This window comes from Haliotis rubra, unplaced genomic scaffold (genome assembly GCF_003918875.1).
Source record: "Haliotis rubra isolate DU_JTF1 unplaced genomic scaffold, ASM391887v1 Scf104, whole genome shotgun sequence".
Classification (NCBI taxonomy): Eukaryota; Metazoa; Mollusca; class Gastropoda; order Lepetellida; family Haliotidae; genus Haliotis; species Haliotis rubra.
In genome coordinates this window covers 112,912-185,000 of record NW_025764937.1, presented here as the reverse complement: position 1 = coordinate 185,000, position 72,089 = coordinate 112,912, and the positions used below count along the sequence as shown (strand labels likewise).

The following is a 72,089-nucleotide window of genomic DNA, read 5'->3' as shown; positions in this document are numbered from 1 at the left end:
GATAACAAATGAAAACATTTTAAGTTTAACAATCTGCCAGTGGTAAAAAATGTTAGGACTGAAATAACGAAGTCAATGTACGTCTTTACATGTTGTCTTATAATCCTAATTAGTTTATTATCATATTTGTATGCTTGATAAAATATTTTGAAACTTAATAAATACACACGATCTGCTTATACTTAGTGAATTTATAACATGACTGTAATATCTAGACATCTTACAGATTGCCAACGTGAATCATATTTCACGTCACGCGCCATAAGTTCGACCTAGTATATGCTGTCTTGTCTTATTACACTTCACGGTAAAAAAATGATTTTGTTGAATGCCATAGCAAATAAAAACAAAACAAAATGCGAATATTAAAATTTAAACAGACTAAAGGTTATAGCAACAATATCAGGCTATTACCTTGTTCGGGAAATGTATCTATTAATATCCACATAAAGGAATGAGATGCCATTCATCTGCAGCTGACAAAGAATCCTGTTCCATGTCATGTATCTTTTAACAGTCTAATATGCCAAAAAGTGATCTATCGTTTCAGGTTTTCACATTGGTGTATAGTCCCATTGGTCACCAAAGATCGCACACCTGGCAACTAATTGCATGATGTACGCCATTCTTTAAAAAAGTAATTTAGTTGGCCAATAATGAGCAATCAATCACAGTATTGGCGGTTAATCCTTTGAAGGAAGGACGTTGTTTATACAAAGAGACTTTGTACAGGGTGTATTCAGTATAGATCAGTAAATCTACATCCATAAACACAACCTTTTGACAAATCCGCTGTGCAGGATAAAAGCAATTAATCAATCAGCAGCTATCGGTTAATCCTTTGATCGATGTTTGTTTTGTAACTCAGTTGATAATTCTTCTTGCTGCACTTCCATGCGCATATTACATAAGATGTTATACATTTGCCACATCAGACCTCAATTTATAATGATCAGTATTTACTCCAGACACAAGAAATGCCAAATGGGAACCTTTGTCGCGTAATCTGAGTGGTGTTATCACTAATTATACCTGTTATAAATTCATTGACTGACCATCAAGTGAATGATCACAAATAACATGTGTAGGTTTACCACCAAACAAGGCCGGGTTACAGCACGAAAGTAGTAATCGCTGTATTGCATGCAAGTTTCATTGCCTGAAAAATCACTTATGGGCCGACACTGTTTTGAGGATACAAACGGAACCTCATTGTTACATACGAAATATACATAAGCATTCACTGTGTACTTAGTTAAAAACTGTATATACCTATGTACCTAAGTAAAATTTCAGATATTTTTAGCAATGGCAAAGTGGCGTGTTTTTTTTATGGATTCAAATATAGCAAATGTGTGTTTTTGATAACATAGCATAGGTAATAGACATCATATTTTTACATGATTAAATATCGAGGCAAAAAACACAGAAATAGGATCAAACTGGATCAGTCACTATACCATCCAAGCATTTAAAAATCTGAAAAAGCCTACACTGCTGGGATACTTTATTACAATCAGACAAGAACTACCGGGGATATTTTCAAATAACGGCATCTGATGGGCATCCACCCTTCCTAATGTCCCACTGACTAGGTTGGAGAAAGAAATTCTGCCAAGGTGGACAGGGGCCCGGTCCACGTGTCGAGGGAGCAGGGGCTGACCAGTTTGCAGCTACGTTTCGTAATTAGTCTGTTGTCTGGAAACATTAGTCGCTCTGGAACAGTGCCACTTTAAGAAAGGCGATACGTTCGATCACAATACTACACTTTACAGCTTCTTATGTCTAAACATGTTGAAGTCAAAACTAATACAAACCTAATCGTAGTTTAAAGAATAAGACAATGGATCGTTTGCCAAATTATCGTCTATGACACTATGACAACCTTTAAGATGTTTCATATGGTATTCGGAAAAAAGAAAAAGGAAAAAAGAAAAGGATAAAAAGAAATGATTTTGCCAGGGAAAAAAGAAAAAGTAAAAAAAGGAAATACTCTTTTCATACTTTAATACGTGTCTATCTCATACTACATAATAATAAGCAAAATTTGGTAAATTGTGTTGCAGTGGCAACAATCTGTGCTGGCTTGTCATGGGAAGAAGAGGATTGCTTTCTCATCTTAACTCGACACTTGATCCTTTTAGAGCACTTCCACCAGCTCTTGGTCTTTGAGGCTGATGTTTTGGTATACATGTATCCACTCCAGCATACCTTCTTGCCACCCTTGTTACTCTCTATGACCTCCATTTTCACAATGACACTAAATGCATTTCTTTACTATTCTTTACTACTTTATACATTCCCAAAGAGGAGCCAATGAGAAGCCAAGAAAACTCATTAGCTAAGAAGCCAAGTTAACTCATTACTCACCAATTACTTAAAAGTCTTATAATGTCTTGATTAACTGGTACATGTTGATACAAGAAACAGGTTCCCTTCTACAATACCTAACATCAAAGTCCACAATCCAATCTGGATACTCATGGTAATACCACTTCTTATACTCGTTAGACAAAATTTTGGTGAGTTTATTTTGGAAATTTTACATACACCAATTTCCCCCCATTTTTTATCTTTTTTTCCTATTTCTTTTTTTCCCATACTTATTTCTGCTTTCTTTTTTTGTGCTTTCTTTTTTTCCTTCATGTTTCCTATTTGTTTCTGTAACAGATAAAAGGAGTAATAAATATACGATACTAGGGGTCTAGGACAAATGCCACCCGGACAAATGCCGTTATGTACGCATGCGTGAGATTGAATGGTCACCATAAGGGGAGCTCTGACAAATACTGACTTTTTTAACCAAGAATCTGACCTGCAGAGACTCAAAGTACATCTATAACGTTAAAGTAAGCGTGAACATTCATTATTAGGAAGATTTGGTCGTAAACGTCCAGCCGAAAAGATAATATGAACTCGGAAAGTCTGGACGTGAGCCTGTCCCAAGCCTTCGTTGACAACGTAATGGCGGGTGAAAAGATCACTGTGGTTGCGGACATAACGCCGACCCACAGCAGTCTGAAGAGATCACATAGCTACGAGGGAGAATCTGATGAACTATCGAACAAGAAATCCAGGAAGGATGATGATTCAAGAAAACTACATCAAGGTAATCCCCCCTGTGACTTTGATCCCATTACTAAACTGTCGTCTGACCTACACATGTTGTTCGGCCAGCTTTCATCACGTATTGATAAACTCGAAACAAATATGGAACAGAAGATCATTGAACATCTGGGTAAAGTTATTGACCGTAAAATTGAGACAGGTCTTTCTGAAGTGAAGGAGAGCGTGTGTGAAGAGATAGACTGTGTTAAGAAAGACGTGGACATACTCAAGAAACAGTATAGTGTCGCTGTGAAAACATCGCAAAACAGTCAGTGTCGTGATCTTAACATAGCTATCAAAAATCTCCCAGAGGGACAAAATGAGAATGTGATGTCTAAAGTTAATGGACTGATTAAAGATGGTTTAAAGCTACGTGGTGTGACAGTGTCAGACGCTGTGAGAAAGCAAGCACGTAACCAGGCTCTTTCTGGTGTTGTTATTGCCACATGTAGGTCAGCTGAGGATAAAACTCACATTTTGTCCAACAAGAGAAAACTAAAGGACTCGAGAACATTCTCAGACGTGTACATTTCACCCGACCTCTCCCCAGAACAACGCTTGCAAGCTTCAAACATGAGATCAATTGTGAAAGCTATTGGTCACGATAAGCTGATCATGAAAGGGAAAAGCGTGCTCCTCAAGTCACGTGATTCTGACGTTGACGACAGGCGACGCACGGACAACGGTGGTCAACGGTACAAGGGTAGCGGTTCTCAACGGGAGGCCAACAATAGACGTGAAGTAGAGGCGAGCCACCGTCCGCCTCGTACTGGATCCTATTCAAGCAGGGCGAATGGTGGACACTATACCAATCATTAGCTTCTATTTGGTCTTTGGAACATCAACGGCTGGAACTCAAACACTTCCTCAATGAATAGCCAAGTTCGTACCGCGTGTGTGTTAGATACTGACGTTGACATTATTGGTTTAACAGAAACACACCTCATGAATGACAATGTTATTGCAGTTCCGGGTTATACTTGGTTTGGCCAAAATAGAAAGTTTATACACAAAAATGCGAAATGTGGTTCTGGGGGTGTTGGCTTCCTTATTAGATCCTCTCTATTATCATGGTACAGTATTAATGTTCTTGATAACTCTTTTGAGGGTATTTTATGGCTATCTATGAAACATGTGTTATCTAAAAATGTGTATAATATGTGTGTATGCTATCTGCCACCCGAAAATTCTACCAGAAGCGGAGATGTGCTGCAGTTTTTTGACACACTTACCCTCAACATATATTCTTACCAAAAGTCAGGTGTAGTCCTGGTATTCGGTGATTTTAACAGCAGATGTGGTGACTTGGAAGATTACGTCATTGGTGTTGATTCATTACCCGAGAGAGAAGTTATTGATTTTAAACCCAATAGGTATGGTGAGTGGATGTGTGATTTTCTCGTCCGGACAAATATGTGTATTCTGAATGGTAGGAATAGCAAAGTGAATGATTTTACTTCAATATCCACAAAGGGATATGCAGTTGTTGACTATTGCCTTGTTGCATATGAGGACTTGCATATGTTCAGTGAGTTCATGGTTGAACGAGCAAGTACAATGGTAGATCGTGCACTTGGTTCTATGGATATCGACCCTCGTACAATTCCTGACCACTCCTTCCTCACCTGGACACTCAGTACCCAGGAGAACGTTCAGCGTCAGCACACTGTCTACACTGATGAAACAGATGAGTATATCAAGTTCCTCATGGACAAGGCACCCAATAATCTCGTGCCGGAAGACAATACTGTACATTCGGTACACCTTTTAATTTCTGAACTGGAAGCAGCTGAAAAAACCCAAGACAACATAGACTCTACATATGACGGTTTTTGTAAATTGATAAAGGAAGAAATGTACGACAAGATCCCTTATAAAAGAATGAAACTGAAACCGGGCGTGTGTAATAAACGGAGGAGACAGAGTAAAGTTTGGTGGTCTGATTCCTTGTCAAAGAAAGTGGAACAATCTGTGCACAGCTGAGTCGGCCTATCTACGAGCCGATAATGTCAACAGAAAACGTCTGAAGGATGAATACTCACGAGCTAGAAAACTGTTTGATAGAAATGTACAAAAAGCAAAGAGACAATATCGACAGAAGATACAAACTGACATTGCGGACTCTGTAGATAAAAACCAAAGTTATTTCTGGAAATCAATAGGAAGAATTGGTATTGGATCGGAAAGACACAAAGGAATCCCTATGGAAATAGTACAAGAAAATGGAACTATATCACACAACAAGGAAGATATACTGAACAAATGGAAGTCTGAATTTGCTAATCTACTAAATGTTCATGAAAGCGACCCCTCAGCTGATGTGAATGAACACCATCCTCCGGATGATCGCTCCCATGTTTTTGATCTACCAATTAGCGAAAGTGAAATTATACTTTCAGTTAGATCCATGAAGAATGGTAAAGAATAATAAACTATTGCATTTTCTACATAAGTTCTTAAACATGTGCTATGAACACGGACGAATGCCGGGAATATGGAGTCGGGGAATTATCCAACCTGTCCTGAAGTCAAGCACCAAGGATTTGAGGGAACCCATGTCCTATAGAGGTATCACACTCACCTCTAGCATGTACAAAATATATTGTCATATTCTGAATTGTAGACTGTCTAAGTGGGCTGAAGAAAACAAGTTATTAGTTGAAGAACAGAATGGATTCAGAAAGGGAAGAAGTACCTTAGATCACATAACAAGCCTGACTAACATAGTTGAAAACAGAAAGAAGAAAAAGTTGAGTACATTCGCTGCTTTCATCGACTTTAAGAAAGCGTACGACTCCATTGATAGACGAATCTTGTGGGACAAACTGAAGGACGTTGGAGTCGGTGGGAAAATGATGAAGTCACTAAGAACCATATACAACGACGTCTATAGCTGTGTTAGAGTTAATGGTTTTAAGACTGATTGGTTCCAAGTCAACAGTGGGGTGAAACAGGGTTGTCTACTCTCCCCTCTGTTATTCAACTTATTTATCAACGATCTGGCGGTGATTTTGAAGAGTCTGAACATCGGAATTGAGATTGGGGATGAGCTGGTGTGTATGCTGCTGTATGCAGACGATATTGTACTCCTGGCACCGACAGAGTCAGACCTGCAGGACATTCTCATCTTTCTTCACAACTGGTGTGGTAAAAAACAATATCGACATCAATGGGGATAAATCAAAAGTCATGCATTTCCGCAACCCCTCAGTGCAAAGATCTGTAAAACGTTTTACAGTTGGTAACCTGGAACTAGAAACAACAGAGAGATATACTTATCTAGGGTTACTTCTGGACGAACATCTTGACTTAAGGATTACAGCTAAAGCAGTATCTCAGGCAGCAAGCAGAGCACTGGGGCTGGTGCTTGCAAAGTGTAAAGGCATTGGAGGAGTTGACTTCAACGTTTTCACCAAGCTGTATGATAATCTTGTCTTACCAGTTATTACATATGGAGCTGCAATATGGGGTCAGAAAGACTATACGTACATCAACGCTATCCAGAACAGAGCAGGTCGGTTCTTCCTGGGAGTTGGGCGGTATACCCCTACTGATGCAGTACTCGGAGAGCTAGGATGGATTCCTGTAGGCATAAACCAGAGTCAAGCGGTGTTGCGACAGTGGTGTAGACTCACGAACATGAAGGATGAGAGACTCAACAAACGAATCTTTCTGTGGGATAAGAAACTGGCATCGTTCCGTTTCAAGAATTGGAATTTTAGAGTCCACAGACTCCTGAGTGAGAACAACTGTGAATCCCTGATATCACTTGGCCAGGTGCAACTATCATCAATAAGAACTTTAACTGAAAACCTCCAACATAAGTACACTACAAACTGGTGCCGGCGAATTGAATCAAATGCGGGAAAACTACGCACATACCGCACTTTTAAAACTGTCCATGGAACGGAATCCCCATGTATTAACACGACTACCCGGTTATTTTCGCGCGGCTATGGCCAAGTTCCGGTGTGGAGTTGCCCCAATTAGAATAGAAACAGGCCGATACGAAAACCTCCCCCCAGACAAACGCCTATGTCCCCTATGCAGTAACCCCTGTATCGAAGACGAGCGTCACGTCCTACTACAGTGCCCTGTATACGACGATCTACGATATGATCTGATACAAGAAGCCAGCTCCTTCTTTACCGACTTCCATCTGTGGCCAGAGAGTGTGAAGTTCACAGCGATTTTAAGTCATAACCATTTAATGGTTAAATGTGCCAAAGCCTGTTTTAATATACTTAAGCGTCGTCGTAATCTTCTATATTCTTAAAACTCCTTTCAGAGTGTATACTTTTTTATCGTATAAATTAATTATGTTTTAATTGAGTATACCTGTTTTATCTTTTAAGTATTCTGTATGTATATATTTTCATATGATATGTTTACGCATTTTTTTAATGGTTTTTGTTTTATATTTAATTTGTACCTTTTTTTGGTGTATACTTATGTATGTGTATGTGTAAACCTTTAGCATATATACAAGTCTCTCGTAACTCTTATAGAGTGGCTCATATATTCCTTATACTGCTATATTTTCCCAATTTTACGTGTACTTTTACTGTATATATGAGGTGAGACTCAAATAAACTATCTGTCTGTCTGCCACCTAGGACAAATGCCACCCAGACAAATGCCACCTAGGACAAATGCCACCCAAATAAAAAAAAAAACACCAACACAATATCATGTTTCCCAGATGTATTTGCATGATAATTCATTTTCGTTTACACACTTTCATTATTACTTTCATTCTCATCATTTTTCATTTTTTCATTCACACTTTTATAAATTAATTTCCTACTCCTTTCTGCGATGAAACATATTCAACTTGGTTGTGCATATTGGAAGTGAAATGGTCATCTTGTTAGTTATTTGCTTTATTTTAACGTCGCACGCACAACTAAGGTATTTCGGCGACGGGGAAGTACACTTATTAAGAAATGTGGGGGAACAAAAAATTGAAATTTTGAAAGAGTGGTGTTACTACCCAAAAAACAACAACTGAGTATTAAGGGAAATTTGAATGGGAGGCAGAATTAAAAAGGTAAAAAATATGAAATAGGTAAAGGGTAATAGAGCTTCGGAATTTAATATAGATGTAGTGTAGTAAATGGTTATTGTTATTATTATTGTATTTGTCCGGGTGGCATCTGTCCGGCTGGTTTTTGTCCGTGTGGCTTTTGTCCTGCTCCCCGATACTAGTATGGCAGTACTTCTACGTATACAGATGATACTGTCCGCCGTAAATCTTAATAATCACTAATCACTGGATATCTGTACAATTATATGCGTGATGGAGGAGAACGTTTCTCAGTAATGTGAATATATACAGTCATGTATATAGAGTGAAACTGGCAGATACCTTTAGAAGAATGTTTCTTGCCCTACCTATCTGTAGCAATGATATGACATGGGGATGAATGGCATGTACTTTCGCCCGTTTATAATGATATAATATGTGATCTTTCACAATAATCTCTCTGATGATCTCAACCGGTTATCAGATTGAGGGTAATGTTTGAAGATAACCGGTATTTTTATTACTTTATGTGTACAGTAAGATTCTTCGAATAATACAGTGTTCAAGTTGTGGCTATTGACATAGAAGTAGCTTACATGACGAAAAGCTGCATAATTTTGGCATATAAATAAGTAGTGATGCGCATCACCATACGCATGCCCACACGTACATCGTGAATCAATGACAATAAATCTATCAAATTTATGATCATTTAATTTGCTGCATCCCAATCTAATACAACAATGTAACATTTGGTTATTTCCCAATCCATAATTCTGAACAACTTCGAGTCCATCACTATTGCCACTATGCAATCTGTTTTAAATATTCGTCGGGGTTATTCCATTCGACAATAACGGACGGCAAGAAAGATCGTTTATATAATTCCGAACGGCAATTCGGAACTTCAATATTGTCTTGTTCTTGTTTCATAAAATGATAAGCGATGGCACGTACGAGGTATGAGCTCTGATAAACATTCGGGCGTCAAATTTGAATTCATTATAAAACAAGTTCATTTAATGATTGTACCGTCTTATGGCTAAAGAAGTTTCATTATATAGTTTTTGATGATTTGTACCCTTCACAGCACCACAGATAGTTCTCAGCGCATCTACATGAAGTTTTTCAAGAAGGTACTCCTGTGATTTGGTACAATTATTCCAAATTTGGTCGCAATAATCAAAGATTGGTAATATAAAAAAAACTATGCAAAGTCTTTAGACTTTTACCTGTTAATCGATATTTAAGGCTATGTAGACGGTTGATAATGTGTTCAATATGAGAATGCCATTGGCCATCCTTTTGAAAAGTTCAACCAAGATGTTTATGATTTTCGACTTCTGCAATGAGTTGACCATTCATGGTTAAATTTGGTACTGAGGTTTCAGCTCGTTTCCTTGTAATGGTTTCTTTTTTTTGTAGGATTGGATTAAACTTTCCAGTTTTTGAACCCAAGAAGAAATTCTCTCAAGATCATTATTCAACATGTCGTAGGCTTCGTTAGGGTTGCCTATACACTGGAAGTACCAGCTACCTACGAAAGACGCTTAGAAAGAGTGCATGTGTTAATGGGAAGAGTATCTTGACATGTCGGTCATTTGATATTGGAAATATATATCCGTATATCCTTTAAGATAAATATCCTAAATTTATCTAACAACATGAATTGTACCAAAATAATGGAATAACACTGCAAAACGACTGTTCATGGGACGCACACATTCACAACATTATTAAAACTGTTAGTCCCATGATAAATTGTCTTAAAAGTTTCAAATATCGTTTGTCTGGAAAAACACTAGAGACCAAGTATAAATCCTATATTATTCTTCCTTCTTTCGATTACTGCTCTCATATTTGGGACAACTGTACAGATCAGCCAGCCCTTACTTTAGAAAACTACATCTAGATGCCCTTAGAACAATATGTGGTACTGTCCGTGGAATAAGCCATGATAAGATTTATCGCGAAACTTCCTTCACCTCGTTGAGTGAAAGGCGAAAATACTTAAAGTACTGTCGGAAATGCTAGAAAAATGCTTTTTGACTTATATTTAAAATTCATAGGTATTACAGTTACTTAAATAACAAATATCACTTCAAGAAACATCTACCTAATGTAGACCGAGGAAATAAATTTTGAGACATGCTCTAAAATGTGTTTTTACTGATGAAAATACCAAAAACTTAGAAAAATAAGGGGTAGTGGGACGTTATTTGATACAAACATTAATTGCCTGTGTTACGTCATCAGCATCCACGGTATCGACAGGTGAAATTGACACCTGAGCACACGCTCGGGCAAGGGGTCATCTCAATAGATGTTTTCTGCAAAATGTTGAATATGTGTACGTATAGTATACGTATCGGTTATGTAAGGGATCATTTGTATATGTGTGTTTGTTTTGAAATAAACATACGAATTACTGTACATTGGAAAGAATCCTATCACTTGTGTTATCTTATCGATTGATTGTAGAAATGTGCAACGTTTTAATAAATGTTTTGCATGTCAACAGTAGATTTCATTGAAAAAATATGGATGTAATTCGGTCAGTTTAATCTAGTTGTGAACATTGGCCAAAGATTTAACGAAGTCACTGGTGTAGCTTCTTTAGAATATATATATTTTTCTTCTCATAAAGTTTGTAGACCGCCCGTCTAAGCACTCCCTTGTCAAAGTTGTCAAGGATGGTTTTACGTCCCGGTTTTGCATTTGAGACGGTCCCTTTCTTGTCTGATTTGTTTACAATATTGTAAACTTGTTGGTAAGACATGCCAACAGCTCTACAAGTTCTGTAATAAACCCTTTCTATACTAATGAAAGGTGTACCTCTGTTTTTAAGCAGAAAAAAACCTATAAACCTTTGCAACAATCGACTGCAAATCGTTGGCCATAGTGGACGCTGTGATAAAGATGTGCATGCATGACGGGAAACCTATTTATCAAGACTTAACATTTATATTAATATTTCTTCAATAAAAAAACGATAATTAAGTAAAATAACACAAACATTCAACATTTATTTGTTTAGGAAAAACGTTAATTCATATTTTACACCACCTGTATTATAAGCAGAAATGTAAAGACTATTTCAGATTTCTGTTGTTGAACTCTGAAAAAGTCTTAAGTTGCTGTTTTGGTACCAAATTCTCTCCTGTAAACTGCCCTTTAAATACATGGGAATGTTGAATCGATTGAAATAAAAATTAGGTAGACAATAGGCGAGTTGATATATTGACAACATACATGTAGTACATTTATCACCTTTATAAAGATATTATGGCTAAAAAACATTTTTCTAGCATTTCCGACAGTACTTTAGTAATAAATTGCTAACATTTTATAAACTGTTTCATCGTTTATTACCGGACTATCTGAGCAATCTGTTAACCCAGTTAGTCAGGGACAAAAGTCGTTATCCCTTACGAGATGGCACTAATTTGAGAAGCATTTACTGCCGAACGACAAGATATGCAAAAACATTCATTCCAGACACAATCAAACTCTGGAATTCTCTGCCTCTCGAGGTTACAAATCGTACGCCTCTATCTAAGTTTAAAACCCTTATCAAAGAGCAAAATAAATGTAATGTTTACTTTGATGTATATTATGGTAGTAGAAACCAGTAGAAAATAACTCACAGTCGACTGATACTTGGATACTGTGATCTTAACTGGGACAAATTTCAAAGCTATACTAGTATATCAGAAAAAACCGGTCTGCGTTTGTGGGCACCAAATTGAGAATTCATATCATTATTTCTTTCCTTGTACTAAATGTAGTGAAATCAGAAAAAATGCCATATTTTATATCCACGGATATGATCTAGAAACTATCTTATGTGGTAACAAGCTTGTAAGAAAAAAATGTTGAAATGGATATATTAAATTCTGTTCATCACTTCATAACTAAAAGCAATCGATTTGTAAATGTTTAGGCAAGTTTCGTAAGATTGACTGCAAAATCTAAAAAGCTAGAACTCTTGTATGCTTTATGTTTACTTGTTTTCATTGCAGCACTTATCATCACATTTTAATTGCATCTTTGCTTCATTTACTTATGAACACATGCTTTATTTATCTATGATCACATGAGTTGTCAATTCGTTTACTTGTAACCGTCACGATTTGGGAATTGTTATGTTTCTGGGGCGGTATTTATATAAGCAATAAAATGCCTGCTTACCAAACCAGGTTTCAGAAAATAAATATGTTTAAACTATTATATCAAAATATTTTATCTTGTCTCTAGTTCATGGGTATCAAGTTTGACCCAACATCTGTTGTTTTGGGGATTATCACGATTGACAGGTTCGCCGACTTCTTAGGTTTATCCACTATTCGCCCACATCTCAATTCGCCTTCAAGACATATCGCATACAAAAACAATGTAGGCTCATTGGGATTAGAAAATTCATCCCCATACTCTTAATAAGCCTGAGTGTTGTTATAAAGAAAATTAGTTCAGTAGAGATAACTCCACTTTCACTTAGAAGTTACAACTGAGTTATAATAAAATGAAAGGAATTAATGCATAAGCTTAATCGTAAAGCAATGATGAGATATAGTTAATTTTTCACTTTAAAACACTCGCTGCTACTAATAGGCTTAAAACCAACTTAACCCTATAAAATGGAGTGTTCGCCAAGCACTGATGGTCACAATGGCTAACCTGCAGAGGGGGGAGTTCATGTTGTCTCAGAGAGGAGGAAGACAGGTAGTACATGATGGCCGCAAGTATCGACTAAATGTTGTGAGACAGGTAGCCACACACTGGAAGTGCTTCATACTACAATGTAAAGGTAAATGCAGTACCATTGGCGACCACATATCTCCGGTCACAGAATACAACCACCCTCTGGTGAATGAAGAAGAGACCAGACACTGAGACTGAGACAACGTGATGAGATACAGCCCATACAAGAGACAGACAGACAGACAGACAGACAGATATCATAAAGTATACGTATACATACACAATATAAAACCATTACCTTTACCACATAAAATTGGTTTCCGTTTCTGAAGTAAAAGCTTGGAAGTTTTGGCAGAATAAAATACAATATTCGGATTGGCTAAGATGAAACTAACTTTCTGTATATCTGTAAAATCATTTAAATTATCACAGCTATTTGAACATTTACTTAGGAGGGTAAAACGTATATCATTATAAAGGAGGCAGTGTAGTAAAACATGGATTTTTCCCCAACTTCATCCTTACAATAAAAACAAGTTCTCTCCCCCACCGGTGTATTAGTGTACCGTCCAGTCTCTATGTGTATAGGGGCTACTCCGCATCTGACCTTAGCTAGGGCACTTCTATTGCTTCTGGAAATGGAATTAAAATTTTAGGGTTCAACACAGATATCACTCTTAAAATGACTGTACAGCCGTAGCTTATTCCCTCCCACACTTCTCCTACTGTGAGTCCTTTGCACATCAGATTGCCAACTGGCTCTGAAACAGAACTACGATGAAGATCTCAATACAAACAAATACAGACGCAGGATGCTAATCTTCATAACCACAGAGAAGATGGATATCCTTGCTGAGGCCGAAACACTGTACATGGATGGAACATTGTATGTGCCTCTGGACCCAAGTGTATAGACTCATAGACTCATGTGACGTCATCATGGCTGGACGTGCTGCTCTCAGCTCACACAATCCTATGTGAGTTTTTCAACATATTCGAAGAAAATAGAGGAGGTTGCAAGCCGAAAATGTCACTAACGTGAGCATATATACAACCTACATCATATATATAATTGTCATGAACGGATGGTCATTGACTTTATAGATATTTGATAGATTGAAAATGTCAGTGAAAATGATTGAACTCCATTACTGATATTGTCCACTTTCCGAGCACACGTATTTACTCTGTTGACTTTATGGATAACACACCAAATACATCTAAACGAAAAAGAGAAGAAGTATTTACGTCTCCTGAAAGTGAACTTGAAACCAAGAGACAGTGTAACACCATGTCAGTTTCGACTAACGCTAGTGTCTCGGAGTCTGTCTCTGATATGGAGTATCGAGAAGAAGCTGTATTTAAAGAGTCATCCCCTACTAGTGAACTCGTAAAACAGCTACTTGTAGCCCTGCAGAATAATGAGATACTCTCTGTTATCGGCAGAGCAGTAGGCGAAGCTATTAAACCCACCTTCAGAGAGGAAATATCTCAACTATTTGAACAAAATAAACAGCTCGAAATGCAGGTTACAGAGCTTAAAGTCAAAGTAGATGAAAAAGATGAACTCATAGAAACTTTAAATGACAAAGTTGACAGGATGGAACAATATTCAAGGCGCAATAACGTCAGAATTACTGGTGTCCCAGAGGTAGCTGATGAGAACACAGATGAGACGGTTCTTAATATCGCAAAATCTATCGGTGTTGACCTGTCCCTGGCAGACATCGATATCAGTCATCGAGTGCCAAGGTTTCCTCCATCGCCCCAGTCCCATCCAAGACCGATCATGGTTATGTTTGTCAGCAATGTGAGTAAACGTAACCTTCCTGCAAGTAGGTCTAAGCTGAAGACCAAACAACGATCTGTCAGTAAAATCTTCATTAATGAAGACCTCACCAAAACCAGAGCTCTGCTAGCTAAAGAAGCCAGACGCCTGGTGAAGGAGGGGAAGATAGAATCCACCTGGGTAACGGGGGGAGTCATCCTGGTGAAGTTCAAGGACGGAAAGCTTAAAAGGTCGCTACAAAGACCCATTTACAAGAAGTCCATGATCAAACTAGACTGACAATGGTAATTTCGCTGAGCCAGGACTCTCACTAACTCCAAATGAATATGCTTCTTCTCACACTAACTGTAAACACAATGACAAACTATCCTTTCATCATGTTTATAATTGTTCACTCTTAGATAGAACATATTGTCTATTGCTAATATATATTATAAAAGTGACACTTGAACTACATAATGTGGCATGCACATTGGTATGTTTGTAGCACACTATACAATACCAAGTTGGAATGTTACCAACGGTGGAGGTGTCAAATTACAATTGGTGTTAAAGTGTCAATACACAATGTTATGTGTCAGTGTTCACATGGTACAATATCACTTGCCCATGGAAAGCGGAATGTGATCAGTGTTGTCTGTGATTGTCCAGTATTCACGAGGAGCACCGAGATGAAAGGTTTCAAATAACAGCACAAAAGTAAGTGTCTATCAAATCCTGCGTTTAAGGAGGCACCAGGAAAGAAAAAGAAAAAGACTATAATATTGATCTACGACTTTCTATGGACTAACATTGTGTCCTCAAAAGTTGAGTTGTGAATTATTATGACATTATGATTGTCTGTTTTTTGTTTGTTTTGTTTGTTTTTTTGTTTTTTTCTAATGCTATATCAACCCATCACTGATAGTACTGGTATTGTAATTATATTTTCAGTGTCAGCGGCATGGTATTTCTTTGAAGCTTCACAATCATGTGTTGTACTGTCTTTGGGTTCTTAACCTGGTAAATGTTGGGCTACAACCAGGTGATGCTTTAATTTATTTATTTTTATTTATTTTTGTGGGTTTTTTTACGCTCTAAACTCATGGACGGTATGTTTTGATTATAATTACTGGTTATTGTAGATTCTTTTGAGGTCATAACCAGTTAAATATTCGCCTAAATGAAATTTGCAGTATTATGATTCCATTTTAAAGACGCTACAGTTTTTATTTTATTTGATAACTATGTCACGAGAGGTCACCATGATCTGATGGTCACGGGTGTTTTTAAGAATACATGTGTATCAGCGTTGTCGAATAACATACTCAGGAGTGATCGTGATACGTTCAATACATTTATAGTATTTTGCATTCATACAATGTGCTCAATAAGCTATCTGTGCCAATTAACACTTGACTGAACTACTGTATTATCCAAATCATTATTATACATTTGTACATTACCCTTTTTATTTTCGTCTATGGTAAAGCATTAAATATGTCTATATAGAATAGGATATGTAACAAACAAAAGTACAACAGTACTCACGTTGTTTCACAACACAATGCATCTAATAGCACAGGTATCCAGTCCGTTTTGGTCGTGCCCCGAACATGCATCCTTAACACACACATTCTCGTGCTAAGCGCCCACATCGTGGTCTCTCGCAATGGACATGAGTCGACATGGATACAAACTCATTACTGTTAACTATGATATGATATAGATATTTTGGGCAATTGATATGAATATGATCAAAGGTTAACTCTCTCTCTCTATATATATATATATATATATATATATATATATATATATATATATATATGTGTGTGTATTTGTATGTTTGTTTATGTTTATACATGTATATATGTATGTGTGTGTATGGTCACGGGTGTATATGTTTGAGTGTATATATATATATACGTGTATATGTGTATATGTATATATATATATGTATATATATGTGTATATGTGTGTGTGTGTGTGTGTGTGTGTGTGTGTGTGTGTGTGTGTGTGTGTTTAAATCGCAACCCGTTAAACAATCGCTTAAATGAAATTGACACGTTTACGGCTTCATTTTTAAAGCGCATGGACGCTATGTTTTGATCTGATAATTATGAATGAAGAGGTCACCATGATCTGAATAACATACTCATGAGTGGTCGTAATACGTTCAATACATTTATAATAGTTTGCATTCATACAATGTGCACAATAAGCTATTTGTGTCAATTAACACTTGTCTCAACTACTGTACAATACAAATCATTATTATACATTTTTTACAGTACCCTTTTTATTTCCGTCTATGGTAAAGCATTGAATATGTCTATATAGAATAGGATATGTAACAAACAGCAGTACTCACGTTGTTTCATAACACCATGCATCTAATCGCACAGGTATCCAGTCCGTGTTGGTCGTGCCCTGAACATGCATCCTTAACACACACACACACGCACACATTCTCGTGCTAAGCGCCCACATCGTGTTCTCTCGCACATGCACATGCGTCGACACGGATACAAATCTTCTCACTACTGTTAACTATGTTTTGATGTAGATATTTTGGGCAATTGATATGACTTTCATTTATAGGCAATTTGAAAACATTATATATATGAAATTTTCTCGAATTTTCCTTTCACTAAATAGACAAATGTTTTTGTCTTTGTATTTCCTTTTTTACCATTTCCTCTTCTGTTTGTTTGATTATTTCTGTTATGAATGTGACAAGAAAAGAATGCCCTTGTTTTGTTTACGCATTATATCATTAAGTTATGATGTTGGTGTGTGCCTATGCAGTTTTGCATCCTCAAGACGCACTGTCTACTATATTTGTCACCAGTTTCTAATTTTCGATGTCGGTTGAAATATCACAATATAGACAGGCAGTGGGTACATTTGCTGCAGCACTTCATTCTAAACACTCGGGGAAATTTGCTCTTTATCAACATCAATTCAAATTTCGTTGTCTGTATGGCAGTTGTGTTTCCATAATGATTTCACTTTTGTTACTGTGCTGTGGAGATATTCATCCTAATCCAGAACCCAAATGCACAAATGCTTTAAGGATAGTCCATCTAAATGTAAGTAGTCTTAAGGAGAAATTAGATATTTTAAGAGTTGAACTTGGATGTTATGATGTGATATGTCTAACCGAAACTTGGTTAACTTCCGATACAAATAACATTGATATAAAAATTCCTGGCTTCCATCTACCTTTCCGTAAAGACAGACAAACTCGCGGTGGCGGTGTAGCAGTCTATGTAAAAGATACTATTTGTGCGTTGTTGATGTCTGATTTAGACATAGTCGGACTTGAGGCGATATGGATACAGACTAAATGTAAAACAAGAAACTACCTGATTGGAACTGTTTATCGCGCCGACAAGAGCTCCGAATATTGGAATTTGATCGACGAATCAATAGGTAACGCAGTTGATCTTAATATGCAGACAATTATAACCGGCGATTTCAATATTGACGTTCTTCATGGCAATAATCAAAAGATAGACTTTATACAAAGTTACTACGGCCTTCGACAAATAATTACGGATGCTACTAGAATAACCGCAAGTAGTAAAACTTTGATCGATTTGATATTTGTTTCTCGCGTCGACGTTGTTAAAGATTCTGGTGTATTAGATCCCATATGCAGCGATCACTGCCCCGTATTTGTTAACATAGCAGAAATGATGCAGCACAAGAATTCATTCAAAAGGAAAATCTATGATTATTCTTCAATGGATGTTAATGGTATGAATGAAACTATCAAAGAGATAAACTCAGATATATTTTTCTCTTCGGGGAACGTAGATAATAACACTGAAAACCTTACATCCTTGTTATTGAATATCATGAATGAACATATTCCAAATAAAACTGTAACAATTAGAACCAAAGATCCCGCGTGGATGAATAACGAAATCCGATCCTTAATAAGAAAACGAAATCGTGTTCATAAGATTGCAAAAAACAGAAACCTTCCTGATGATTGGACTAAGTTCAGAACACTTCGGAACAAAGTAATAGCAACAGTTAGAAATGCAAAACGTGCTTTTGATGCAAGAGTTGATGAATCTATAAATAACACTCATGGTACTAAAATGTGGTGGCGATTAGTTAAGAATTATGTTAAAACAAATTCGATAAAATCGTCCTTTCGATCAATTGTCAGCAATAACATAGTTTATGACAATGAACAAGATATTGCTGATGTACTCAACTCATTTTTCTCAGAACAATCCCAAGTTGCTAATCCTAACGCCGATCTGCCTGATTTCGAACCGCTTAAAATCGATCATCCTATGTCATCTAAGACAATAAGTAATGGAGATGTTCGCGATATTCTTCTGAGTCTAGATACATCGAAAGCCATGGGGCCTGATGGCATTGGAAACATCATACTGAAACTAACTGCAACCTCTTTAACCCCGTTGTTAGCTAAGTTGTTCAACATCTCTCTTCGTAATAAAACGTATCATACTTCTTGGAAACTAGCTTCGGTGATTCCGCTTCATAAGAAAGGTGATGAACACGATTGCTCAAACTATAGACCTGTAGCGTTAACAAGCTGTGTCGCTAAAGTTTTTGGAAAATGCATTTTTAAATACGTCTTCAACTTCCTCAGGGATAACAATATTTTATCAAACTTACAATCTGGATTTATGCCTGGTGATTCTACAGTAAATCAACTAACTTATCTTTATAATTTTATCGCAAGTGCCGTAGACCAAGGAAAGGAAATCAGAGCGGTATTCTGTGATGTAAGTAAAGCCTTTGACAAAGTTTGGCACAAAGGTATTATTAATAAACTTTATGCTTATGGTATACAGGGAGAACTTTTGGAGTGGTTTGAAAGTTATTTAGATAGTAGAATGCAGAAAGTGGTAATAAATGGATATAGTTCAGGTATCAAATCTGTGGAAGCTGGTGTACCCCAGGGTTCCGTATTAGGACCACTTCTGTTCGTCATTTATATTAATGACATTGTAGATGGTATAGACAGTAACATTCGCCTTTTTGCTGATGATACATCAATATATGCTATAATAGATGATCATATTACAGCAGCCGCAATTATAAACAATGATTTGGCAAATATTTCAGACTGGGCCAGAAAGTGGCAGGTAAGTTTTAATCCTAGTAAGACTGAGAGTATAACATTCACTCGTAAAACGAAAAATAATGCCAGGCCGAACTTACTAATGAATGGCGAAACTATTAAAGAAGTTGATAACCATAAACACTTAGGTATAACACTTCAAAGCGATTGTTCTTGGAAAGTTCATATAGGTGACATGGTAAAGAAAATTAGTCCAAAGATCAATTGTCTGAGAAGTTTGAAATATCGTTTATCTCGGAAAACGCTAAATACTTTATATAACTCCTTTATCTTACCACTTTTTGATTATTGCTGTCATATATGGGATAATTGTACGATTGAACAGGCGATTTTACTGGAAAATTTACACTTAGACGCATTAAGAACTATATGCGGTGCGGTTCGTGGCACCAGTCATGATAAAATATACAAGGAAACCAATTACAGCACACTGAATCAAAGACGACTTCGCTCTAAACTTATAACTTTCTATAAAATGTATCATCGTCTGACTCCTGATTATCTGAATGATCTTGTACCAGGTAGAGTATTTCAACAAAGCAACTATAATCTTAGAGATAGTACTTCCATTCAAACTATTAACTGTAGAACACAAAGATATTCTCAATCATTCTTACCGAGCGCGATTATGTGGTGGAATTCATTGCCCGATGGAGCTGTTAACGCTATTTCCGTGAGGCAGTTTAAAACCATGATAAATCCAACAGAAACTGACAACTACTTTGATTTAAATTTTGGGACTAGATTTTGTCAAATCATCCATTGTCGCCTCAAGCTCGGCTGTAGTGATCTGAACGCAGACAGATATAATCGACATATATCAGAAACAGCCAAGTGTTCATGTGGTCATTATAACGAAGACGTCATTCACTACCTTTTCACATGTCGGAACTATCAAAATTTAAGAACAACGGTGTATTTTTATATATTCTCAACTCATTACACCAGTTCATTTCTAAAAGTAAGCGCTTCCAGTGATTATCATCTCTACATATACATCTATATTCAATGCAAGACAAGATTCATATAACTTGATTTTCTGCGGCAGCTCTTTTCGTTACTAGGCACAAACAAAACCATAACCAAATATTTATTATTCAATCATTTTTCTTAGTGTAATTTTGTCTCAATATTATTCTTTTCTTGTCCGTCTATTTCAAATATGTATCCAGCTATATTGGAACCGTGTACTGGAGCGGCGTTTATATAAGCCACTAGGCTTGTTCGCCTATCCAGGTTTCTGCATTGACGGAATAAAAATATGTTTAAACCACCCAAGTGTATGTTTCTTACTGCCTTGTACAGGACCAAATGTATCCAGTTGCCTTTCCCCTACTTCCCAGCAGAGAATGGGCATCCCCAAAAGTGAACTTTCTCAATGCTGATGTGATATGATGTGATATATGATAAATACATTATCATTTCATTGTGATCAGAAAATTATATGATGTGATGGTATGATGTGGTATATGATAAATAAATTATCATTTCAATGTGATCAGAAGAATGATATGATCTGATATATGACAAATAAATTATCATTTTATTGTGATCAGAAAATGATATGATGTGATGTGATGGTATGATGTAATATATGATAAATAAATTATCATTTCATTGTGATCAGAAAATGTCAAGTAACAGAAATAATGCATTCTTTGAAGAAACTTTTTTAGCCTGCTTTGGACGAATTAGTCTGTAATCGCCCTATTGAGTAACTGAACCAGTCAAGCGTGATAATCCCTAAAACAACAGGTGTTGGGTTAAACTTGATGCCCACTGGCTTATAAGCGGATTAGGATTAACGGTCTAGTGCATAATTATAGTCTGTTCGAATAAGTGGAGTTCACTCACCACAAAGTTCACTCACTGACCCCATTGAACACAGTTCATAGTGATTACATCTGACATTTAACGCATATCTATGTATTTGCATTAAAATTTAAAATTTCACATATTTGTGAAATAATTCTTATTCATCTATTTGTTGATGTTATATGCAATATTGTGCATTTGTTCCATTACCTCCCTTGGTGAATAGACACACTTTTCACTGCAGAGCAAATATTTTCTAGAAATTTAAAATTATATTTAGAAATCAGAAAAAGGCTGGACGGCTAAAAACCTGTTCACTTGAACACTTGGACATAAGTACCCAGTGAGTGATCTGAGAGAAGTCATGATCGATCTACAGACCTACAGAGCTAGAATAGGAAATTTCGTCCACCCACCCGGGTCGAGACAGGTGAGACATGTAGACATTGACTCGGAATATGCACAGAGTACATCTGCGTCTGATGTGCCGCTCCGGACTTCTGTATGCATCAACCCGTGAAGATACGGGTTAGAATTGATCTTCTTTTAGGCGCAACATGTCATGTCAGTTATAGCAATATTTTAACCGATAACTGGATGGTTTAATTTAATAACACTGGTTTGGATTGACCGATTTTCTTAATCAAAATTTTCTTAATCAAAATGTCTTGAACTCACATCCTGGGCTTCGGCTGGGAATTTCACCTGTTGAGAGCGGGCTTGGGAGTTACCTGCACTGTGTTTGCTTAGCTTGCGGTGTAAGACGGTGGGATTCCAATAATTCGTACATGGTCGTAGCGTGATCTAAATGGCCGTAGTGAGGCGTGGCTTCTGTTGGAATTCTGCAGCACTGTATACTAGATATATAAGGGGTTGTATGATTGCTGTGATGATGATTTTAAGGGGGGACATAGACATATAAACATATGTTTAGAATTATGCTTAGAAATTATGGATGGGAAGTGGAGGGGTTCATTGATTTTGTACATGGCATACAGGGGGGAGTCACTTAATTTGTACGTAAATGTTAGGGGGGGGTCATTCACATTGTACATGCTTCTCCATAAAAATCATCTACTTTTACTGGTTTAAGGGGGACTCACAAGCCTTTATCTCAGTAATTTCTCAATCATAACACAACTATAAATACATGTAAAATGTGGATCATTTCATACTTGGCAATATGTCGAACGAGGCTGTTTAAGTACTGTTTCTTCCAAATACTAGAGGTACCGTATACGCTTATTACAGAGGATTCAAGCACACAACCAACAAGGCAACGAATGACACCATCCTATGCCTACGACGTTGATCGAGCCAGAGAAGAAACCACATTCACCTCCAAGATCCATGAGAACGAACTATGCAACATCAGAAGAAGTGCCGATTCCTTCCTTGTCTGACGATATCCTGCCACACATCCCCAGCTTCCCTAGCATCAGGACACCACTCTACCGAGAGAGAGAGAAGAAAGAGACTATCCAGGATGCCCACGACCCAGCCTGAGGTCCTGATAGGAGGTGAGCGGACAACAACAGATTCGGGTGAAGACATTCTGATTGCCGACATTGAAAACCAGAGGAAGAGAAAACTCATCTTCACCACCGCCACCAACCTTAAGCTCCTTCCTAATGTAGATGTCATCTACGACAACGACACGTTCTACTCCGCTCCCCATCTCATCTACCAGCTGTACACTTGACATAAAGGTTCAAGGACACATCACCACACAAAATGACTGTATTACCCAAATTTACTAACGTCAGGAAATACTCGTTTCATCCGGCCGCCATATGAACAACGTTTGAAATCTACGTATCATCTGGCCGTCAGATTTACACACGTTTAAAGGGGGGTTAAAATGAACGAACATTCAACTCTGCATTTACATGTATTTCACAGGTGCGTAAATCTGGCCATTGTTTTCATGTGTTTCCTAACATGTGTAACATATGTAAATGCTGTGATTGTAGGACATGCATTTCAATACCGTTGAAATCTCGTATGACCAGGATTAGTTTTGTCATAAATTTAGTACATGCGTAAATGGTTGGAAATGGGTAAATATAATGTAACACGATTAGCACTACTTTAACATGTATTTCAATGGTCTGTAATGTAACCGTCACATAGGGTTTGTTAGCGCGTCCGACCACGCCATAATGTACTGAGATAATTAGAAACACATGGTGAAGTGATACCCATGACTGAGCACCACTAATAACATGCGTGTCTTTCTTGACATACACATGGTGTCTGTTTAAAAGGTTAAAATATCGGGTCTATGGGCCAGAGCGATATGTATGTTAGGGAGTGTGTATGTGTGCGAGTGAGAGGGTGTGGCATGGGATAGGCCTAGGGTGGGGTGGTGGCGGTGGGTCGGTGCTGGGGTACTGATAAGTCTTTCTGACCAGTAGGTAATATCGATTATACTTTTTGTAATGGAAATTACATAACAGTTTAAGTAACTGACCTTAGGTCCACTTCTTATATACAAGGAGACACTGCTAATTACAATAAAACACAGACAGATAGGTCCCTAATTTTAGTGCTCACTTGTATGAGTTATCCGACTGATCATAAGTGAACAAATTTCATTATCTATACTCTCATAAAAGATGATTACAATGTATTAATGATTCCCGGTGTAAATTACTGTTGTAAATGTGTGAACATGCACATACTTGGTATGACCTCTTTTTGATTCGGAATACAGGTATTATCCCATACGGACGTTTTCTCAAATTTCAGTTACCCGACGGAATATACTGTAGACATATTTTGTTTCCATCTCTTGGGTAAACTGTAGAAAATTGTAGTGATTGCAATTAGCTCATAATATACATAATAGACCTATTTTGTTCCATCTCTTGGGTAGACTATAGAAAATTGTAGTGATTGCAATTAGCTCATAACTAAGCAGTTTCGATAATTATTGAAAGATTACTACCTGACAGCATTATGTTGCTCATGCGTTTTCTTTTTTGCTTTCTAATTTGTTATACATTATATAATTATGTTAATCATTTTGGTATCTTAATATCATGGAATATAATGTGTACTTATTATCAAATCTATCAAAGTACCGAAACGTATTATCTGTATGCTTTACTGTTATTGGGTGAAACTGTTAAAAGTACCTGCGAATAAAATTTCAGGAAAATAGAAACTGAAAATTACTAGATAAATGGAAAACTAAATTGGATAAAGATCGGAAACAATCATTATTTATATTCCTCTTTTTAAGTTTTCAGTGTGCAGATCACGTCACTAACATAAGGATATATAGTGACAAAACTGGGTTCAATCTTGAATGTATAATAAATGTACCAATGTATATTCTTTAATAGTATCAAGGAATGATGGGGGTAAGCTCGTGGTTAAAGCGTTCGCCTGTCATGTCAAAAACCGGTGTTTGATTCCCGACATAGGCACATTAAGACTGAAAATATGTTATTTTGATAAAAGGCAAAGATCTTAATTTCAACTGAAAAAAGAGACGAAGTAATTTGGAAGATTCACAGACAAACAACATCTATATTGGGGCTACAGGTGCAGGAGGCATCTTCAATTATAAAATCACATTCCACAAACATCAGATAAAGGTTTAAATGACAAGCATATTTATTGGTATCTTGCCAAGCTCTGTCCTCTCTCAGTGCAGTATAACCAGAGTGCTGTGGTCACTACCTCAGGTGGCCAAATTCAGCCATCCCCTTACTTTAGAGTATTTTGTTACAGACATATATATGGAAAATTAACTTTTACGGGTATGGAAAGAGTGGAGGGAAACACGTGCAAAGTATTAGTCAGCTGAGATTATCCTTCAAAAACATCATATGTACAACAATCACTTATCATTATGTGTAACCAAAGCATTACAAAAAGGCCATATTTCTAGACAGAATAACATCACCTTTGGCCGGAGTTCCAAATAATTTGACACCGAAAGCCTGTCAGTTAAACTCAAAGGAAATAACCCTTGTGTTTTAAATGATGCCTTAATCATAGTCACAATGAAGTGTAGGTTGCCATGCATTTTCTAGGCTGTCTCACAGTCCCTGAACCACATTATTTCCCCTACCGCCAAGCCCACTCTGCAATGCTAAAGCCTTTAATTGAAGCAAGTCTAGATCTCCTCAGGTCCAGGGTCTGTTAACATCTGCAAGAAACCTAACTCACTTTGGGGGTCGGGTTACAAAGTAAACATATCTAACTGCCATGGCTAGCCGGACTTAATCTCGTGTCTCCCTCAGGCTCCATTTCAATTTAAATGGGTTTGTTTGGTACGATCAAAATTATATATATTCAGACACTAAGCGTTAGTCTATGTATTTTCCAATATGATGGAAATACTAATATTTATCAAATAAAATTCTAAAGGAGCCTTTTTTCCAAGCAGTGACTTAACGCCATACATAGCTAGACTTGCTTAGATGATAGACTTCATATAAGGCATCATCGATATTTCACAAACATGGTACAGGACCCTTAGCCTCATTAGCTTATTGCCTCACCACTTGCGAATTAAGCGTTGGCAGATGTAAATGTTACTGGAGATGTTGGTCCCGCCAGCTGTGGGTGTTTGGTATGGCACTCCATAACCCGAACCCTGCAGTGAGTTTTTCTAGAGACGGAAGGGGAAAAAATATCTTTCTGTGACTGTGATACAGACTGGGAAAAGATATGGAAAACCAAAGATTTGGACAACAAACCATTGTTTGGGTCTTTTAATTGTAAATATGATTCAAATAGCTTAACCTAGACATCGATATCCTCCGAATGTACATTTGGTGGAAAATATTCATTTAACCCGAGACAAGGGCGAATATCTATATATAATTTAAGAAATTTAACAGCACTAGTATCCATTTTGTCTTTTGTCTTCAACACGTCAGAACTAGATCAACAACTAGTCTCTGATATGAACATATTTCACAGAATAAAAGTTCATAATAAAAAAATATATAATATAATGAAAAGGTGCCCTGGGACTTTCTCCTGAAGCTGTGGAAATCTAGACTTGTTTCAATTTGTAGACTTGCGTGAGCTTGGATATATTTGCTTCAGGGTCTGTATGACAGACGACGCCCCAACATACGCTCAGTCACATGTGTCTCCAGGTCACGGAGAATCAGTGGTTAGAGGCCCGTATTGTAATTCTCGTGCGTTTGCCAGGCGCGTACCAAGCCATTTTTTTCGTGTAAGCCCTATGGGCTGCAAAGCCTTATATTTAGGTGGTATTGAGGGCTTGCCCAACTTTCATCTTTTATGAGACCTATAGAGTTATCGTTTGACGTTTGATGATTTTAATAGCTTCAAAATATTATGGCTCTCAGTCCAATCTCTCTCAACCTGTTCCGTACAGTTTGACCGGAAATCCTCCGAAGTCCTGGCACTCTGGCTGCTGTGCTCTCACACGTGGCAGTACGATCACGCAAATGTAGTACCCGGATGTACCGATCTTGGGCTACAGTGGTGACTCGAGGTCTGCTTGGTACGGGGACCGTCATTTGTTATACCTGTTTTCTTGTAACGAGCTGCAAGCCGTGATATCGTGCTCAGACTAATATTCAGACGCCTGGCAACAGAAGATTGGTAATCTCCAGCGTGCATTCTTTCAATGGCGATGTTCCGTGTCCCAGCGTGAAGACGTGGCGTAGAGATTTGACCTTGAAACTTCTTCAAAACAAATGCAGATTTCCGAAAGTAATATGTATTTTTATATCCAGACAGTGCCTGCTCTGTGCTGCACAATTTCAACTGGAAGGTGATTTATGTTGTGTAAAATCATGTTATCAACACTTTTATTACATATTTTGACGATTGTTAGCACACAATAGGTAATTAGTACATGTAAAAAAAAAAATGCAATACGCCTATGCGTTTCTTTTTGGGAATAGTATCTTTGCGTCAAATTTGGAAATGTCCCCACATGTCTACAATGAAACTTTTTTTAAAGGTTTACTTGGGGCGCCTAGTGGTTAAAGTTTAGGCTCGTCACGCCGAACACCCAGGTTCGATTCCCCACGTGGGTACAATGTATGAAGCCCATTTCTGGTGTCCCCGGCCTTGATATAGCAGGAATATTGCTAAAAGCGGCGTAAAACCATACTCACTCACTCACTCAAAGCTTTACTGAAGCCTTGAATGTTGTAGCTTCGACCAAACATTTTCTGAGATGAAGTCTTATGACGCTTTTTGACATTTTGATATAAAAAGGCTCGATTGTACCTAAAAAGTTTAAATGTAAAAACCAAAATAGCTTTAATATAGTTCGTCAGACCGGAAAGGTTTACTGTTTGAAAGTTAAACCACCACCCTTTTCATACAGTCTGGTGTTGAGGTTCTAGTCCCTCTGAATCGCACAGATGTAAATATAAAACAGAGTGAGTGAGTGAGCTCCACAATTAGTTTGACACGTGCACCAACTCAGTGGATAGAGGGGTATTTTTAAAGTGCGCCATTTGCGCAAGGTGTTAAAGCTTTGACACCTGGTTACCACTCCAGCTGCAGGTCAGTCTCACCTTTTCTATGGAATTGCCCTGGGGTTGTTATTTATTGTTGGGACGGTGGGATTAAAGCATTCGCTTGTCACGCCGAAGACCCGGGTTCGATTCCACATGGGTACAATGTGTGAAGCCCATTTCTGGCGTCCCCCGCCGTGATATTGGTAGAATATTGCTAAAAGCGGCGTAAGACTACACTCACTCACTATTTAAAATGACACTGATAACTCAGTTTATTATTTTGAGGATTTATATGTGAATTTTAATTATGAGGATATGAGGCGCACTGAGAAACTACAGTGACGCAATCTAAAACAGGATGAACAAACTACGGCAGCCCGGTGTGAGCATAAAACGATAGTAAGCGACCAACTTTTCTGTATTTAATTTGTTCTGAATAAAATACTGTGTAAACCAATGAATTATTTGAAATTTGAAGGCCCATACAAAACGGGTTGTTCAAATAATCGGCCCCAAAGGAATTAAGATAAAACCACCGTTTGTCCAGATACAGTGGCTTATTACTCCAGAATAGAGGGACGGTGGGGTAGCCTAGTGGTTAAAGCGTTTGCTCATCACGCAGAAGACCCGGGTTCGGTTCAGCACATGGGTACAATGTATGAAGCCCATTCCTGGTGTCCCCCGCCGTGACATTGCTGAAATATTGCTAAAAAGCGGCGTAAAACCAAACTTACTCACTCACTCTAGATTATAAACTTGTTCCCAACGTTTTGATGACGCTAGATCGAGCCCTGTGCAAGAACAGTCTAAACACTAAGTAACCACACCGTCGTTTGTCCAACAAAGTGGTATGAAATCGCCTAAAATCGGTCGGGTATAGAGCCAGGCGACCGGTCAGACGCTCGCTATCCCCAGAGCACAAAGCAACGTGACTAGCTTGGTGTCAAGCGCAACGTCACTGGAATCTGACGTCATGGGGAAAGGTCCACTGGTCGGACGAAAGTCGATTTCTTTGGTTCATAGCCCTTGTTTGGTGCCGCAGAAACGCTGCATATACACAACGTAATATCTTGGAGCAAGAATGGGAAAGGGATTGTTTGTAGGGCTACCTTTCATATGATGGTAAACTTTTTTGTAGTTTAAATTTATTTCTGAATCCCTGTTTCAGTCAAGACTAAGCAGCCAGGGAAGCGCTCAGTCAGAAGATAGGCAGCAATCTCACGGGATACAGGTGCACCTTTTTACGACAAAAGACAAACCATTCACTCACCATTCACACAAACACAAAGTTGTTTTCAATTATCAGGCAAATAAATTAAGAATATAATTATTAATTCAGTTGTCTGTGATTAAACCATGATATAAGAGTCATATGGAATAAAATTCGGCGTTACAGCTTTTGTTAAACAAAATACATTTGTCAATACTGTATCTCAATCTCAACTCACTTCTGAACTGAGCAATATTTGGTAAAGCAGAATTGAGCTTGCGTTTGTACAAGTTATATTTTCCCAATAATATGAACCAGTCAAAAACAGAGTTAGTAAAAACATTTTTTCTTACAGCCAAAAATTATCAGTTCCAAAGTGAGTTTGGGATGACGGATTTGATCACAACCTTCTGTTAACCATGATAAAAAATTTGACCAAAAGGTTTGAACAAATTCACACTCCTATGGTAAACCACTGAGTACTGAATGAATCTTGAATGACAAGTCGAATCAGGACATAGAGTTATCTGTTTCCTTGACTAAAACAAACCAAGGCAAGATCATGGCCATGATTTCTTCTTTGTCACTTTCTGAAGTCTCCAGCTATATTTCTAAGTCGATTATAGTGTCTTTTGTTCGAATCAGTGTGCGAAATAGTTTCCAAATTTTGCAAGCCAATTGGGCTAGCTATGCCTAAAGTTACTAGTCCACACAATAATTCACTAGCCCGAAATTTGAATGTAGACACGGGTTTCATCATTAAGCTGCTGATATGAACATTTATATCAGGCCATAAATCTTGCATGATTTAAAAAGTGTATTATAACTTAACAAGTCGGAGAGAGTGATGAATTTACAAAATGATCCCATGAAAAGTCACCAGCCAGTCGTGCCAGTATTTGTGGAGATTTACTGGCCCGACTGGATTTTTACTAGCCACGGGCAAGCGGGCTAGTGGCTATTTCGCACACTGGTTCGAATCCCAAATGTATCATGATCATGATCCTTGGTTTGCCAGACAATTACAGAGCTTCATTTTCACCGTAGTTGGACACATTTAAGAGCTGCAGTCCCCTGGCACATGCATTGGGTGAGTGAGTGAGATTTAAACAGCTTTATGCAACATTCCAGCAACGATTGGGATACTAGGAATGGACTCTACACGTTGTACCCATGTAGAGAATAGAACCCAGGTTTTCGTTGCGACGAGCGAACTCTTTAACCACGTGGCTACCTCACCGCACATCCTCCGACTTGAAGGTGACACGTCGTAATACAATTGAGTGAGTTTTGTTTTACGCCGCTTTTAGCAATATTCCAGCAATTGAATGTAGGGGACACCAGAAATGGCTTCACACATTGTACCCATGTGGGGAATAGAACCCAGGTTTTCGTCGTGACGAGCGAACGCTTTAACCACTTGGCTACCCCACCACCACCATAATACATATGAAATACTGTCCATTTATGCGTCATAGCATAATTACTAACTCATTCAATTAGAGCAAATATGTCCGATACAGTTCACCATATTTTCCGGTCGCCTCCTCGACTCTGAAGCTGACGACACTCGACCAGTGCACACTTACACTGTATCCAACATGGCGACAGCTGGAGCCGCCATTCTTCCACTTCTTCTGTGTTTATTTCTGGTAGATGTGTGTTCCGGTTACAACTTTGACGTTGTCCACGCCCGTGTCCTCCATGGACCAGAAAAAAGTATGTTTGGATACGCCAGTGCCTTCAAGAGGACTCAGTCTGGATATAAGTAAGTGCAAGAACTTATAGTCATATCTTTCAACAGGAAGTCACTGTAAACGAGACGATCACAGTCACTACCACGCTTCCCCACTTTCTTAATGATGCGGGGCGGTGGGGTAGCCTAGTGGTTAAAGAGTTGGCTCGTCACGCTGAAGACTCGGGTTCGATTCCCCACATGGGTACAATGTGTTAAGCCCATTTCTGGTGTCCGCCGCCGTGATATTGCTGGAATATTGCTAAAAGCGGCGAAAACTAAACTCAGTCAGTCAGTCAGTCTTAGTGATGCAACTATCATATGATAAAATGTGATAATTTATAATGAATTTAAAGGGTAGGACTTAGAGGGCTTTGTGGAACTGATCACAAGGTTGGGCGTGATGGCACTATCAATTTGTTTATGACTAATCACAGCCACCGCCTTTATTGTTGCCATTTTGTGTCAAGGAAGTAGATCAATATATTTAGGACCTAGTTAGTTGTTTCGCCACTCAAGTGTCCATGTTAAACAGACACCCTACTCTGGGAAACAATGGGCTGTCTGAAGCTTACTTTAGCTCTATGCCAGCGACCAACCATCCCCATCAACGCTTATCTATATTTAACGTTAACGCAATGCTGTTGTCACTGCCTGTAAGTGGAGAGCAATTTGCGGGATGTCATCCTTCACGCCGACCGTATCTGCATCCGTATATTCTCTCTCTCACACACACACTCTCTCACTCTCTATCTGTGTCTGTCTCTCCATCTCGCTGTCTCTGCATCTGTCTCTCCCACTCCCTCTCCCACTGTCTCTCCCTCTCTCACCCTCTCTCTCTCCCACCCTCACTCACTCTGTCACTCACTCTCTATCACACACAGTCTATCTCTCACTCCTTCTGTCACTCTCTCTCAATCTCTCTCTGTGTCTGTCTCTCACATTCCCTCCCACTCTCTCTCACGCTTCCTCTCTCACCCTCTCTCTCTCACCCTCTCTCTTTCCCACTCACTCTCTCACTGTCTCTCTCACTCTCTCACTCACTCACTCTCTCTCACACACACTCTCTCTCTCACTCCTTCTGTCACACTCTCTCAGTCTCTTTCATCCTCTCTCTCACACACACTCACTCACTCACTCTCTCTCTCTCATCTATCTATCTATCTATCTATCTATCTATCTCTATCTCTCTCTCTCTCTCTCTCTCTCTCACACACACACACACACACACACAGAGACACACACACACGTTAGTACTGTGTTTGTGATGAGATCCAACACTACATTATTGCTGGGTCATAATAGGATCGGCGTTATCCGGTTACGAAAGCTTCCGGCTCTCCATGACAATGAGGATGTGAAAGCGCCTTCTTAATTGTTGTAATATCAAGTAGTAACGTGACAAACAAGTCACCTTTCAACAGAGTCTACACCAGGCTAGCTGTTCTCGAAACGATCGTACCCCAACGAACTTCTTAAGCCCATTCTTAAGACATTGGCTACGATCAAAGTTAAGAATTCTTAAGGCTACGAACGTTTCGAGAATAAAGGCCCACATCTTATCTCTGAAAAATGTCAACATCAAATGTTTTCGTATTAGTTTCTATTTATTAAACGTGGCACTGTTTTAGGATTATTTGACACAATAACGATGACGCCAAAACATGCATGTGTAAATAACAAATCCTGTTTGTATAATTGACAACATGACGTGGGAGATCCTACATGGATATATGATCATTTGACGGTGAGATTAACAAATCCTACATGAATATGTGATCATTTGACGGTGAGATTAACAAATCCTGCATGTATATGTGATCATTTGACGGTGAGATTAACAAATCCTGCATGTATATGTGATCATTTGACGGTGAGATTAACAAATCCTGCATGTATATGTGATCATTTGACGGTGAGATTAACGATTCCTACATGTATATGTGATCATTTGACGGTGAGATTAACAATTCCTACATGTATATGTGATCATTTGACGGTGAGATTAACAATTCCTACATGTATATGTGATCAATTGACGGTGAGATTAACAATTCCTACATGTATATGTGATCATTTGACGGTGAGATTAACAAATCCTGCATGTATATGTGATCATTTGACGGTGAGATTAACAAATTCCTACATGTATATGTGATCATTTGACGGTGAGATTAACAAATCCTGCATGTATATGTGATCATTTGACGGTGAGATTAACAAATCCTGCATGTATATGTGATCATTTGACGGTGAGATTAACAATTCCTACATGTATATGTGATCATTTGACGGTGATTTTAACGATTCCTACATGTATATGTGATCATTTGACGGTGAGATTAACAATTCCTACATGTATACGTGATCATTTGACGGTGGGATTAACAATTCCTACATGTATATGTGATCATTTGACGGTGAGATTAACAAATCCTACATGTATATGTGATCATTTGACGGTGAGATTAACAAATCCTGCATGTACATGTGATCATTTGACGGTGAGATTAACAAATCCTGCATGTATATGTGATCATTTGACGGTGAGATTACCAAATCCTGCATGTATATGTGGGCGGTGGGGTAGCCTAGTGGTTAAAGCGTTGGCTCGTCACGTCGAAGACCCGGGTTCGAATCCCCACATGGGTACAATGTGTGAAGCCCCTTTCTGGTGTCCCCCGCCGTGATGTTGCTGGAATATTGCTACAAGCGGCGTGAAACTAAACTCAGACTTAGACATATATATGTGATCATTTGACGGTCAGATTAACAAATGCAGAATGTGTTTACTGATCGTGTTAAGGGGAGATGGGAAAATCCTACATGCATTTATGATCATATATTGACATATCCTGCATGTATATATGAGCATATAACAGGGACATTGACATATCCTGCATGTATATATGAGCATATAACAGGGAAATTGACATATCATGCATGTATATATGATCATATAACAGGGACATTGAGATATCATGCATGTATATATGATCATATAACAGGGACATTGACATATCCTGCATGTTTATATGATCATATAACAGGGACAATGACATATCCTGCATGTATATATGATCATATAACAGGGACATTGACATATCATGCATGTATAAATGAGCATATAACAGGGACATTGAGATATCCTGCATGTATATATGATCATATAACAGGGACATTGACATATCCTGCATGTATATATGATCATATAACGGGGACATTGACATATCCTGCATGTATATATGATCATATAACGGGGACATTGACATATCCTGCATGTATATATGATCATATAACAGGGACATTGACATATCATGCATGTATATATGATCATATAACGGGGACATTGACATATCATGCATGCATATATGATCATATAACAGGGACATTGACATATCATGCATGTATATATGATCATATAACAGGGACATTGACATACCCTGCATGTATATATGATCATATAACGGGGACATTGACATATCATGCATGTATATATGATATATCATATATGATCATATAACGGGAGGGACATTGACATATCCTGCATGCATATATATGATCATATAACGGGGACATTGACATATCCTGCATGTATATATGATTATCATATAATGGAGACATTGACATACCCTGCATGTATATATGATCATATAACGGGGACATTGACATATCCTGCATGTATATATGATCATATAATGGGGACATTGACATACCCTGCATGTATATATGATCATATAACGGGGACATTGACATATCCTGCATGTATATTTTATCATATAATGGGGACATTGACATATCCTGCATGTTTATATGATCATGATAACCATGATAACGTATTGGCAAAATGGACCCCTAGATATATATTCTCTCCAAAAAAGGAACGCATATCGGAATTTCAACTGTATTTTTATGTTTATTTAGGAGATAAACCTAGTGTGTTTGAAAATCAGAGACATGCTTTACTGAATTGATAGCGACTAAATATTACAATTGAAACCTCACGCTACGCGTTCGGTTCCAATTGAAATTTAGTCGCCATCAATTCAGTAAAGCATGTCTCTGAGATAAACCTAGTGTGTTTGAAAATCAGAGACATGCTTTACTGAATTGATGGCGACTAAATATTACAACTGAAACCTCACGCTACGCGTTCGGTTCCAATTGAAATTTAGTCGCCATCAATTCAGTAAAGCATGTCTCTGATTTTCAAACACACTAGGGTTATCTCCGTTCTACCATGACCCATTTAAAATCGAACTTCCTCGCTCTGCGGAAGACACTGCGTAATCCGGCATGGGACGAGAGGCGAATTGAACTCGTCTGTGAAGGGAGCGGTAGATGCCGTTCGTATTTTTTTAACATTACCACATAACAATATTCTGTCCAAAGAAATCAAACTACTGTTTATTCAATGCAATTATGTAATACCCGAGATCTTGTGGTTTTTTTCATCCCAACTCCACACGACTAAAACCAGCCTATTGTTTTGTGTGCCGTGAAACTGTACCCCCCTGGCCACACTATAATGGAATCGTCTGACCTACTTATTTTCGTCGAAGTAGACAGTTACGCAACAGTTTGAAATGGCGTACGAGCCAGTGTTTACATTTTGCGAAAGGTTGAAATTTGAAGTGACAGTGGACAATACTTGACTGACTGTTGAATCTGAACCCTGCAGAATCGAACAATAGATCCTTTCCTGATCAACCTACGACCTGTAACTCATCAAAGACTGATGATTTTTATGACCGGCCGATAATGATTTCACGTACTGCTTCCACCCCGCCATGCGACAAAAGCGTGACAGTGCTGCTGCTTAGTATACATGCGACTAACTTGTGATTCCTTGGAACTTTGTTTTCATCGTTTGGGACTGGACTGTGTCCAAGCGTTTTTCAAAGTAGATGAACATAACAGTGACCACCTTTTCGAGTTTAAATAAATGTTTTATCAGCATTTCCATCACGGCTGTTGTGTTGATATTAGTCATGTTGGTGGTCAAGCTGAAGTAGTGCGGCAGTGTTCTATACGTGCGCAGTGAAGCGCAATGAAATCAAACGCATTTTTATTCCAAAAATTTCCAATTGCCTATGTGGAAAATTCGAAAGTCAGCGTCAAAATCCATGAAGTTGTTGTTATGATCCCCCATCATTGTGGTCAAACGGAAGTAGTTCTCACAATAAGATTTGTTAATGCGCGGTGAAGCGGCCTTACAATCAGATGAGCGTCAATCCACAATTGATGCCGTCTGATTTTTCTGAACAGCCAATCAGAATCTAGTATTTTCTTGATTCATGGTAGAATTTGAAACATCTTGTAGGCTTTATGAGCCAATGAAATATAGCGAAATTGCACACTGGAAATGCAGACTTATCAGTCTTTGGCACCAACTCGAGGAAAGTCAGTTTGAGTGTCACATGGAGACGTGTGGTGTCGCTGAAGTCAATACCTCGTGTGACCACCGTGGGCATCCAGAACTGCACGGCATCGCCTCGGCATCGAACGAATAAAGCCTCTTCAATCCGGGTATTTGTCGAGTGGTACTGGTCGCCGTAGCTGTTCGATGACGCAGGTGATGTACCCGGATGTAGCGATCCTGCGCCGCAGTGGTCGCCCACTACGAGGGGCATCTGCTACCGCATTCTGCCGGCTATATCTCTCCCAGTGCCGTGAAATGGTGCTTTGGTGAACATTCATGCGTCGGGCAACTGCACGTTGAGACTGGCCAGCTTCAAGCAAACCAATGGCGATATGACGATTGGCTTCACTTAGACGTGGCATTTTGCGTTCGTCAACAATATTCCAAATACAGTGAATACTCGACAGACAAGCGATCAACCTTTTATACCCATCATTGAGACTATCTGATCCCCAACTTTCACGTACATTGCATGTGAATTGTGTATTCTGTGCTGTTCAATACGGGTATTTTACGGATGGTGCGTTTTGTTGTGATGTTCCAAAACATAAACACCATAGGACTCATAAACAGAGCTAAACCTTTTGTAAAATGAATCACGTTTTAATTCATTGATACATGAAATTTCTATTTTCATGATGCGTTTGTTTTTTGGGAGAGTATATATCCTTTAACAACTTCTAAGTAGTCTCCGTTACAAAGCCCTTTTTCTGATTTGGACAGTTTCCCGTCATTCTTAAAAACAACAACCTATGTTTTGTTTGCATTTACATTAAGCTTAAATTCACGGCAATGGCTTTCCAGCAAGGTAATTTTTTTGTGGGGATGATAAGCTAGCACTCTGCCTTACTGAGCAGTTGTCTGTGGATGAGACCCCATATTTGCTTATCAACAACGAAATCAATAGATTTCCAAGGTATTGAGCAGTAAGAACAGTTGACTGAATCTTGATATTTGCTTAATGACGGATACACGTATTGCACGTGACGCTCACCTTTGATCGTAGAATGTGCACATCAATGTATAGTGCGTCATAAGGGTGAAACTACTAAATTATGATAAGAATAACAATGACTATATGGGTTTAGAAAATAAAATAATAAAAACACAAAACTTCCATAGGTGTTGCGTTACTTTTTTCCATGTGTACATAATTATATGACGGGGAGATTGAGTCCTATATTTACATAAGATCTTGTTACGGAAGGAGTGACTTGGCAAATAAAGCATATTCAGGGGATTGCAAGTTTTGGTTTATCATGTAACGAGTTCAGTAATAAAGCATATTCAGGGGATTGCCAGTTTTGGTTTATCATGTAACGAGTTCAGTAATAAAGCATATTCAGGGGATTGCAAGTTTTGGTTTATCATGTAACGAGTTCAGTAATAAAGCATATTCAGGGCATTGCCAGTTTTGGTTTATCATGTAACGAGTTCAGTAATAAAGCATATTCAGGGCATTGCCAGTTTTGGTTTATCATGTAACGAGTTCAGTAATAAAGCATATTCAGGGCATTGCCAGTTTTGGTATATCATGTAACGAGTTCAGTAACAATATCAGCAATGATTGTAAATTGTAGATCCTGAACCAATGTCGCTGTTTCGTGTTTTAGGATCATTGTAGGCGCCCCAAAAGACAACTCTACCGGTGCCACGCACGAGTGTGATGTCACAGAGCCTTTCAGCTGTGTCAAGATGCATTTCCGGAAAGGTAATGGTCAAGATTGAAGACAGTTTATTGTACATAAGGCCTCCGGCCCGTATACATTATATTATAATGACAGGCAAAGTATGGGCAGTGCAAATAGTGAGAAGCATCTTAATATATGTAATTAGTTCCCAGAAGAAATTAAACTCGTTCTAAATGTCAGTGAATATGTTTAAACCCAGAACTATGTGAACCCGTGAAGATCCGGGTTAGAATTGATCTTCAGTAACCCATGCTTGTCGTAAAAGGCGACTAGCGAGATTTTTGTAAGAATTGTTTGTAAGAGGTTCGCTGACTTGGTTGGCACATGTCAGCGTTTCCCAATTGCGTAGATCAATGTTCATGCTGTTGATCACTGGATGGTCTGGTCCAGACTCGATTATTTACAAACCGCCGCCATACAGTTTGAATATTGCTACAACCAAGCCAGACCAAATAGAGCTATGTGGTTGTACTGTATACTCAAAGGCAAAAGAGAAATGATTCAAGCATGGTGACGATCAAAAGTTCATACGAACAGCGCACCTTGCATATACAAATGGGCCACATCACAAGAGAGTTCACAATCATCTTTACACTGTCAGTAGCGAGTGTCTTCCCTTTGGCACGTCCGCCTCACAAGCGTCGCTGAAAGTCCTGGTGAGGATCATTACATATCCACGCAAGGATACGGCTTGCACCCTCCCGCACCCTTCTTTATCAAGATGCTCACTCTGAATATCTGACCTTTCCAGAAATTAAAGAGGCGCCTTCAGGAGCGTGGTACGTTGACAATGAGATGTACGGCTCCGTCATCGTACAGACCAACGACTCGACCACTGTAAGTCTTCGAATAGTTCATAATCAGTAAAATCATTCCGGGTTATAATTGGGGCGAGTAAATGGCTCGTTGGTCAGACGCGATGACGCACTTAGAATCACTGGTTTACCCGTGAAGATCCACCGCATTAGAATTGGTCTTAAACAGCCTATGCTTGTTGTAAGAGGCGGCTAACGGGATCGGGTGGACAGTCTCGCTGACGGTTGACACATGTCATCGTATCCTAATTACGCAGATCGATGCTCATGCTGTTGATCACTGGATTGTCTGGTCCAGGCTCGAACATTCATATAGCTCTCATATTGCTGAGTGCGGCGATAAACAAACAAACAAACAACGAGTAAACAAACAAGGGTTTGCTTGGTCCAGACTCAATTACGAACATCCCTCTACAGTGATCGTTAATGAGAATCTATTGATGAGGCCTGTCCAGCGCTGTTGGTGTCTGATTACACTAAATAGTTTTTGTAACTTGTGAATAAAACTGTTGTAACAATGTGAAACGAAGCGCATGTGAGGTATTGTGCAAGCTTGAGGTTTATGTACCAAATTACCAATTACTGCACCCGATAACATCCGGCTTCGTGTTGTACCAACCTATCAAGAGTTATATACAAACAGCTCGTTACACAGAAATTTATCATTAAAACTGTGAAATTTATCTTTGAAAATGTAAAATATGACGCATGTTATATTTGTGTTTACACTTTCTAAGTAAAGATTCTTGTACGGCTGCTCACCACCCGGTATTCGAACCCACAGGCACTTAATCGCCAGTACACAAAGCTAGCCGTCTAACCCACTGAGCCATCAAAGTTTCCACAACCCAACCCATGCTAGAATCTGTACTTTACTGAGAAATTGTAATGCAAAATATAACATGTGTTACATCTGACCACTTTTTAAATGGCGTTGTGTACTCAATGCTGTAAGACCACTGTAAGCATGCGGACCAATACATTGAAGTCATTACAATGTAAAATACTGTCAACGAAACCAGTTTTTCTGTTGGTCAATGATTGATTTAACGTTACACAGAAATTTATCATTAAAACCCACTGTGGAAGCCGCGGTGGCTGAGCGGTCTAGGCGTCTGACTTTGTGTGCTGGCGATTATGAGCGGTCTAGGCGTCTGGCGATTAGGTGTCTGACTCTGAGGGTGCGGGTTCGAATTCCGGATGGGACTCAACCCAAAAAGTAGTAGAATCTGTACTTTACTAAGAAAGTGTAATCCCAAATATAACATATGTTACATTTGACCACTTTCTAAAATGGCATTGTGTATTTCATAGCTTTCGGCCGTGGGAGCCGTGCCAATTAACACTTATCAGAGGGGTACACAAAGTCCGCAGTCTAGACTACCAGTTGTCCGACTTCCATTTTGTGGAAGCCGCGGTGGCTGAGCGGTCTAGGCGTCTGACTTTGTGTGCTGGCGATTAGGTGCCTGACTCTGAGGGTGCGGGTTCGAATCCCGGATGGGACTCAACCCCCAAAGTACTAGAATCTGTACTTTACTAAGAAAGTGTAATCCCAAATATAACATATGTTAGATTGATTTAACATTGATAAATGATTGTTCACTCCAGGTTTGCGCACCTCGATTCAATGACCTTCGTTATGAGGGACGTGGGGCTGCCTTTCTGATAGGCCGCTGTGTTAATGACAACGTCAACATGCGATCAGCAGAATTCTACCCTTTGGACACTAAAACCTATTTCAAAGAAATTTCCCTCGACAGCGGAATTAGCAAGAACGTTCTCTGGAACGGTATGGGTCAAGCCGGGATGTCTGGTGACGCAATGGCAGTAAGTTCACTCCCAGACAGAGCACATAAACCTGCATCCCTTCGAAACAACCGAATTTTATGATCAAATTAGGAATACGAAGGGTCCAAGCTATTACTTCGAGATAACCGGATTCGACACATCGAATTATTCGAAGTTTGACACAACAGTGGTTTACTGTATAAACACCGCGAGTAGAGGTTAATCTCGTACCATATTATTATCTATTGAGCCGTATCTATGTACATAACAATGCAATTGGGAATTCATCTCATACGATCTCAGCATAAAGTTGATTATACTGAAACCCAAGAATCGGTTTGTATGCCCCAAACATGGCACTAATACTATAACATGTACTTACGACAATGGTAGTGGTAAGATGGCATTTTGGAATGGTGTGTTCTACCACTGCCAGGTAGCCTTGTGGTTAAAGCGTTTGTTCATCACGCCGCAGACCCGGGTTCGATTCCCCACATGGGTACAATGTGTGATTCCCATTTCTAGTGTCCCTTGCTGGAATATTGCTGACAGCAATCCTCACTCACTCACTCACTCACTCACTCACTATACAACTGTTTACGTTCGTATTCTTACATTTACAATCAAACAGTAAAGTAAATGACGAAATTCCTCCAATTTAATTCTTCGTTATAGGATGGCGGCGTGTTGATTGGCGTCCCAGGATTCAAGGAATGGAGGGGTATGCAATACATAATATATTAGATTTTATACTTCATACATCTGTAAACAACTGGTGGAATCTATCTTTCCGAAGTGTGCACAGTTGGATCTTAGTGATGACCAGTGTATGAAATAAGCCAAAAATCCAGCCAGACATCAGGGCTGGTAACTTCAAAATGTTACAAGCCCAAAATGGATTTAACCAGACCAAATATGGTGAATTTACTCGGATGTATAGAATATCTAAAAAATTTACCAGCCATCGAGCTGGCTAGCTGTAAATTTAGACCGTCCGTCAGAAATCTAGACCGTCTCGGCGGTCGGAGGGGCCTTATTTCATCCACTGCGATAACCCATGCTCATCACTCTTTTAAAAAGGGTTTTTTGGTTTGTTTGGTTTGTTGGGTTTTTTTTGGGGGGGGGGGTATGTTTTATCAACCTTACCGTAATATACGCAGGGTACAACTGCGATGATTAATTATTTTTCTATTTCAGTCTTTTTTGTTCGACACCGGGGCAGAGAAAATTGATAACCAGATTTGAAACAAACCAAAATACTAACGATTACGTTATCCGCGTTGTCACGTCAATGCTGACGTTGTTTATCGAAAGCTGATGGCAGTGTAAAATATTGCTATGTTCTCCTATGTTCTATCCACGATCACGACACCAACAGTTGCTCTGTGTAATGTGACAAAATGGGGAGTGATTATTCTTCGTCCAGACACGCTAGTTCTCCATGCTTTGAGTCAGGACAACTTTCCGCTTCCGTAATTTGTGACATAAGAATTACACAGTAACAAGTAGGTTTCATGTGCTATATCCCAGCATCAGCTGGTAACGGCTACTGTTGGACGGCATCTACGCTAACAACTAGTCTAAAAAAAAAATAATGTAATGAAAATGAGCCCTGAGACTTTCTTCATTTTCAGAAGCTGAGGAAATCTAGACTTGCCACATTTTCTAGACTTGCGTGGGCTTTCTTGGATATATTTGCTTCAGGGTCTGTATGACAGACTAGACAGCATCTGCCTCAGCGCGCGAAGCGGGCAAGGGGGCGCAACTCCTTGAAAGGGGACGCAACTCCAGGACTGTTTCCAATTATACAGGTCGCCCTAAAACCTTATCTACCTACCAATTATACGCAGCCATATCGATTGAATATTGCTGAACGCGTCGTAAAACAATATTTTCTCTGAAATGATATCTTGTCTCTTTTCAGGAGGAGTCGTTTTGCTGAAAAAGGAGGGCGACATTGTGAGGAGACTGGAATTAGAAATGCGCTTTCGTATTCCCGAATATTCATACCTTGGTAAGTTCAGTGGACAGAGAGTTTGACCAGACAGCGGAAGGCCCGTCATTCTCATACCTATAATTCTATTCCGGCAGTGTATTATAAGATGGTGACCCGTGAAGATCTAAGTAGAATTGGTCTTCAGTAACCTATGCTTGCCGCAAGAAGCTAACGGGATCGGGTGGTTAACGCGTCATCGTATCCCAACTGCGTAGATCGATGGTCTACTTCAGTACACTGGGTCCTGGTGAGGCATGCCTGTCAAGGGATGGTTTGTTGTTGTTTTACGCCGCACTCAGCAATATTTTAGGACACTCCAGTGACAATCAACAGTATGAGCATCAGTCTGAGTCTACGCAACTGGGAACCGATGACATGTGTCAACCAGTTCAGAGAGCCTGACCAACCGATCCCTTTAGTCGCCTCTTACAGCAAACAAGGGTTGCTGAAGACTTATTCTAACCCGAATCTTCACGAGTTCATACATGCTGAAAGGCGGTATGGTATCTCAGTGGACTGGCAGTCTGAAACTGACATTGATCAGGACTAATACAACGAAACACACGCGCACACACACGCACACGTACGCCCACACACATACACACACACACAGGCACACGCACACACAGAAACACCCACATTCACATTTCCATACACGTGCAAAACTATATAATACGACATTTAACCAAATTTCACCCTACTATAATTTACAGGGATGCACATCAGACCATAATGCACCTCTTATACAACTGGGAGGAGTTGGGTAGCCTAGTGGTTAAAGCGTTCGCTCGTCACGCTGAAGACTCGGGTTCGATTCCCCACATGGGTACAATGTGTGAAGCCCATTTCTGGTGTCCCCAGCCGTGATATTCCTGGAATATTGCTGAAAGTGGCGTAAAACCAAACTCACTCACTCACTCACTCACTCCTTATGTTTGTTTATGGATCCCTTGAAAATCTGAGTTAGAAATGGTCTTCAGCTACCCATGTTTGTCATACGAGGTGACTAAGGGGATCGGGTAGTCAGGCCGCTTACTTGGTTGACTGTATTGCTGCAATGACTTTATATGACATGTTTGATAACCATGGTGATTGACCAACAGGCTACTCTGTGGTCACGGGGAAGTTGTGCGGTCAAAAAGACACCTGCTTTGCTGCAGGTGCTCCACGTGCAGAGATAGTCCACGTAAGTTTAATTAATAATGACATCCATATTATAATAAAGAATGTTCCTAATTAATTCTTTAAGTGGGCCAGTATTTACGTCACGTGATGCAGTCACTGTATATTATCAGTTGCAACGACAACAGTTGTACACGTCCTGTCCTGCTTTGTTGCATCATTTCCCTCCAAGACTTACCTACAGCACTATCCTACAGCACTTACCTACAGCACCATCCTACCACACTTACATACAGCACTATCTTACAACACTTACCTACAGCACTATCCTAAAACACTATCCGTCAACACTTACCTACAACACTATCCTACAACACTTACATCCAATACTATCCTACAACACTTAACTACAGCACAATCCTACAACACTTACCTACATCACTATGCCACACACCTAACAAAACACCACTTTCCTTTAACATCTTCAAACATTACTTATCTTCAACATATTCCTGCATTTCTACAACACTTTCTTTCAACACTTACATACATCACAATCCTTCAACACTTACATACATTACTCTCCTTCAACACTTTCATACATGACTCTCCTTCAACACTTTCATACATCACTCTCCTACAACACTTACATACATCATTCTCCTTCAACACTAACATACATCACACTCCTTCAACACTTACACACATTACTCTCCTTCAACACTTACATACATTACTCTCCTACAACACTTACATACATCACTCTCCTTCAACACTTACATACATTACTCTCCTACAACACTTACATTCATTACTCTCCTTCAACACTTACATTCATCACTCTCCTACAAAACATCCATACATCACTCTCCTTCAACACTTACATACATCACTCTCCTTCAACACTTACATATATTACTCTCCTTCAACACTTACATACATTACTCTCCTACAACACTTACATACATCACTCTCCTTCTACACTTACATACATTACTCTCCTACAACACTTACATTCATTACTCTCCTTCAACACCTTCATTCACCACTCTCCTTCAACACTTACATACATCACTCTTCTTCAACACTTACATTCATCACTCTCCTTCAACACTTGCATACATTGCTCTCCTACAACACTTACATACATCACTCTCCTACAACACTTACATACATCACTCTCCTTCAACACTTACAGACATCACTCTCCTTCAAACACTTACATACATTACTCTCCTACAACACTTGCATACATCACTCTCCTTCAACACTTACATACATCAATCTCCTTCAACACTTACATACATCACTCTCCTACAACACTTACATTCATCACTCTCCTTCAACACTTACATACATTACTCTCCTACAACACCTACATACATCACTCTCCTTCAACACTTACATACATCACTCTCCTTCAACACTTACATACATTACTCTCCTACAACACTTACATACATTACTCTCCTACAACACTTACATACATTACTCTCCTACAACACTTACATACATTACTCTCCTACAACACTTACATACATTACTCCTCCTACAACACTTACATACATTATTCTCCTTCAACACTTACAGACATCACTCTCCTACAACACTTACATACATTACTCTCCTTCAACACTTACATACAGCACTCTCCTTCAACACTTACATACATCACTCTCCTTCAACACTTACATACATTCACTCCTCCTACAACACTTACATTCATCACTCTCCTACAACACTTACATACATCACTCTCCTTCAACACTTACATACATTACTCTCCTACAACACTTACATACATCACTCTCCTACAACACTTAAATACATTACTCACCTTCAACACTTACATTCATCACTCTCCTTCAACACTTACATACATCACTCTCCTTCAACACTTACATACATTACTCTCCTACAACACTTACATACATCACTCTCCTTCAACACTTACATACATTACTCTCCTTCAACACTTACACATTACCTCCTCCTACAACACTTACATACATTACTCTCCTTCAACACTTATATACATCACTCTCCTTCAACACTTACATACATCACTCTCCCACAACACTTACATACATCACTCTCCTTCAACACTTTACATACATGAACACCTCACTCTTCTCCTTCAACACTTACATTCACTCACTCTCCTTCACAACACTTCTATACATTACACTCCTCCTACAACACTTACATACATTACTCTCCTCCTACAACACTTACATACATTACTCTCCTACAACACTTACATACATTCACTCTCCTACAACACTTACATACATTACTCCTCCTACTACAACACTTACATACATTACTCCTCCTTCAACACTTTACATACATCACTCTCCTACAACACTTACATACATTACTCTCCTTCAACACTTACATACAGCACTTCTTACATTACACATTCTCCTTCAACACTTACATACATCACTCCTACAACACTTTACATACATTACTTTACTTCTCAACACTAACACATTACTTCATTCATCACTCTCCTACAACACTTACATACATCACTCCTCTCAACACTTCACTCTACATACATTACCTCCTACAACACTCTTACATACATCACTCTCCTACAACACTTACATACACATTACCACCTCCTCAACACTTACATACATTACCTCCTCAACACTTACATACATCACTCTCCTTCAACACTTACATACATTACTCCTACAACACTTACATACATCATCACTCTCCTTCAACACTTTACATACATCACTCCTCCTTCAACACTTACATACATTACTCTCCTACAACACTTACACATCACATACATTAATTCTACATTCCTACAACACTTTACATACATTACTCCTCCAACACATTACACACTCTTACATATATTCATCATCACTCTCCTTCAACACCCACTCTTACATACATCACCTCCTTACAACACTTTACACATTCACTCTCCTTCAACACTTACATACACTCTCCTTCTAACACTTACATACATCACTCTCCTTCAACACTCTTACATACATTACTTCCTCCTACAACACTTACATACATTACTCCTCCTACAACACTTACATACATCACTCTCCTTCTCAACACTTACATACATCACTCTCCTCTCAAACACTTACATACATTACTCTCCTACAACACTTACATACATCACTTCTCCTTCTTCAACACTTACATACATCAACTCTCCTTCAACACTTACATACATTCACTCCTCCTACAACACTTTACATACATCACTCTTCCTCCAACAACACTTACATACATTACTTCTCCCACAACACCTACATACATCACCTCCTTCAACACTTACATACATCACTCCTCCTTCAACACTTACATACACATTACCTCCTTCAACACTTACATACATCACTCTCCTACAACACTTACATACATTCTCTCCTCTCAACACCTCTTACATACATTACTCTCCTACAACACTTACATACATACATTACTCCTCCTACAACACTTACATACATTACCTCCTACAACACTTTTACATTAATTCTCCTTACATCCTCCTTTGCCACTAACATACATCACTCTCCTACAACACTTTACATACATTACTCCTCCTTCAACACTTACATACATCACTCCTCCTTCAACACTTTACATACATCACTCTCCTTCAACACTCTACATACATTCATCACTCCTCCTACAACACTTTACATACATCACTCCTCCTACAACACTTTACATACATACTCTCCTCTTCAACACTTTACATACATTACTCCTCCTCCTTCAATACATACACTCTCTCTACAACACTTACTATACAACACTTCTATACATCACCTCCTCTCAACACTTATATACATCACTCCTCCTACAACACTTTACATCACTCTCCTCTTCTCAACACTTACACACTACTCTCCTACAACACTTTACATACATCACTCTCCCTTCAACACTTTACATACATTACTCTCCTTCAACACTTATATACTCACTCTCCTACAACACTTTACATACATTACTCCTCCTACAACACTTACATACATTACTTTTCCTCAACACTCTCCTACACATCACTCTCCTCTCTTCAACACTTACATACATCACTCTCCTTCAACACTTTACACACATCCTTCTAACACTCTTCTAACACTTACATTCATCACTCTCCTACAACACTTTACATCACTCTCCTACAACACTTTACATACATCACTCTTTCTCCTTCAACACTTCTATATTACATCACTCTCCTTCAACACTTACATATACATTACTTCTCCTTCAACACTATATATCCATCACTCCTCCTACACACACTTCATACACTTCACTTCTTCAACACTTACATACATCACTTCTCCTTCAACACATAACACACATCACTCCTCCTCCTTCAACACTCTATATACATTCTCCTCCTACAACACTTACATACATCACCTCCTACAACACTTACATACATTACATTACTCCCTCCTTCAACACTTACATTATTCTCTCACTCTCCTACAACACTTTATACATCACTTCCTCTTCAACACTTTACATCACTACTCTACTACAACACTCTACTATACATACTTTCACTCTTCTCTTAACACTTACATACATCACTTCCTACAACACTTATACATCACTTCTCCTCATAACACTTTACATCACTTCTCTTCTAAACACTTACATTACAACACTCTCCTCTAACACTTTATATACATTCTCTCACACTTATCCACATTACATCACTCTCCCTCTACAACACTTTTACATACATTACTCTCCTTCAACACTTATAGACATCACTCTCCTCCTTCTTAAACACTTTACATATTTCTCTCCTACAACACTTGTACATACATCACTCTCTCTTCCAACACTTTACATACATCAATCTCCTTAACACTTACATCATCACCTCCTTCATAACACTTTATATTCATCATCTCTTCAACCTCCCTCCTACTCTCTTTACTTACATTACAACTCTTAATACTTATCACATCACTCTCTTCAACACTTACATACATCACTCTCCTTCAACACTTACATACATTACTTCCTCCACAACACTCACATACATTACTCTACTCATCACTCCTCCTACAACACTCTTACACAACACTTACTTCTACTTCTTCAACACTTACATACTCCTCTACTTCACTTCTACAACACTTCTCCTATACACATCATTACTCTCCACAACACTTACATACATCACTCTCCTACAACACTTTACATACATCACTCTCCTACAACACTTTACATACATTACTCCTCCTTCTAACACTTATTACTACATATACACTCCTCCTCAACAACACTTACATACATTACTCTCCTTCAACACTCTTACATACATTACTTCCTCCTACAACACTTATCTATATACATCACTCCTCCTACAACACTTACATACAACACTTTCCTCCTTCTTCAACACTTTACATACATTACTCTCCTACAACACTTTCTTAACATCACTCTCCTTCAACACTTTAAATACATTACTCCTCCTTCAACACTTTACATACATCACCCTCCTTCAACATTTCTTACATACATCACTCTCCTTCAACACTTACATACACACACTTTACTCTCCTACAACACTTACATAAACATTACTCTCCTTCAACACACATACATTACCATCCTCCTTCAACACTTTACATATTATTCCTCTCTACAACACTTACATACATTACTCTCCTCCTTATCTACAACACCTTACATTACATCACTCTCCTTCAACACTTTACATACATCACTCTCCTCTTCAACAACACTTACATCAATTTCCTCCTTCAACACTTTACATACATACACTCTCTAACAATACTTACATTACATTACAACACTCCTCCTTCAACACCATACATTACACTCCTCTACAACACTTACATACATTACTTCCTCCTTCAACACTTACATACATTACTCTCCTACAACACTTCTTACATACATTCCTCCTACAACACTTTATTATACATTACTCCTCCTTCCAACACTTACATACATTATCACTCCTACAACACTTTAACATACATTATTCCTCTTCTACAACACTTACATACATCACTCCTCCTTCACACTTAACATTACATCACTCCTACAACACTTTATTCATCACTCTCCTTCAACACTTACATACATACACATATACTCCCCTTCAACACTTTACAATCACTCTCCTTCTCAACACTTACATACATTACTCCTCCTGCAACACTTACATACATCACTCCTCCTACAACACTTTACATACATTACTCTCCCTTCAACACTTACATTCATCACTCTCCTTCAACACTTACATCACCTCCTACTATATACATTACCTCCTCAACACCTTACATACATTACTTCTCCTCCCACAACACTTACATACATCACCTCCTTCAACACTTACATACATTACCTCCTTCAACACTTACACATTACTTCCTCCTACAACACTTACATATTACTCTCCTACAACACTTACATACATTAATTTCCCTCCTTCAACACTTACATACATCACTCCTCCTACAACACTTTATACAATACATCACTCTCCTTCCATAACACTTACATACATCACTTCTCCTTCAACACTTACATACTCACTCTCCTTCAACACTTACATTCATCACTCCTCAACACTTCACCATACAACACTCCTTCCTACAACACTTTTACTTCACTTCTCCTTCAACACTTACATACATCACTCTCCTCCTCACAACACTTTATACATCACTTCCTCCTTCAACACTTACATACATTACTCTCCTTCAACACTTACATACATTACTCTCCTACAACACTTACATACATCACATCTCCTTCAACACTTACATACATCACTCTCCTCCTACAACACTTACATACATCACCTCCTCTCAACACTTACATTCATCACTCTCCTTCAACACTTACATACATCACCTCCTCCTTCAACACTTACATACATTACTCTCCTTCAACACTTACATACATCACTCTCCTACAACACTCCTTAATTGCATACATTACTCCTCCTACAACACTTACATACATCACTCTCCCACAACACTTTTACATACATTACCTCCTTCTAACACTTTACATACTCATCTCCTCCTTCAACACTTACATACATCACTCCCTCCTTCTAACACTTTATTCACTTACACTTCTCATTACCTCCTTCACAACACTTACATACATTACTCCTTCTACAACACTTACATACACTCCCTTCTCCTACAACACTTTACATACATTACCTCCTACAACACTTTACATCACTCTCCTACAACACTTACATACATTACTCTCCTACAACACTTCTTACATACATTACTTCTCCTACAACACTTACATACATCACTCCTCCCTCAACACAATACATTACTCCTCCACAACACTTTACATACATCACTCCTCCTTCAACACTTACATACATCACTCTCCTACAACACTTACATACATCACTCCTTCAACACTTACATACATTACTTCCTCCTTCAACACTTACATACATTACTCCTCCTACAACACTTATATTACTCCTCTTCAACACTTACATACATTACTCTCCTTCAACACTTTACATTACATTACTCTCCTTCAACACTTCCTACATACATTACTCCTCCTTCAACACTTACATACATCACTTCCTCTCCATCAACACTTACATACATTACTCTCCTTCTTCAACACTTACATACATTACTCTCCTTCAACACTTACATACATTACTCTCTACAACACTCCTACATACATTACTCCTCCTACAACACTTCTACATACATTCCTCCTACAACACTTACACATTCATCACTCTCCTCTCTTCACAACACTTACATCACATCACTTCTCCTCTACAACACTTACATACATTACTCACTCTTCTTCAACACTTACATTACATTCCTTCCTCCTTCAACACTTACATACATCACTCCTCCCCACAACACTTTACATACATCACTCTCCTCCTCAACACTTACATACATACTCCTCCTCTACAACACTTACATACTTTACTCTCCTACAACACTTACATACATTACTCTCCCTTACAACACTCTTACATACATCATTCTCTCCTACACTTACATACATCTACCTCCCTACAACACTTTTATATACATTACTTCCTCCTTCAACACTTTACATACATCACTCCCTCCTTCAACACTTGTATACATTACTCCTCCTACAACACTTTACATACATTACTCCCTCCTACAACACTTATATACATCACTCTCCTACAACACTTACATACATCACTCTCCTCCAACACTTATATACATCACTCCCTCCCACAACACTTACATACATTACTCTCCTCCTACAACACTTACATACATTACTTCTCCTTCAACACTTACATTCATCACTCCCTCCTTCAACACTTACATACATACACTCCTCCTAACAACACTTTACATACATTACTCATCCTCCTACAACACTTACATACATCACTCCTCCTTCAACACTTACATACATTACATTACTCTCCTTCAACACTTACATACACACACTCTCTAACACAACACTTACATACATTACTCTCCTACAACAACTTCTTACATACATTACTCTCCTTCAACACTTACATTCATCACTCCTCCTTCAACACTTACATACATACATCACTCTCCTTCAACACTTATACATTACATCACTCTCCTTCAACACTTACATACACTCACTCTCCTTCAACACTTTATACATTACTCTCCTTCAACACTTACATACATTACTCCTCCTACAACACTTTACATACATACATCTCTCTCCTACAACACTTTACATACATCACTCTCCTTCAACACTTACATACATCACTCTCCTTCAACACTTTACATACATTACCTCTCCCTACAACACTTCTACATACATCACTCCTCCTTCAACACTTACATACATCACTCTCTCTCCTTCAACACTTACATACATGACTCCTCCCTACAACACTTACATACATCACACTCTCCTTTCAACACTTACATACATTACTCTCCTACAACACTTACATACATCACTCTCCTTCAACACTTTACATACATCACTCTCCTTCAACACTTACATACATTACTCTCCCTACAACACTTTACATACATCACTCTCCTACAACACTTACATACATTACTCCTCCTACAACACTTACATACATACTACTCTCCTACAACACTTACATACATCACTCCTCCTACAACACTTACATACATTTATCCTCTCCTACAACACTTTACATACATCACTCTCCTACAACACTTACATACATTACTATCCTTCAACACTTCACATTACATTACTCTCCTTCAACACTTACATACATCACTCTCCTTCAACACTTACATACATTACTCTCCTACAACACTTACATACATCACTCTCCTTCAACACTTACATACATCACTCTCCTTCAACACTTACATACATTACTCTCCTTCAACACTTACATACATACACTCCTCCTACAACACTTACATACATCACTCTCCTTCAACACTTTACATACATCACTCTCCTACAACACTTTACATACATCACTCTCCTTCAACACTTACATACATTACTCTCCTACAACACTTACATACATCACTCTCCTTCAACACTTACATACATTACTATCCTTACAACACTTACATACATTACTCTCCTACAACACTTACATACATTACTCTCCTACAACACTTACATACATTACTTCTCCTTCAACAATACTTACATCAACACTTCACTCTCCTTCAACACTTTATACATACATCACTCTCCTTCAACACTTACATTACATCACTCCTCCTTCAACACTTTATACATCACTTCCTCCTCTACAACACTTACATACATCACTCTCCTACAACACTTACATACATCACTCTCCTACAACACTTACATACATCACTCTCCTCCTTCAACACTTACATACATTACTCCTCCTACAACACTTACATACATTATTACTCTCCTTCAACACTTACATTCATACTACTCTCTTCAACACTTACATACATCACTCTCCTTCAACACTTACATTCATCACCTCCTACAACACATACATACATCACTCTCCTTCAACACTAAGCATACACATTACCTCCTACAACACTTACATACATCACTCTCCTACTACAACACTTACATACATTACTCCTCCTTCAACACTTACATTCATCACTCTCCTACAACACTTACATACATCACTCTCCTTCAACACTTACATACATTACTCTCCTTCAACACTTACATACATCACTCTCCTACAACACTTACATACATTACTCTCCTTCAACACTTACATTCATCACTCTCCTACAACACTTACATACATCACTCTCCTTCAACACTTACATACATTACTCCTCCTACAACACTTACATACATCACTCTCCTTCAACACTTACATACATCACTCTCCTTCAACACTTACATACATCACTCTCCTACAACACTTACATTCATCACTCTCCTTCAACACTTACATACATTACTCTCCTACAACACTTACATACATCACTCTCCTTCAACACTTACATACATCACTCTCCTTCAACACTTACATACATTACTCTCCTACAACACTTACATACATCACTCTCCTACAACACTTACATACATTACTCTCCTTCAACACTTACATACATTACTCTCCTTCAACACTTACATTCATCACTCTCCTTCAACACTTACATACATTACTCTCCTTCAACACTTATATACATTACTCTCCTTCAACACATACATCACTCTCCTTCAACACTTACATACATTACTCTCCTTCAACACTTGCCCACATGAATGACCTCCAAAACGTACCTACAACGCTCTCCTGTAAAGTTATACACTTGATGTTTTGTTTCGTCCGGAGCAAAGCAGTTGTTACTTACATCTACACTAATTATGCCTCACACAATCTGAACACGTTATCTTAAAATATTTCAGGTAGTCAATTACACCAGCTCAAACAACCTACTTGCATTGGTGAAGTCGTTGAGAGGCGAGCAGGTGAGTTGCCTAGAGATACGCATGATGCGTCTGTCATTGTGTCGGTGGCGACAATACGTTGAGGAGCGTCTCACAATCATAGAGAACGTTAAAGCATACTCTGATACGCAAGGCTTGGAAGCCTTGACAACTTATGGGGCAGTGTGGTCGCCTAGTGGTTAAGGCGTTTGCTCGTCCGACCGAAGCTTCCAGGCACTGTGTAGCACTGGATAAAGTTGTCAAGTGAGTGAGTGAGTTTAGTTTAACGCCGCTTTTGGCAATATTCCAGCAATATCACGGCGGGGGACACCAGAAAAGGGCTTTACACATTGAACCCATGTGGAGAATCGAACCCGGGTCCTCGGCGTAACCAGCGAACTCTTAACCACTAAGCTACCCTGCCGTCCCGCATCATAACGAACAGTAGACGTCCCACATCATAACGAACAGTATGGTTTCAGGCCGGGGCTTACTTCGGTGCCTCCCTGTGTACGGTAGATGTTAATGGAGACGACTTCGACGACCTGCTGGTCGGGGCTCCGTACTTCACCGACAGCAACGACGGCAGTGATCACAAGAAGAAAATCTACATGGATGAAGGGCGGGTGTTTGTCTACCTGAACCTCCTCAATGACAACAGACAGGCAAGACAAAACCCACAACTCTCCAAATCTTAGTTCATACGATCGATATGAAAAAGTTCTAATTTTCACCAAGAATTCAGGGTACAAAAAATATTTTGCTTTCTTGTCCTTATGACTTCTCTACATAGTCACCATCCCGAGCTACACATTTCTGCCACCGTTTCTTGACCTTGTGCAGACCGGCTGAATAGAAGTCCCCTGATTTCATGCACCTTGGCCTTTTTCGGAGGTGGTGATGAGGCATGTTTCCACTCTTTACTCTAAGCGAGGAACCCAGCGTGCTGACACTTTGGACATGTGCAGCTGGTTATGAATGATGTCCAATGCACTGCCATAACTCCAGTCGGTCTCATGCATAGCCATGTGTAGTGTTACACGGTGATCTTCCAGATCCAGCGCCTCGACTTTGTTCACGGTGTCCATATCATAAGTAAGTGAGGGGCGTCCACTTCATGGCTCATCTGCGGGGGACATGTGACCGGTTTGGAAATTCCTTTTCCATCTCACAACAGTATCATAGGATGGGCTATCATCACCATAAACAGATTTCATCTCATCGTTAATTTGTCGTGTAGTGCAGCCCTTCAATTGCAAGAACTTAATTACACTGCGCGCCTCAATCTTCTCCAAACCTGGGGATTGGTGTGTACGATCAACTAGCACAAGACTGAATATAGTGAAGTAGATGGTTCTTGGTCCATTAAATCGATAAGGATAACTGATGGTGCAGTCAAAATTGTATCCTGATTGCTCAGTAACTTCTTGGTGATAATTGGAACATTTTGATACCCCCTCGTATATCTTTCTATGGCTACAGGACATGTGAAAGTGTCCTGCTTACGTGTGCGAGCATGTTGCATGTACCCCACCCTATTTCCTGAAGAAACCCAGTCAGTTTAGCGTTGTTATGTTCTCTGTAGAGTACACGAGAGAGCATTCCACTTAAAGACGTGTTGAAGAACATGCATCTGTACTGATGAAAGAAACAGTTGACTTACCGTTGGCCATTATTTTCTCAGCGGCTTCTATTCGTTTATGCGTTTCACAGCGGGTCTTGACACAGAGCTCGGTTCTCAAGGGGAAGAATGAACACGGAGCCAGATTTGGAACTTCCATCAGTAACCTTGGAGACATCAACGGTGATGGTTATGCAGGTGAGATTGGGATTCAGATCATAGTGGCCATCGACTCATCAAAGGTGATGCAGAAAGACATTAGTTAGGAAATGCCATCAGCAGACCTGGAGACATCAACGGTGACGGTCATACAGGTTACCTGGGGAATGACATTGGTACCTTTGGGGACATCATTATTGATGGTAATATAGATGAGTTTGGAAAGGAGAGTTTGAGACTACCATTAGTTTTCTTGGAGACGTCAACGGGAGTGACACTGTTTCCTTGAATACGTCTTAAGATATGTGCCGTTACTGTCGTAAATGCTGAATATGCATTAGTAACCCTACCACAGTTACCTACTAATGATGGCCGTCAGGGGAGATAGTAGCTCAGACTCTCCACTTGCTTGGTCCGTCCAAGGATGCTAAGTCAAGCAGTGAGGGGTCGGACGACCGTGACTCCTAACTAACCACATTATATTCATTTACTGGCACACATACATTAAAAAATATACTCACATAGGTTCTATACTCACATAGGTTTACTCTGTCTCAGTCCATCTCTCTACTACAAGTTCACCAACAGACAGGGTAGGCTCGTACCACACGGGGAAACTGAGTGTCGTGGACTTTTAGGGATGCAGTTTTACCTTATAACATTACCATCTTCCAGATGTTGCTGTTGGAGCGCCATACGAGGATGAAGGACGCGGGGCGGTATACATCTACCACGGAGGGGAAGGAGGGGTGAACGCCGAGGCCATGCAGAGAATAGGAGGCCGCGACATCAATGACACGGAGACAGTGACGTCTTTTGGCTGGAGCATCTCCAAACCTGCCGACGTGGACAGGAATGGCTACCCCGGTACGACCCCCGCACTCAACAGACACACGCTCTGTTTTTCTCATGTTAAATATAAGATCGGATAATGTCCAAAGTGCGCCATGCGTCTGTGAGTAGACTCTTTTTCGTTGTAGTTATGTGGCCTGAAAATCTCAATACACTGTGGATGCTCCTTTTTTGATCCTTTGATCTCCACCTGTTTTGATCCTTTGATTTCCACCTGTTTTGATCCTTTGTCTGGCAGCATTCTTTCAGTTTCACCAATGTCGTTCATATCAACGGTTTACGACCATGATTACTCCGGGATTCCCCCCTTCATGAAACAATTCCACAACAATAAAACTGAAACACTGTTCAGACCGAAATAACTGACCAAGCTGCCCTTTGCAGATATCGCTGTCGGGGCGTACCTCTCGGATTCTGCAGTCATTCTCAGAACGAGGCCCATAGTTGACCTCCACGCCAACGTCACGACTGACCCCCAGCTGATCATCAAGGACAGGTCTAATTGTCCGGCGGGGACTAACACCGACAGATGTTTCCTGTTGAGGATCTGCTTCCACTACACTGGAGTCAGCCTACCTTCCAGCCTCAGTAAGGCTCTACGTCATTGTTGTTGTCTTTGCTTTTCTGAATTCTTGTATTTAATTTTTAAAACCCAAACTACAGTCCAACCGTGACGTATCGGACATACGGTTGTTTTAGGGTGAAACCTTGTTCACTGCCTATTCCTTCTTTAGGCATTGTTTTTTTTTATCATTTTATTACCTACGAGGGTGAAAATATCGGGGTTCTTATTTTTCATACGATTCCCTATACCAGGGCAAAATATCACTTTATCATGGAGACGTGACGTCATGAACAATGCTTTGACGTCACGTTTCTTCTGTAACATTGCGATCTACATGAGGCGACGGCGGGTAGCCAGCCTATGTTTGCAAGCAGATATGGATATATTTTCCTCCATTTGACGACTTCGGTAATAAACAAAATATTATAAGAGTACCCATGTTATAATATGTATTTTTTATTGTATCAACCGCTGATTTAATAATCTATAAGGTTCCTTCATTTTCGACATGACGGTGTTAAATTGAAGGTGCATAGTGTAACAACTAAACAACATGGATATGTGTCATACAATCAATCCCTTTTGCTGTAACGTTACACAACATGGATATGTGTCATACAATCAATCCCATTTGCTGTAACGCTATACAACATGGATATGTGTCATACAATCACCCAAGCTGTAACGCTACACAACATGGATATGTGTCATACAATCAATCCCTTTTGCTGGAACGCTACACAACATGGATATGTGTCATAAAATCAATCCCTTTTGCTGTAACGCGACACAACATGGATAAGTGTCATACAATCAATCCCTTTTGCTGTAACGCTACACAACATGGATATGTGTCATACAATCAATCCCTTTTGCTGTACCGCTACACAACATGGATATGTGTCATACAATCAATCCCTTTTGCTGTAACGGTATACAACATGGATATGTGTCATACAATCAATCCCTTTTGCTGTAACGCTACACAAGATGGGTATGTGTCATACAATCAATCCCTTTGCTGTAACGCTACACAACATGGATATGTGTCATACAATCAATCCCTTTTGCTGTAACGCTAAACAACATGGGTATGTGTCATACAATCAATCCCTTTTGCTGTAACGCTATACAACATGGATATGTGTCATACAATCAATCCCTTTTGCTGTAACGCTATACAACATGGATATGTGTCATACAATCAATCCCTTTTGCTGTAACGCTACACAAGATGGGTATGTGTCATACAATCAATCCCTTTTGCTGTAACGCTACACAACATGGATATGTGTCATACAATCAATCCCTTTTGCTGTAACGCTATACAACATGGATATGTGTCATACAATCAATCCCTTTTGCTGTAACGCTACACAAATGGGTATGTGTCATACAATCAATCCCTTTTGCTGTAACGCTACACAACATGGATATGTGTCATACAATCAATCCCTTTTGCTGTAACGCTAAACAACATGGATATGTGTCATACAATCAATCCCTTTTGCTGTAACGCTACACAACATGGATATGTGTCATACAATCAATCCCTTTTGCTGTAACGCTATACAACATGGATATGTGTCATAGAATCAATCCCTTTTGCTGTAACGCTACAGAACATGGATATGTGTCATACAATCAATCCCTTTTGCTGTAACGCTACACAACATGGATATGTGTCATACAATCAATCCCTTTTGCTGTAACGCCACACAACATGGATATGTGTCATACAATCAATCCCTTTTGCTGTAACGCTATACAACATGGATATGTGTCATACAATCAATCCCTTTTGCTGTAACGCTACACAACATGGGTATGTGTCATACAATCAATCCCTTTTGCTGTAACGCTATACAACATGGATATGTGTCATACAATCAATCCCTTTTGCTGTAACGCTACACAACACGGATATGTGTCATACAATCAATCCCTTTTGCTGTAACGCTATACAACATGGATATGTGTCATACAATCAATCCCTTTTGCTGTAACGCTACACAACACGGATATGTGTCATACAATCAATCCCTTTTGCTGTAACGCTACACAACATGGATATGTGTCATACAATCAATCCCTTTTGCTGTAACGCTATACAACATGGATATGTGTCATACAATCAATCCCTTTTGCTGTAACGCTACGAAACATGGATATTTGTCATACAATCAATCCCTTTTGCTGTAACGCTATACAACATGGATATGTGTCATACAATCAATCCCTTTTGCTGTAACGCTACACAACATGGGTATGTGTCATACAATCAATCCCTTTTGCTGTAACGCTACACAACATGGATATGTGTCATACAATCAATCCCTTTTGCTGTAACGCTACACAACATGGATATGTGTCATACAATCAATCCCTTTTGCTGTAACGCTACACAACATGGATATGTGTCATACAATCAATCCCTTTTGCTGTAACGCTATACAACATGGATATGCGTCATACAATCAATCCCTTTTGCTGTAACGCTACACAACATGGATATTTGTCATACAATCAATCCCTTTTGCTGTAACGCTATACAACATGGATATGTGTCATACAATCAATCCCTTTTGCTGTAACGCTACACAACATGGATATGTGTCATAGAATCAATCCCTTTTGCTGTAACGCTACACAACATGGGTATGTGTCATACAATCAATCCCTTTTGCTGTAACGCTACACAACATGGGTATGTGTCATACAATCAATCCCCTTTGCTGTAACGCTATACAACATGGATATGTGTCATACAATCAATCCCTTTTGCTGTAACGCTACACAACATGGGTATGTGTCATACAATCAATCCCTTTTGCTGTAACGCTACACAACATGGATATGTGTCATACAATCAAACCCCTTTTGCTGTAACGCTACACAACATGGATATGTGTCATACAATCAATCCCTTTTGCTGTAACGCTACACAACATGGATATGTGTCATACAATCAATCCATTTTGCTGTAACGCTAAACAACATGGATATGTGTCATACAATCACCTAAGCTGTAACTCTATACAACATGTTTATCTGTCACACACCCCTATGCCGTAACACCATACAACACGTGTGTTACAGTATTTGACTACGTACTCTCGGTGGATACATACAAAGGAAATGGACAAAAGCGTATACTCATGAACTCCACACAGGGCTACGTCGACTCCATATCTGATGTAATAACTGCTAACAGCCAAACAGGGGCGTGCCGGGAGTTTCAAGCCATCAGTGTAAATGTAAGATAAGCACTGCATATATACAGTACAGCCGGAAATTATTGAGAATTTAAAGATTGTAAAAATTTTTTATTTTGTTCACTCATTACCCACGTATTAAATGTGAATATTAGCATAAATTAACTCCAGATTCAAAGGCAGGTGAACAGTTAGTATTTTGTCAGGTCACCATGGGCAGAAATGCAGGCTTCAATGCGGCGCCGCATACTACTGATCAAAGAAGTGAGAAAGTCGTGGTCCATGCTGTCCCAATATCGGACCACCTCTTCTTTCATTTCAGCAATATTAATAGCATTATCACCAATATAATTATTAATAATCATTTATGTATGAATCTTTGTAGGATCGAGCAGATAAGGATCCGTTCACTGTGGTCCGTGTGGAGGCCACGTACCAACTCCCACAACCGGCGGATCCCAACTCCGACATCCAGCCGGTCACCAACAAGTCACGACCCGACAAACTCATCAAGGATGTGAGTGGTTAATAGCTGAGGTTATCTCCTCCTTACAAACTACATACTACATTTCCAGAACATCTTTCGGTATTTGTTCAATTGCATGATTAATCATGACGAAACAATAGCTTTTCAAGAAGAAACAAAATTTAGACTTAAGTCTGTGAAAAAAATCAAGTTTAAACTTTTCGTTTATTTCTATTGAACGTCATCCTTTTCACAATCCACTATCTTGTCCGATGCCAGTACATGTATTTCCTTACCCGTGAAGATCCTGGTTAGAATTGATCTTCAGCAACTCATGCCAAGAGGCGACTAATGGGATCGGGTGGTCAGGCTCGCTGACTTGGTTGACACATGCCATCGTGTCCCAATTGCGTAGATCGATGCTCAAGGTCACTGGATTGTCTGGTCCAGACTCGATTATTTACAGACCGCCGCCATATAGCTGGAATATTGCTGAGAGCGGCATTAAACAAGAATTCTACCATGACTTCGGGAAATACTTGATTGTGATTGGTTGATTAAAGTCAGTGTGACACAGTGTGTATTTTTTTTAAATCTTAATAACACGGGTATGGTAGAATAGAGATAAACATACTGTGTTGGAAAATCAGAGGTGCATAACGAAATTGTAATAGCTCTATTTTTTTAATTTAAAACCTCACACTACGCGTTCGGTTTTAAATCAAATTTAGAGCTATTATAATTTTGTTATATACCTCTGCCACATGTTTATCTCCTAAATAAACGAAACGTGTATTTCCTAACGAAATATCTATTCAAAATACCGTTTGTCCATGTCAGGATGTCAACATATAACAAATGATGAAGCAAATATCCTCAGTCAAATTTTCGTCAGACACTTTTGTCCTCGAAAGACTACCAACAAAACACGGGAACACGAGTTGAACCTTATCCCTCAATTGCATGTCAGTAGAGTAGCAATGGGTAACATGGACGATGTCCTGTCGCTTGTGAAAATCGATAAAGGATATTCAGTAAAAATTATTTATGTGATGACTAGAAAACATGTCATTATTTCAGACTTGCTTGAAATGTTCCCCTGACAACCAGCTTCTTCACTGCCGTGATTTGATAAGTTACTGCCTTGAAGATTGTTCAAACCTCACAAAGACAGTAGATGGAAACCAAATTATGTGCCTATTTCTGTATAAAGTATCAACACATTCTGTAGATTGGGATCTCCCTGTTGGTATTCTTCTTGAAGGTTCAAGTCGATGACAGTGAAATCTTTCCTATATATATTCTAACCTTACATTTACGCTTGATTACTGCCTTCTTGTAAGTTTGTATGGTGAAGCTTTCATGATTCAATGCTTCAAGTGACTAGTGACATTTCGATTGCTTCAGGTGGCCTTTCAACTTGAGTGTGGTGAAGACAACCAGTGTTGGTCTGACCTTGTCGTTGACCTGGAGGCGAGCATCGATAACGCGGATGGGGCCGTTATTAGGGAAGATATAAACAAGGATGTCGTTATCAACGCGACAAACGGCCTGGTGCTGAACGTGGCTGTCAGGAACGACATGGAAACCGCATTCGCCACAGTAGTATATGTCACGTGGTCTGGGACTGTTTCGATGCAGACGACAGAGTCATCTTCTCAACAACCTGTCGTCTGCGACGGAGACGCCGAGGAAATCGGGGTATTCCGAAATCGGCTGAAATGTGACGTTCTCCTTCCAGTGTATTCCAAGGAGATGTTTGCCTTTCAAGTCTTCTTCACGGCAGATGATATCAGGACTGATATGTCCCCGCTAGAATTTAACGTCTTTGTTCAAACCGGAAGTAACGAGACGACACCGGATGATAACAAAGCCAATCTAACTACTCGCGTCTGGATCGATGCTCAAACAGGAATCATTGGGTAATTATACACACTACCTTGTTTCGAAATGGATCGATACTGATCGATATGTATTTTACGATCCGTAAAGATCTTGATTAGAATTGGTCTTCAGCAACCCATGCTTGTCATGAAAGGCGACTGACGGGATCCGGTGGGCAGGCCCGCTGACCTGGTTCACACATGTTGTATCCCAGTTGAGTAGATAGATGTTCATGATGATAATCACTGGATTGTCTGATCCAGACTCGATTATTTTCAGACGCCTGCCATATACCTGGAATGTTGCTGAGTGCGTCGATAAAGAACAAACAAACCAAATCATATTTATTTCTCCAAAGCATATCACCACGAAACGCAGACAAAATGTACACATTTTGGCTTTTATCACCATTTTTAATCGACTCAAATAGAAACACATATCTATGCATGAGATATGACAGTCACTTTAATGCACTGCAGAAAGTCAGATCCCGACCAAGTTCTGGTACGGATGGATAAACTGGACAAAACCAAGGTTACTATCGGGCACAAATACGTCATCAAGAACGCTGGTCCTAGTTTCTTGCCGTACACACGTGTCTCCGTCAACCTTCCATACTTCAACCAGAAGAAGGAGGCGCTAGTGGAGGCAGCAGACATCAGGGTAAGGACTCTATGTGAGATGTGCTGCTCTGCCTGATGAATGTAAGAAGTATGAGATATAAGAAATGTGTGTATCTCAGGGTAATGACACGATGTGAGGTGTGCTGTTCTGCCTGATGAATGTAAGGTGAGTGAGTGACACACATTGGAAGCCCATTTTCTGGTGTCCCCCGCTCTGATATTGCTGGATTATTGCTAAAAGCGGCGAAAACTAAACTCACTCGCTCACTCACTATCACTTCCGGCTCCATTGTCTTTCTCCTTGTCAAAACAAGGCCTGTAAATCTATCCACACTCATATGGTCCCCGCAGATCCTACATGAAGACGGAACAAGCGTCGGCTGTCAGCGATACATAAAAAGTAAAGGCATCGCGCAGAGTTCCACCACATCAACAACATCAACGACAACGTCGACTGAACCAGTGGAGACAACGACTGCTTTCTTACCCGTCCTGCCTCCTTCCAAATTAAAGGAGCGCAAAACAAGAGACATCGCAAAAAACATCCTGGACATGGTAGGTTGAGGGTCAGAGGGGGAGACTGAAAATTGGTTTTGGTTTGGTTTTGACGAGTTGGGGGTTTTTTTTCGTTGTTTTAGTTGGGCTTGGGGGTTCGGTTTTGTATTTTTTGGATTTCTTCGTAATCGCTTCATGCTGGGGGAGACAAACCGTGTAATCCCATTTGTATTCAAAATATATCTCTTGTCTCCTCGGAAAATACTGCATGTATAGCAATCCAGAGTTAAACCTGAGGAAACATTTTCTTTTGTCAGTATATTCTGGATTTTGTTATAGTTAATAAAGTCATAAACATTGCATAGTTCTGCCCATTATGTAATAAACTACTGGAGGTGGGTCTCTTTCAAATCTTATCTTATCTTTGAAACCAAAAAGTAATGTTTTTACCGTATTTGCACCATTTAAAACAAAGGAGGGTTATTAGGTCCCAAATCCTTTTCTTACCAATATGTGTTTTCATAAATTACTCATTCAAACTGTTGCACAATGGTTGGACTGTTGGATGGAGGTGAAATTGACATAATCATAGTTAACAACAGTTCCTCTATAGGTAAGTAACATAACAAACCCCTTATATTTGCTTTATTGTCCTTCAGTCAAGATAAGATTCAGGTGATATATTTTGCCGTTATGATCACGTACGTTTAGTAACTACCTGGTGTTATCATTAAATGTATGGTTCAGTTTTCTTCCTGGCTTCTGATGGAGGCTGCTACTGAAGTCGCTGTGGTTGTCTGGTTCACAGGACTGTGCTGACTTCAAGTGTGTTGAGTACACGTGTCCTCTGCATCATCTGAGCCCGGGGAGTAGCGCCATCGTCAACATCACCGTCTGGATCCCAGGAAGCAACCTGCCCTTTTATGATGTGGGTAACTTCGCGCTCAAATTTGGACCCGTGAAAGTCCGGGTTAGAATTGATCTTCAGTAACACATGCTTGTCGTAAGAGGGGACTAACGGGATCGGGTGGTCAGGCTAGCTGACCTGGTTGACACGTCATCGTATCCCAACTGCGTAGATCGATGCCCATGCTGTTGATCACTGGATGGTCTGGTCCAGTCTCGATTATTTACAAACCGCCGCCATATAGCTGGAATATTGCTGAGTGCAGCGTTAAACAACAAACCAGCCAACCAACCATATGCTATTACGGGTATATAACTATTGATGAAACTTCGTGTCACTGCGGATGTGACGAAGCATGTGTAAATGTAGATGTAATAACGAACGCATTCAGCTGCATGCAATTCCGGTTGTAACAAACGACTAGTTGCTCCGGATGTAACGATCTGCGTTTTCTTGCAATGAAAGTGATAGGTGCAAAACGTGTTCGTTTGTTTTGGATCCAGCGGGTTGACTTCCTGAGGTACTACACTGAAGCCACCGTGATCCAACCTGACCACCCCCTGCTCTACCCCTGGGGACAGGCTGTCGAGACGAAGGTAAGAGGGGGACATCCCGCCCGGTCCTCCTGTGCACATCCCTTACATAACATCGACTGAAACCAATCATGTCGGTATCTACAACAGGTCTTATACGTCGGTAGCAGGATACGCTATGGTGGTGTCCAACGCTATGGTGGTGCGCACTCTTGAGAAAGTGGGGGCGCACACTTCATTTCCACGAGAGTTTCAATGATGGTCATTTAATAAACTTTCAGGACAGGGAAAGGAGGGGAGGGGAGAGGTGTGTCGGATTTCTTGCCAGGAACACAGCCCTTCTGACACTGAGGTTAATGCCGAAGTCTGCAGGGAGTGTTCGGGGAGTCTACATATTCCCGAAACGTTTTTTGTGGGTTCGACTGGCCAGCGCTTCCAGTGAGAAGTTTTGTTCACTGTCTGGGATGCGTGTAAAGGGGGCTACAAAGGCAATGAGCTGATGATGAGCCTTACCAGCCTGACTGTGCCAGGATCACCCACTCCCTCTTTTCTACATTTATGTATTTTAATCTGTTAATATCAACCATCATCATTATCATCATGTGTCATGATCTGACACAACCCAACTAAACCTTCCCTTGATTACAGATAATGACGCCAATCTACCCCGAAAATCCACCCGGCAAGGTCAACATCTGGATCATCATCGGCAGCGTCCTTGCCGCCATCGTCATCCTCATCATAATCTTCATCGTGCTGTGGAAGGTACATTGCCTGGCCTGAAAATTATTCAACGTTGTAGTTGTCTGGTCTGCGAATTGTTAAACGTTGTAGTTGTCGGGACAGTAAATTGTTCAACGTTGTAGTTGACGGGACCGTCAATTGTTCAACATTGTAGTTGTCTTGTCTGTAAATTGTTCAACATTGTAGTTGTCTGGTCTGTATATTGTTCAACATTGTAGTTGTCTGGTCTGTAAATTGTTCAACGTTGAAGTTGTCTGGTCTGTATATTATTCAACATTATAGTTGTCTGGCCTGTATATTGTTCAACATTGTAGTTGTCTGGCCTGTATATTGTTCAACCTTGTAGTTGTCTTGTCTGTAATTTGTTCAACGTTGTAGTTGTCTGGTCTGTAAATTGTTCAACATTATAGTTGTCAGGTCTGTAAATTGTTCAACATTATAGTTGTCTGGTCTGTAAATTGTTCAACATTATAGTTGTCTGGCCTGTAAATTGTTCAAAATTGTAGTTGTCTGCTCTGTATGTTGTTCAACGTTGTAGTTGTCTTGTCTGTAAATTGTTCAACATTATAGTTGTCAGGTATGTATATTGTTCAGCATTGTAGTTGTCTGGCCTGTATATTGTTCAACATTGTAGTTGTCTGGTCTGTAAATTAATCAACATTATAGTTGTCTGGCCTGTAAATAGATCAACATTGTAGTTGTCTTGTCTGTATATTGTTGAACGTTGTAGCTGTCTTGTCTGTAAATTGTTCAACATTGTAGTTGTCAGGTATGTATATTGATCAACATTGTAGTTGTCTGGCCTGTACATTGTTCAACATTGTAGTTGTCTGGTCTGTAAATTGTTCAACATTGTGGTTGTCTGGTCTGTATATTATTCAACATTATAGTTGTCTGGCCTGTATATTGTTCAACATTATAGTTGTCTGGTTTGTAAATTGTTCGACATTGTAGTTGTCTGGTATGTAAATTGTTCAACATTGTAGTTGTCTGGTCTGTATATTATTCAACATTATAGTTGTCTGGCCTGTATATTGTTCAACATTATAGTTGTCTGGTCTGTAAATTGTTCAAAGTTGTAGTTGTCTGGTCTGTAAATTGTTCAACATTGTAGTTGTCTGGTCTGTAAATTGTTCAACATTGTAGTTGTCTGGACTGTAAATTTTTCAACATTGCAGATCTCTGGTCTGTATATTGTTCAACGTTGCAGTTGTCTTGTCTGTAAATTGTTCAACATTGTAGTTGTGTGGTCTGTATATTGTTCAACATTATAGTTGTCTGGCCAGTATATTATTCAACATTATAGTTGTCTGGTCTGTATATTGTTCAACGTTGTAGTTGTCTTGTCTGTAAATTGTTCAACATTGTAGTTGTCTGGCCCCTATATTCTTCAACATTGTAGTTGTCTGGTCTGTAAATTGTTCAACATTGTAGTTGTCTGGTCTGTATATTATTCAACATTATAGTTGTCTGGCCTGTATATTGTTCAACATTATAGTTGTCTGGTCTGTAAATTGTTCAAAGTTGTAGTTGTCTGGTCTGTAAATTGTTCATCGTTGTAGTTGTCTGGTCTGTAAATTGTTCAACGTTATAGTTGTCTGTTGTGTAAAGTGTTCAACGTTGTAGTTGTCTGGTCTGTAAATTGTTCAACATTATAGTTGTCTGGCCTGTATATTGTACAACGTTGTAGTTGTCTGGTCTGTAAATTGTTCAACATTGTAGTTGTGTGGTCTGTAAATTGTTCAACATTGTAGTTGTGTGGCCTGTATATTGTTCAACATTATAGTTGTCTGGTATGTAAATTGTTCAACGTTGTAGTTGTGTGATCTGTAAATTGTTCAACATTAAAGTTGTCTGGCCTGTATATTGTACAACATTATAGTTGTCTGCTCTGTAAATTGTTCAACGTTGTAGTTGACTGGTCTGTAAATTGTTCAACGTTGTAGTTGACGGGACCGTAAATTGTTCAGCGTTGTAGTTGTCAGGACCGTAATTTGTTCAACATTGTATTTGTCTGGCCCGTATATTGTTCAATGTTGTAGTTGTCTGGCCTGTAAATTGTTCAACAGTATAGTTGTCTGGTCTGTAAATTGTTCAACGTCGTAGTTGTTTTGTCTGTAAATTTTTCAACATTGTAGTTGTATGTCTGTAAATTGTTCAACATTGTGGTTGTCTGGTCTGTAAATTGTTCAACATTGTGGTTGTCTTGTCTGTAAATTGTTCAACATTGTAGTTGTCTGTCTGTAAATTGTTCTACATTGTAGTTGTCAGGTATATATATATTGTTCAACATTGTGGTTGTCTGGTCTCTAAATTGTTCAACGTTGTGGTTGTCTGGTCTCTATATTATTCAACATTGTGGTTGTCTGTATATGTATATTGTTCAACATTATAGTTCTCTCGTCTGTAAATTGTTCAACATTGTAGTTGTCTGGTCTGTAAACTGTTGAACATTATAGTTGTCTGGCCTCTTAATAGTTCAACATTGTAGTTGTCTTGTCTGTATATTGTTCAACGTTGTAGTTGTCTTGTCTGTAAAATGTTCAACATTGTAGTTGTCAGGTCTGTATATTGTTCAATGTTGTAGTTGTCTGGTCTGTAAATTGTTCAACATTATAGTTGTCTGGTCTGTAAATTGTTCAACGTCGTAGCTGTTTTGTCTGTAAATTTTTCAACATTGTAGTTGTCTGGTCTGTAAATTGCTCAACGTTGTAGTTGACGGGACCGTAAATTGTTCAACATTGTAGTTGTCTGGACTGTAAATTGTTCAACGTTGTGGTTGTCTGGTCTGTAAATTGTTCAACGTTGTAGTTGTCTGGTCTGTAAATTGTTCAACGTTGTAGTTGACGGGACCGTAAATTGTTCAGCGTTGTAGTTGTCAGGACCGTAATTTGTTCAACATTGTATTTGTCTGGCCCGTATATTGTTCAATGTTGTAGTTGTCTGGCCTGTAAATTGTTCAACAGTATAGTTGTCTGGTCTGTAAATTGTTCAACGTCGTAGTTGTTTTGTCTGTAAATTTTTCAACATTGTAGTTGTATGTCTGTAAATTGTTCAACATTGTAGTTGTCTGGTCTGTAAATTGTTCAACATTGTAGTTGTCTTGTCTGTAAATTGTTCAACATTGTAGTTGTCTGTCTGTAAATTGTTCTACATTGTAGTTGTCAGGTATATATATTGTTCAACATTGTAGTTGTCTGGTCTCTAAATTGTTCAACGTTGTAGTTGTCTGGTCTCTATATTATTCAACATTGTAGTTGTCTGTGCCTGTATATTGTTCAACATTATAGTTCTCTCGTCTGTAAATTGTTCAACATTGTAGTTGTCTGGTCTGTAAACTGTTGAACATTATAGTTGTCTGGCCTCTTAATAGTTCAACATTGTAGTTGTCTTGTCTGTATATTGTTCAACGTTGTAGTTGTCTTGTCTGTAAAATGTTCAACATTGTAGTTGTCAGGTCTGTATATTGTTCAATGTTGTAGTTGTCTGGTCTGTAAATTGTTCAACATTATAGTTGTCTGGTCTGTAAATTGTTCAACGTCGTAGCTGTTTTGTCTGTAAATTTTTCAACATTGTAGTTGTCTGGTCTGTAAATTGCTCAACGTTGTAGTTGACGGGACCGTAAATTGTTCAACATTGTAGTTGTCTGGACTGTAAATTGTTCAACGTTGTGGTTGTCTGGTCTGTAAATTGTTCAACGTTGTAGTTGTCTGGTCTGTAAATTGTTCAACGTTGTAGTTGACGGGACCGTAAATTGTTCAGCGTTGTAATTGTCTGGACCGTAATTTGTTCAACATTGTATTTGTCTAGCCTGTATATTGTTCAATGTTGTAGTTGTCTGGTCTGTAAATTGTTCAACATTGTAGTTGTCTGGTGTCTAAATTGTTCAACGTTGTAGTTGTCTTGTCTGTAAATTGTTTAACATTGTAGTTGTCTGTCTGTAAATTGTTCAACATTGTAGTTGTCTGGTCTGTAAATTGTTCAACGTTGTAGTTGTCTGGTCTGTAAATTGTTCAACGTTGTAGTTGTCTTGTCTGTAAATTGTTTAACATTGAAGTTGTCTGTCTGTAAATTGTTCAACATCATAGTTGTCTGGTCTGTAAATTGTTCAACGTTGTAGTTGTCTGGTCTGTAAATTGTTCAACATTATAGTTGTATGGCCTGTAAATTGTTCAACATTGCAGTTGTCTGGTCTGTAAATTTTTCAACGTTGTAGTTGTCTTATCTGTAAATTGTTCAACGTTGAATTTGTCTGGTGTCTAAATTGTTCAACGTTGTAGTTGTCTTGTCTGTAAATTGTTTAACATTGTAGTTGTCTGTCTGTAAATTGTTCAACATTGTAGTTGTCTGGTCTGTAAATTGTTCAACGTTGTAGTTGTCTGGTCTGTAAATTGTTCAACATTATAGTTGTCTGGCCTGTAAATTGTTCAACATTGCATTTGTCTTGTCTGTAAATTGTTCAACGTTGTAGTTGTCTTGTCTGTAAATTGTTCAACGTTGTAGTTGACGGGACCTTAAAGTGTTAAACGTTGTAGTTGTCTGGAATGTAAATTATCCAGCGTATGTCGCATTTTAGACTCACCAACCGCAATAACATGATATTCAACTGTAACAGACAACCAACCATTCGTACCATATTTCGTATCATATTGAATGAAACTGGATTTTAATCTTAGCTTGAAAAGACAAACATGAACTACCTTTAAGTCCATATTTATCGACTTCATTTCATGTGATTGTCCCTTAAAACCCTATAAACTAACAATGTGTTTCCAGTGCGGCTTTTTCAAGAGGGAGAAAAAAGGCAAGGTGCAGAAATGGAAGCGAGAGAGCGGTTACTACGGGAGAAACCAATCACGTGCTCCACGAAACAGCAAAGCCCCAGAAGACGCCAAAGAGAGTCCAGAAGAGTCCAACGAAACCCCCATGGAGTCGGCCAAAGATGAAAAGGGAGCCATGTCATCATAGAGAACAATGGATATTTAAAAAAATATTTTCTTTAAAATAATGGAAAGCAAAAACTTTGTCTAGGTTTTTACACTTAATATCTTATGTCCAGCAAAAAATGTTGCAATGAAAGAAAATGTTTAGTCTCTCCTCGTAAAGAAGAAAATGTTAAAAAGCAACAAAATATTGTACTAAAGAAAACGTCCCTAAACCTATTCATGGTGTACTCAAATGCTCAAAAAAGAAAAGAATGTAACAAAAGCTAAAATATTCTTATAAGAAATATGCAATCCTCACTAAACCTATTTAGGGTGTACACAATATGAATAACTGAAATGTTCAATT

The 72,089-nt window shown here is 39.0% G+C and overlaps 1 protein-coding gene and 1 long non-coding RNA gene across 2 annotated transcripts; one reads left to right on the top strand and one right to left on the bottom strand.

Moving 5' to 3' along the window:
* Window positions 1-12,522: 12,522 nt before the first annotated feature.
* LOC124274034 lies at window positions 12,523-32,507 on the bottom strand. Its single transcript, XR_006897828.1, has 3 exons — window positions 32,398-32,507; window positions 28,384-28,386; window positions 12,523-12,534 (listed from the first exon to the last, which is right to left on the bottom strand). It is a non-coding gene; the product is annotated as an uncharacterized LOC124274034 (long non-coding RNA).
* LOC124274015 (integrin alpha-3-like) lies at window positions 30,788-71,836 on the top strand. Its single transcript, XM_046709349.1, has 21 exons — window positions 30,788-30,997; window positions 38,000-38,097; window positions 38,829-38,914; window positions 40,501-40,719; window positions 41,356-41,401; window positions 42,605-42,694; window positions 43,780-43,862; window positions 54,713-54,775; window positions 55,216-55,398; window positions 56,447-56,552; window positions 57,189-57,380; window positions 57,750-57,953; window positions 61,030-61,187; window positions 61,531-61,662; window positions 63,019-63,533; window positions 63,975-64,158; window positions 64,470-64,673; window positions 65,422-65,541; window positions 66,024-66,116; window positions 66,702-66,818; window positions 71,574-71,836. The coding sequence occupies exons 1-21, from the start codon at window positions 30,831-30,833 to the stop codon at window positions 71,763-71,765; spliced, it is 3,252 nt and encodes a 1,083-aa protein (XP_046565305.1). The 5' UTR covers window positions 30,788-30,830; the 3' UTR covers window positions 71,766-71,836.
* Window positions 71,837-72,089: the final 253 nt, after the last annotated feature.

Excerpts from the sequence above, each read along its gene's own strand:
- LOC124274015 (XM_046709349.1), top strand. The coding sequence starts at position 30,831 with ATGGCGACAGCTGGAGCCGCCATTCTTCCACTTCTTCTGTGTTTATTT. Across the intron at positions 54,776-55,215 it reads AGTCGTTGAGAGGCGAGCAG|GCCGGGGCTTACTTCGGTGC; the intron begins GTGAGTTGCCTA and ends GTATGGTTTCAG. Across the intron at positions 61,663-63,018 it reads CCGACAAACTCATCAAGGAT|GTGGCCTTTCAACTTGAGTG; the intron begins GTGAGTGGTTAA and ends CGATTGCTTCAG.